General features: G+C 43.6%; 4 protein-coding genes, 1 long non-coding RNA gene and 1 pseudogene across 6 annotated transcripts; 5 read left to right on the top strand and 1 right to left on the bottom strand.

Moving 5' to 3' along the window:
* Window positions 1-2,035: 2,035 nt before the first annotated feature.
* LOC133900203 (uncharacterized) lies at window positions 2,036-3,217 on the top strand. Its single transcript, XM_062341325.1, has one exon. The coding sequence runs from the start codon at window positions 2,036-2,038 to the stop codon at window positions 3,215-3,217; it is 1,182 nt and encodes a 393-aa protein (XP_062197309.1).
* Window positions 3,218-13,085: 9,868 nt separating this feature from the next.
* LOC133900619 (uncharacterized) lies at window positions 13,086-16,305 on the top strand. Its single transcript, XR_009906568.1, has 5 exons — window positions 13,086-13,187; window positions 14,353-14,453; window positions 14,704-14,887; window positions 15,257-15,380; window positions 15,476-16,305. It is a non-coding gene; the product is annotated as an uncharacterized LOC133900619 (long non-coding RNA).
* Window positions 16,306-27,142: 10,837 nt separating this feature from the next.
* LOC133900202 (protein NRT1/ PTR FAMILY 1.2-like) lies at window positions 27,143-32,336 on the top strand. The gene is made up of 2 exons (XM_062341324.1): window positions 27,143-27,425; window positions 32,008-32,336. The coding sequence occupies exons 1-2, from the start codon at window positions 27,143-27,145 to the stop codon at window positions 32,334-32,336; spliced, it is 612 nt and encodes a 203-aa protein (XP_062197308.1).
* Window positions 32,337-35,323: 2,987 nt separating this feature from the next.
* On the bottom strand, window positions 35,324-43,232 carry LOC133900201 (chalcone synthase-like; annotated as a pseudogene).
* An 816-nt stretch (window positions 43,233-44,048) lies between these two features.
* LOC133900989 (uncharacterized) lies at window positions 44,049-45,146 on the top strand. 2 transcript variants are annotated; one of them, XM_062342288.1, is made up of 3 exons: window positions 44,049-44,307; window positions 44,562-44,596; window positions 44,786-45,146. In XM_062342288.1, the coding sequence occupies exons 1-3, from the start codon at window positions 44,178-44,180 to the stop codon at window positions 44,909-44,911; spliced, it is 291 nt and encodes a 96-aa protein (XP_062198272.1). In that variant the 5' UTR covers window positions 44,049-44,177; the 3' UTR covers window positions 44,912-45,146. The 2 variants fall into 2 exon arrangements, with proteins under 2 accessions (XP_062198272.1, XP_062198270.1); XM_062342286.1 differs by having other exon boundaries at window positions 44,066-44,307; window positions 44,783-45,146.
* A 16,609-nt stretch (window positions 45,147-61,755) lies between these two features.
* Window positions 61,756-63,378, top strand: LOC133900904 (uncharacterized). Its single transcript, XM_062342185.1, has 4 exons — window positions 61,756-62,552; window positions 62,634-62,744; window positions 62,822-62,903; window positions 62,992-63,378. Exons 1-4 carry the CDS (start codon window positions 62,278-62,280, stop codon window positions 63,358-63,360), a joined length of 837 nt encoding a protein of 278 aa, XP_062198169.1. The 5' UTR covers window positions 61,756-62,277; the 3' UTR covers window positions 63,361-63,378.
* The last annotated feature ends 8,711 nt before the right edge of the window (window positions 63,379-72,089 follow it).

Genomic DNA, 72,089 nt, shown 5'->3' with positions numbered 1-72,089 from the left:
ATATATTGAAGGGTCCTAAATTTTCAACGTGCATAAACATATTCTACTTAACGTGTACACACGTGCGTACCCTATGTTACGTTAGAAACTATCTCGAGAGCAATTGAAGGATAAACCTCCAAGTGAGACCCCAAATTCGATATCAGGATCGAATCCAGTGGCAACGATTACAACCAAACAGTTGACCAATCGAGCTATGGCTATATCTTAATTTAATTATTTTTATCACAACTTATAAGTAGATCAATGCCACATCTCATCTTGTCTCTTTCAAGAAGAAAAGTCCCTCTCCCCTAACACCGTCTCCAGAATCATTATACGAAAGAGAGCGCTCACACTCACTGCCGGAACTAGCTCCTCTAACTTTGTGAGAAAGGTAAAGACAAACAGTACCAGAAACAGTAGTTTACAGTGAAATACTTAGCAGGAGTACTATTTATGATATATTTTGCTGCTTTTACTGTATCTCGAGTACCATATTGATACTGTAGTGATAAATATGAACGGGTTTATTTTCGATCTAACGGATTACAGTCAAAGCAAAGTCGCATACTGAGGAGCCGGTTCCCTCACGGCCACCCACAACCAGGGTTAAAAAACCGTCGGTAACCGCCCAAAAATCGCAGTTACCGACCTTCTCGATCCGGTCCGGTCCGGTTTCAGAAACCGAACGGTAACCGAAATTTGAATTTAAAAATTTCGAAAAAATAAAAACAAATTAAAAAAAATCAAAAAAAAAATCTTAAAAAAACTAGACACAATTCTAATACCTTCTGTGAAAAAAGTTTTTAAAAATAATGTCGTTTGCATCATATTCTATAGGGAGAAAGTTTGACAAAAATGAAAAAAATTGAAACGTGCTGCTCAGTTATTAACTCACGTTAAGGAAAAGTGTAACATGCAAACACATATTTTTCTTGTATAAAACGTATTTTAAGAGAATCTTTAAAATTGATTTCACTTTATTTAGAGTTTTATTAAATTCTCTATGATTTTTACAAAGTTCACAAGCATAAAGTGAATATGTTAAGAAACATCACTGTAATTAACTTTTTCATGTCTACTATTATTTTTTATACGTAAATCATAGTATAAATAAGCTAATGAAAGTGGTTTCACTAATTTTTGAGGTGTGATGGGTCAGTTATGAATTAATCTAGTCGCAACACATTTACACAATCATGCATGTTACAATAAATAATTCATGAGTTCATGTATTTTTTAAAAGATATAGGATCATGTAAGAAGATTAACAAAATTAGTTTCATGATTTTTGGATTAGCAAAGAGTAAACTATGCATTTAACTTGGTTTAACAAATACAATTTCTCACAGAAAATTTTGAACTTTTTTATGAGTATAAATACTTTTATCATGTAGATCATGTTACAAGGAAGCCAACAAAATTTGTTTCACTTGATTTGAAGCTCAGATGAATTAGTTATTGATTTTACAACGTTGAGCCCTTTTTTGGGTTTTTTGTTGAACTGCGCTGAAATTCGATAAAACTGTTCGATAAATCGAGAAAATTGAGCGGTTACCGACCCAAACCGCTCGGTAACCGACCAATTCAAAAATACGAGAAAATCGCTCTGTAACCGACCCAAACCGCTCGGTAACCGACCAAAACCGAGCGGTTACCGAACAGCTAAAATCGCAATTTTTTTTCCAAAATTTAAATTTTGCCAAATCAATTTTCTTCAATTTTTTTTGAATTTTTAACCGATAACCACGATTATCGCGTATTTTCGTTTACCACCTAAGCTCGATCGGTAAATGGAAAACCTTGCCCACAACCACAGACGACCGAGATACAAACACCCATCGTGGATCCGGGCCGGCTAAAGCCCACACCGTCCCCAGCGAACCCCGTGTCCCCGTCCCATTCCATTCCCCACCCAATCTTGCGGCCACAAGCTACCCCTCACCTTCCCCTCCCCCACCTACGCAGCCGGCGGGACCAATCCGATGGCTTGAGTAGCCGCGCAACGACGGCGCCGACAAGCTCCCACCCCGCCGCCTGCGGCTGCAGCGGCATGGACGCCGCGCTCTGCGACGACTTGCTGCAGGAGGTGTTCCACCTCCTGCCGCCCGCCGCCGCGCCGGCTGTGTCCCTCGTCTCCCGACGCTGGCTCGCACTCCTCAGGGCCGTCACCTCGTCCCTGAGCCTCCACCTGCCTGCCTCCTCTGATGCCGCACCAGCAGCGGCGGCGACCCTTGCCGCCCTGCTGTCGCACTACCCGTACCTCTCCTCGCTGGCCGTGATCTCCGCCGCTGCTCCGGCGCGCGACGCCGACGCGGTGCTCCTCGCTGTAGCAGCCGCATCGGCTGCGGTCCGGCTCTCCGCGGTGCGGTTCTTGCCTGATTCGGCGGTCTCCCCCGTCGCGCTGCTCGCAGTCTGCCCTGCCCTGTCCGGTCTGACTTCGCTCCACCTTACCGCTGTCCGCCCCCAGTCTTTCCGCTGGCTCGCATTGCTGCCCCGCCTCAAGTCCTTCGCCCTTGTCAACTCTGCCGCCTGTGTTGACTCAGCCGGCACAAGCTCGGATGACGCCGACGGCGAGGGCGAGGCCGCAGGGGCGTTACCGCTGGAAAGGCTATCGCTTTGCGGCATCCGCTCGGGTGACCGCGGGCTCGGATGGTTGTGGCGGTGGTGCGGGAGCCTCAAGTGGCTGCAGCTACGTGCCTGCGACGGCACTGGGGACGGGCCGGCGTCGCTGGCCTTCGCGGGCTGCCTCGGTGGCTTGCTCACGCTGGAGCTCCGTGCTTGCCGCCCAGTCGCCGACCGCGTCCTCCTTCTTGCTGCTGACCATTGCCGCACGCTAACGTCCCTCCTGGTTTATGACGGTGGCAGCAGCGAGGCACTCCACAGGTTTATCCACCAGCGTGGCGCGGGTCTGCACACCTTGGACCTTCGCCTACCGCTTGACCTGCACAATGGTCACCTCCTTGCGATTGGGGCCGAGCAAATTCACCGTGGCCAGGACGCCATGCCTAGTCTTGCTGCACTTCGCCTTCAGAGCTGCGTCCTTGTCACGGGGGACGGGCTTCGGTCCCTCGCACGAACAGCAACTGGGGCGGGCATCGAAGAGCTCGCCTTGGTGTGCTGTGACGCTGTGGAGCGGGAGCCTGAGCTTCTGACCTTCCTTAGTCAAAGCATGCGGCGTCTCCTTCGCCTTGACTCGTCTTACAACGAGTCACTGAGTGATAAGTGTTGGTAATATGCCCTAGAGGCGATCGAGTTTGCGGATTGGATCTGCTAATGGGTTTTAATGTTGATTAAAAGACTATTATGGTTTAGAGTCATAATGGGCTTTAATGTTGATTAAAGGCCTATTAACGTGCTCTATATAAGAATAGGCAGGGGCCAAGGCGCATGGTGTTCTTTAGAAACCCTAGCTGCCTCCTATTCCCGAACTCCCTTCGAAACCCTAGCCGGGCGCGCGGTGCTAGCACACCGGCGCACGGCGATTTCATCCTTGTACGTGTGGATACCGTGGAGGCGCTGCTACTATTGCGGTGCTGATCTGCTCGGGAGTACTCGGGACGTACCCGTGAGTACTCGGAAGGTGCTCGGGACGTGCTCGGGACGAGGTTGACGATCGACTACTTGACGCGCACGACGTTGGATTGGTCTGCTCCAACTCTTCTTCCGCTGCACTGCTCGTCAAGTGGTAACGATTCATGATCCCCTACTCGCATGGCTTCCTGGTTGAATGCGGTAGAGAAAATTTATTTTAAGCTAGCGTAGCCTACCCGCAACCCTTCAGTGGTATCAGAGTCATCCTGCGTAGTTTTCGATCTGGATCAGTCACATATAGAAGATATGTGATAGAAATAGATTAGATCTATTGTTTTTTATCAGTTCATATGATGGATTGATCAATGCACGGTTGGTTAGGTGAATTAGAGATCGGATGAGATGACAGTCGATGAAACCACATAGCCAAAAAGATTAGCTCGATCTCCCACCTATTTTTGCGTGCGACTTGCCCCTACCGGCTGGAATCACCATCGGGGCTAACTGCGTGCATCGCGACATGGTCGGGAGAACAGCAGATCGAGGTCGTGTGTGCTGTCATCGTTTCTGGAAAAACCTCACGCGATGATCAATGGGATTGATCTAATGGAAATTGAGGCAATTTGAATGACTCGGAATTGGCTCGATACGATCGATCCGATGAGATTTTCATAGCGATTTCATAGATGCGATCTATGTATTTCCGAGAGGTTTTCAGGGCGCTGCCCTGAAACCCGCGGGGGGCGGCTCCCCCCTCGACCCCCCGCCCGCTGGCCGGTCAGCGGGACCGCCGTCGCGTACACGCATAGATTGTTGTAATAACATGATCCCATCACGACATTAGAATTCGATTCTACGCTTAACTCGTTTTTGCAGAGAATGTTGTGACTGGTATGGCCTTGTGATATGTGATGCATATGTATAATTTTTCATGGCCTGCGAGTCATGGTTAATTGCAGCCCAAGGCTGTCATGTTATTGTATAACGGCCTGCGTGTCGACTTGTGATGCTTCTTCTCATGTAATTTATCTAGTGCTATTAGGTGTAATAGACTAGAACAAGATCATGGAGATTTGAAGCATGATGACCCGGAGGACAGGAACCGTGGCGATGGAGATCACCATGTGAAGGGGCCATACTATGTCACAGTTAATATGATTGCCTGTGATGTTTTTATGTTCCTGTCATACTATTTTTTCATGTTTTATATGTGGTGGATATGATTTTCATGATTGAGTAGTTTCCCTCAGAAAAATCAAGAGTAATTGATGCCCTTCCAATAGCTGCACCTACAAAGGTTTTGATCATTGTGTGGTAGGTCTGCCAAAGCAGGGTGCCATCATTTATCTTAACCAGTTAGAGTGGATGTCGGATATCCACACGCATAGTATTGGTTTACTTGATAAAGCTATCAAAACGGTTTTGGGCTTTGGGGCATGGTGTTGGGCGCCGGGGCATTCGATGCCACCCGACAAACAAGAGTCACATATGGATGTGATTAGCAAGGCGTTGCTTACCTATGTCACTAAGTTTCTAGCAGTGATGCCAAAGCTCACTAGAACTTAGTTGAATATGGATCTTGATCCTCTATATGTTGTTATAGGGAAAACACATATAGTGGAGTATCTTTTGTTAAATTGTTTAATAGAAGATTCACATAGGCATAGTGTTGAACCTGCATTTTCTGTTGTAGATCATGGCACCGGCCGCTAGTAACACTTCCAGTTTTAATTTGCGATCGATTCTTGAAAAAGAGAAGCTTTCTGGAACAAACTTTATTGATTGGTATAGAAATCTGAGAATTTTTCTCAAACAAGAGAAAAAGGAATATGTTCTAGAGGTCCCCTATCCTGATGAACCAGCTGATAATGCTCCTGCCGCGGATCGGAGGGCTTATGAGAAGCACACCAACGATTCACTGAATGTTAGCTGCCTCATGCTTGCCTGTATGTCCTCTGAGCTTCAGAAGCAATATGAGAACAGGGATGCCCATGATATGATTGTGGGACTCCGAGGCATGTTTGAGAACCAAGCTCGGGCCGAGAGGTACAACACCTCAAAGTCCTTGTTTGCGTGCAGGTTAACAGAAGGCAGTCCAGTCAGTCCTCATGTGATCAAAATGATTGGTTACATTGAAAGCCTGGAAAAACTTGGTTTTCTCCTTAGCCCTGAGTTGGCTACGGATGTAATTCTTCAGTCGCTCCCTGCGAGCTTCGAGCCGTTCATTTTGAACTTTCATATGAACAGCATGGAGAAAAGCATGGCTGAATTGCATGGGATGCTAAAAACTGCTGAGGAAAGCATTAAGAAGAGCTCTAGTCATGTGATGATGGTTCAAAAGGATAGCAAGAAGAGAAAGCGCAAGGACAAGGCTAAAACTTCGGATGAGATCTCGAGTTCTAAGCCTAAACCTGTTGGAAAGCCCAAGGCTAGCCCTGCAGCTTCTGACACTTGCCACCACTGCCATAAGACTGGTCATTGGCGGAGGAACTGCAAATTGTACTTGGAAGAACTCAAAAAGAAGAAGGGAAGTAAGACTTCCTCTTCAGGTATAAATGTTATTGAAATTAATCTTGCTACTCGTCCTGATGATTCATGGGTATTTGATACCGGATCAATGATTCATACTTGTAAATCGTTGCAGGGACTGAAAAGGACTAGGAAGTGTGCAAGAGGCGAATTGGATGCTCGCGTCGGTAATGGTGCAAAAGTTGCTGCGTTGGCCGTTGGCGTTTACTCCTTATCGCTACCCTCAGGATTAGTTTTGGAATTAAATAATTGCTATTATATTCCTGCCTTGGGCAAAAACATTATCTCTTCTTCATGTTTGGAAGAAGATGGTTATGAATTCATAATAAAGAACAAGTGTTGTTCGATATTTTTGAATGGTATGCTCTATGGTAATTGTCCATTAGTAAATGGATTATATATATTGGATCTTGAGGATATAACTATCTATAACATTGATACAAAGAAGCCTCGGCTTAATGATTTGAATCCCACTTTTGTTTGGCATTGTCGATTAAGTCATATAAATGAGAAGCGTATGCAGAAGCTCCATAAAGATGGTCTTCTACATTCATTTGATTTCGAATCATTTGATACATGCGAGTCTTGTTTACTTGGCAAGATGACTAAGACGCCTTTCACTGGTCGAAGTGAGAGGACAAATGAATTATTGGCCCTAGTACATACAGATGTATGTGGACCGATGAGTTCTACAGCTAGAGGTGGTTTTCAGTATTTCATTACTTTCACCGATGACTTTAGTAGATATGGTTACATCTACCTAATGAGGCACAAGTCTGAATCCTTTGAAAAGTTCAAGGAGTTCCAGAATGAAGTACAAAATCATATAGGCAAGACAATTAAATTTCTGCGATCAGATCGTGGAGGTGAATATTTGAGCCATGAATTTGGTGATCATCTAAGGCAATGTGGAATCGTTCCACAATTGACTCCACCGGGTACGCCACAATGGAATGGGGTGTCCGAGCGGAGGAACCGAACTTTGTTAGACATGGTCCGGTCGATGATGAGCCAATCTGATCTTCCATTGTCCTTCTGGGGATACGCTCTAGAAACTGCTGCTTTCACGTTAAACAGGGTTCCATCTAAGGCTGTAGAGAGGACACCATATGAGATATGGACCGGGAAGCGTCCCGGATTGTCTTTCCTTAAGATATGGGGTTGTGAGGCTTATGTAAAACGTTTGTCGTCTGATAAGCTCACTCCCAAATCTGATAAATGCTTCTTTGTGGGGTATCCTAGGGAAACCAAAGGATATTATTTCTATAACCGGGAAGAAGGCAAAGTGTTTGTCGCCCGGAATGGTGTCTTTCTTGAGAAAGAGTTTCTCGCGAAGAGAGTTAGTGGGAGCACGGTGCAACTCGAAGAAATTCGGGAACCACTTGAAAGTGTTTCAGCTCCTATTGAACCACAACTCGGTATGCAAGATGTTGCAGAACCTGTTGTCGAGACACCAGCCCCACGTCGGTCGGAAAGGTTCAGTCGTGCACCCGAGCGGTTTATGTTCCTAACCACGGGGCAGCGCGACATATTATTGTTGGACAATGATGAACCTAAGACTTACTCGGAAGCAATGGTGGGACCAGACTCCGAAAAATGGCTTGGAGCCATGAGATCCGAGTTAGAATCCATGAGAGAAAACCAAGTTTGGAACTTGGTCGATCCACCTGATGGTGTGAAAACTATCGAGTGTAAATGGGTTTTTAAGAAAAAGATAGACGTTGATGGAAATGTTCACATCTATAAGGCACGATTGGTGGCGAAAGGTTTCAGGCAAATTCAAGGTGTTGATTATGATGAAACGTTTTCGCCCGTCGCAATGCTAAAGTCTATTCGGATTCTCCTAGCAATTGCTGCATATTTCGACTATGAGATATGGCAAATGGATGTCAAAACTGCTTTCCTTAATGGAAACCTAAGTGAGGATGTGTACATGACACAGCCTGAAAGTTTTGTCAATCCGAAAAATGCTGGGAAGATTTGCAAGCTGCAAAAGTCCATCTATGGACTAAAGCAAGCTTCTCGGATTTGGAATCTTCGTTTTGATAAAGTGATCAAAGGGTTTGGTTTCATCAAGAATGAAGAAGAGCCTTGTGTTTACAAAAGGACTAGTGGGAGCGCACTTGTGTTTCTGGTCTTATATGTGGATGACATATTATTGATCGGAAATAATATTCCAATGCTCGATGCTGTCAAATCTTCATTGCAAAAGAGTTTTTCAATGAAAGATTTAGGAGAGGCAGCATACATATTGGGCATAAAGATCTATAGAGATAGGTCGAAAAGACTAATCGGATTAAGCCAGAGCACGTACATTGATAAGGTATTGAATCGGTTCAATATGCAAGATTCCAAGAAAGGTTTCTTGCCAATGTCACATGGCATCACTCTCAGCAAGAATCAATGTCCTAAGACATCTGATGAGCTCGAGAGGATGAGTGCGATCCCGTATGCTTCTGCTATCGGGTCCATCATGTATGCTATGTTTTGTACACGCCCAGATGTCTCCTATGCTCTAAGTGTTACGAGCAGATATCAATCGAACCCAGGTGAATGTCACTGGGCTATAGTAAAGAGTATCCTCAAGTACATGAGAAGAACTAAGGATATGTTCCTAGTCTATGGAGGTGAGGAGGAGCTCGTTGTAAATGGTTACACCGATGCTAGCTTCCAAACCGACAAGGACGACTCGAGATCGCAGTCTGGTTTTGTGTTCTGCCTCAATGGAGCTGCGGTGAGTTGGAAGAGTTCCAAGCAAGAAACGGTTGTTGATTCCACAACGGAGGCCGAGTATATCGCAGCTTCGGAAGCTGCAAAAGAGGCTGTTTGGATCAGAAAATTTGTTTCTGAGTTGGGTGTGGTCCCTAGTGCGTCCAGTCCAATGGACCTCTATTGTGACAATAGTGGTGCCATTGCACAAGCCAAGGAGCCTAGGTCGCACCAGAAGTCCAAGCACATACTTCGGCGCTATCACCTCATTCGAGAGATTATTGATAGAGGTGATGTAAAGATATGCAAGGTGCACACGGATTCGAATATTGCTGATCCGTTGACGAAGCCTCTCCCACAGCCCAAGCATGAGGCACACTTGAGCTCTATGGGTATTAGATACTTGCGGGATAGACTCTAGTGCATGTGAGAGAATGTGTTCTGTCTATGCTAATGTACTTTTGGATAATTGTTATCTGGTTCCATGAATAATTATCATTTACATTGATCAGCAAGTATGTGACTTGTTTGTGAAACTCTTTGTTTTTATGATGTTATTCTAAATAGTCCCTAATCTCATATCATTGTGTGGGACAATAATGATTTATAGATTAGCACATTTGACTGAATGATGATCATGTTTCACGGATCATAGATATGGAAATATCAAATCAGTAATGTGGACACATGTTAGAGAACATGATGTTGGATAGACCCACCCTGAGATACTGCTGGGATTGTTATTTTTAATGTGCCATCAGTTGTTATCTCAAATGGTGTACCTACAGAATCCTTTGACCTGAGATCATCATTGATTCCAGAATGTGTAGTAACACACTTAGGGGCTTCCAAACGCTATTCCGTAACTGGGTAGTTATAAAGGTTGCTTTCGGGTATGTTATGAAACATGTCGTGGGATGTGAGTGATCAAGATGGAATTTACCCCTCCTAAATAACGGGAGAGATATCTCTGGGCCCCTCGAGGTAGTTGGATTGGAAAGTGCATGGCCATGCCAATGTGATTAAAGAGTTAATCATGGTGAATCCACTACTTGATCGAGTGAATGGTCGAGCTATCACAAGGGTGGCACGAATCTCGCCTTGAGCTTGACTGGTATCGTGTGGTAAAGGGATTGGTGCATGAGTATATCAAGGTTCAGCCGATATGATCTTTGTGTGCATTCGGGAGTAAATATGTCCTGCTAGGTACCGCTATTGACTTGCAATTCGGAAAAGGGTTTCCGGATAGCGGCCGTTTACACATGAACCTAACGGGTCACACACTTAAGGGGATGGAATATAAAACTTGTGCTGACTCTAGTGCAAGTGGGAGATTGTTGGTAATATGCCCTAGAGGCGATCGAGTTTGCGGATTGGATCTGCTAATGGGCTTTAATGTTGATTAAAGGACCATTATGGTTTAGAGTCATAATGGGCTTTAATGTTGATTAAAGGCCCATTAGCGTGCTCTATATAAGAATAGGCAGGGGCCAAGGCGCATGGTGTTCTTCAGAAACCCTAGCCGCCTCCTATTCCCGAACTCCCTTCGAAACCCTAGCCGGGCGCGCGGTGCTAGCACACCGGCGCACGTCGATTTCATCCTTGTACGTGTGGATACCGTGGAGGCGCTGCTACTATTGCGGTGCTGATCTGCTCGGGAGTACTCGGGACGTACCCGCGAGTACTCGGAAGGTGCTCGGGACGTGCTCGGGACGAGGTTGACGATCGACTACTTGACGCGCACGACGTTGGATTGGTCTGCTCCAACTCTTCTTCCGCTGCACTGCTCGTCAAGTGGTAACGATTCATGATCCCCTACTCGCATGGCTTCCTGGTTGAATGCGGTAGAGAAAATTTATTTTGTGCTAGCGTAGCCTACCCGCAACCCTTCAATAAGGTGATCGGTGCCATGCTGTCATCGTGCCAGAATCTCGTCGACATTAGACTCAGAGGATGCCGAGGCCTCACAGGTGGCTCCCTGGTCTCGTTGCTCAGGCACTGTGGGCAGTCACTTGAGATCCTTGACATCTCCTTGCACTGGCATTGCAGTAAGCAATGTCGAACTCTTTGCTCAGCGTGCCACTCGGTTGAATCATATGATCATCGAGGATAGCACGATATCAGAGGAATTGAAGCTAATTGCTCAGAGGAAAAGCATCAAGGTTGGCTCATTGCCTTGCGAAGGATCGTTCTAAAGTAAGGTTATCTCCTTAAGAATGCAGCTCATCCACACTTGATTTTAATGTAATCTTACCTGAATGTTGGAATAAAGCATTGCTGCTTAGTACTTGTGTATACAGCATTACAGCTACGATGGAATGTATATAAGTCTTCTGATTTGTAAACTTGTCATGACAAGCCTCTTTTGGTGCCTGACATGTAAATTGAGCACCGAGAATTGTGCTGTTGCATAAGTTAAAATATTTGACATGGAAATGATACAGGAATTTTTATGTTTTTTTTTAACTTCACTTAAAATCGAGAAAACTGCCCGATAAATCGAGAAAATCGAGCGGTTACTAATAATGAGAAAAATTCAAGAAAATCGCTCGATAAATCGCGAAAATTATTTGGTAATCAGTCCGATTCGGCCGGTTATCCCGAAGCGATTCTGACAATTTTTTAACTAAATTTTAATTTTAGCAAATAAATTTTATACAAATTTCAGCTAAATTTTAAACAATTATATTTTCGTTATTAGTTTGGCTCGGTAACCGAGTCTCAAATGGTAAGTAAAATCTTGGATGGGAGACAACGATTATAGAGAGACGTTCGATTGTCTAAATTTTAAACGCTGGCGTCGTGGACTCGGTGCTTCGGGCGAGTTCGCAAGCGGCGGCCAAACTCCGTGAACAGCGGAGAGGAATCTAGAATATCTCAATCGCCGCGCCGCCCGTGCGCCGGCCCCTCCCTTGCACGACCGGCCTGCTCTTCCCACCCCGCTGCCTCTCCCGCTCCGTCCTCCTCCTCGCCAACGCCTTCCCAAACCGCCGCCTCCACCTCCCCCATCCGCGTTGCCCGAGGCGCTCCTCGTTCGCTTCGCCCTCTAATTTCCCTCGTCAGTGCGCCGCTCCACCCTCCTTTCCACCCCACGCCAACGCCGCCGCCTCCCCTGCCATGGCCGCCGAGCGCGGAAGCGCGTCGCCGACACCCCCTCGCGCCTCCCCAATGGTGGCCGCCGAGCGCGGTAGCACGTTGCGGATGCCGCGGGGCACATCCTCTGCCCCAACCCCGCCGCACCCTCGCCCCGCGAGGCCATCTCGCCGTACGAGGCCGCGCTCGAGGAGAAGCTCGCCGTCGCCACCAACCGCTGCAACGGGCGTACCACCTGTCCAAGAAGAACGGTGCGGGCGGCACACAGACGCCGAGCTATTCACTCCTGCGCCGAGCAGACCCGCGTGGCCGGTGCGAGCAGCATCTCCAACCGGCCGCCGCGTACCCTTCCGTTCCCGACCTCCCAACATCGCGGCCACACCTCCGGCGGGCGACCTCGAGTGCATGCTGCAGTGGCCTGATCATGTGAGACCTGCCCCGCCATGGCAACCTCATGTTCTTCTTCGTGGAACTTCTCCCACGTTCTCAGAGTTAGAGTCGTTGGACCTCCCATCCTGCACCTAGCGCTCCATCCCGGCGCTCTTCTGCTACTGCAGTGTCTTACAGTAGACGCACACCACCTGTTTGATGGAATGCCACACCAGAGGTGCGTGCCATCCGCCCTATCAGCGGTCTCTCGCACAATGTCCTCCACCACCTGCTATTTTTGCTGCCAGCGCATGAAGCGGTTCGGACATGGAGATTTCTGGATGTTCGTGGTGGCACTCGTGTCAAGGGGTACCGTGCAACTTGTAGCCCAAGGCGAAGTATGTCCTAGCAACATGGCTTGAGACGCTGCTCTGCCAAGCTGTTCAGCTTCCCCAAGTACTCCTTGCACTTGCCATTAGACGTACGCTCCCGCGTGATGAGGATACCGGGGCAGTGACAAGTCGGATGCGTTGAAGATGTGGAACACCAACCCTGCTTGCTGTTGCTGATGCTTCTGCAGTGATGCCATGAGCATCTCGTTAACATGCCGTGCAAAGACAGCGCTGAGGCATTGGTCGCAGATGCACACGTTCTCAGAACTGAACTGGTCAATGGTTGCCCGCAACGTCTGCATCGCCATTTCCTTTGCTTCTAAGATGGCATCACGAACATACTGTACGGAAGGAGGAATTCCCTAGAGTTCTTCCTACAGACAGTGGCAAGTACCTCCCTCCAACCTCCATTAGCATCTGCACAGCTTCATCGTTCATCTATTTATTTAGCAGCTATTTCTTTTTCCAATGGACCAGTTTGATCAGATGTGAACTGACCAGGGCAGCTGGGCAACCCTGAGGAAGCAACAATGGGGATTGATGTCATGCTGCACGAGAAGTGCTCAAGGGCAGAGAGTGGTAGGTTGAAAAGAACATATTTACTAAATTTGGAAGACAATCAAGACATTATCAAGTAATCAAGTTAACATTGTTTATCATGTATGATTGATGTCTATTTTATTTCAATTGCAAGTTTCAAATGTAAATGGTTTGATGAACACTGAAACAGTGCGAAAAATACAGCTGTTAGTTCAGAAAGGAATTTGGAAATTTCGGACTTAGATATTTATGGTCAACTACTATTTGCTGTCAAGTTGGTGTTATGTCTGTTCACAAGAAGAGGGATTTTGAATTCTGGAATGTAGATATTAGAGTGAAACACTTGTTGTCTTTTTGCATGACATAGTGAAGTGTAAAAGTAACAAAACAATCTTTTCTAGCTCTGCATGCCCATACAATTTCTTTCGTGAGAATTATGCATTGCAATTTAAAATTTGAATATGTAATACATTGTAAAACAAAATTCTTACAGCCAACTATTTGATGGTGGAAGATAATAATGTTATGCTGCTAGATACAGATTCATGTTTGTATTGGTTAAGGACTTAAGGTGAATATTTGATGCACATCCTGGTACGAGGAGTTGAGAATGCTATGCTAACCCTGATAATGGTATAGGAAGTGAGTCCACATATTTATTTGTCTTTCTGATTTCCTTGTGAAATTTCGTTGGTCTGCAAATTATTGCTTTCCAAAATAATCACAGTTATATTTTGATCAGTAATTCATTAAATCCATGCTGCTGCCTAGCGCTTATTTCAACATTGGTGTTGCTGATCATGTCAAATTATGGCTTGCTGATAAGGGCATGCCAACATGTGGAGTTCAGAAGGATGATGGAACTTTTCTTTGCAGCGTTTGATAGCTCAATGATTTGCTTATCACCAATGTTATTAAGCTGCGTGCCGATTGGTTGTGCCGCTACAAATTAGCGTTCCATTCTGCAGCTCCAGCTCCATGGCTCCATGTTCTTAGTTCTAAAATAACTGAAATTTGACAACTGTATCAGTTCTTAGTTGTTCGTTATCATCCGTCTGTTCATTTCTCATTTTCATTGCGAAGAGATGGCTTCTGTCAGTTTATTTAGACAATAAGAGATGGACTGTTTATTTGCCACTGTAATCTCGTTGCATCCACCAACAAGTTTGATCAAATTATCAACTGTATCCCCTTGATTTTGTAGGTACATAAGAAACACTATTTGATAGAGGAGATCGTTTACATACATATAACAATCAATTTGTGAGAGCGATCAGTCCTTCTGTTGAACATCTGCAGCTAAAAGTGAGTGTAGCCTAGGTATATGTAACCTTTTCTATCTGCTTATGTTCATTACTCCTTTGCATGCTGAGCTGCAAGTAAATCCAGCTATACTTTATATTTCCACTCATATTAGCTTATACTGTTCAATGATACTAAGACTAAATATAAGTTTCAATAATGTTTTTTTCTTCCTTCCATAATTACTAAGGAATAAAATTAACTGTATGTTTGTCCTTGCTGGACAATCGCCCTGATCCTTATGACCATGAAGAAACAAGGCTACGAAGCATAACTGAAGACAGGAGGCTGTAACAGAGTGCTATGTACTCACAATGTTGAAGAAATCACTTACCATTTGTTCTTCAGCTGTCTTTTTAGTGTCAGATGTTGGAACTCCTTGGCAATTGCTTGGGATCAAACAGTCAGCTTCTTTGCAATGATTCAGGAAGCAAAAGGTGACTTTCAAAACCCCTTCTTCTGGCTGACCTCCGTTTTATAGGACCATCTTTTCTTCCTTGCTTCTCTGTGGCCAGTCCTTTGCTTCGCTGTATAGTTTGAGTTTATGGTTTCTGTACAGTTTTCCCAGTTTTGAAGAAAGACGAATTATGGAACTTAAAATTACTAAGAGTTTAGCCTCCATGTAAAAATGCTTGTTATTACCATCTCAGCCTCAGCAAAGGCACCTCACCTTGTAGTCGAAAACTAGCTTCCCTGGTAGTTGTAGACACAAGTATACACTATATATTTATTTCCAGGATCATAATTGAACATGCATCCGCTTTTTTTCATTTTTCTTTCACTAAAGCTTCATCATATAACTATAGGGGGCCACCTAATAAGTAGCAAAAACAAGAGAAACGTGGCAACGCCGCAGGTTCTATCTAGTCATGGTGTTCGGTTCCACAACTAACCAGGTTCATCGCAGCTGGTCCCATCGTAAAAAATGAGGTTATATTGTCTCTGTTTCTACTATTTATATGTCATATTATTGTTTCTAAGTGTGTTAACTTATTTACTATTCCCTAACAAATAAATTCGTCCAGGTTCCTGAACAAAGCTTGCATGGTGTGGACCCAACCAGTAAGTGATACAAGCAATGAAGACAACACAAGTTCATGGAGCACCTGCACAGTGGAGCAAGTAGAGAACCTCAAGTCTGCTCTAAGCGTTATGCCTATATGGTCAGCCATGGTAATGTCCTTCCTGGTCCAGAGCTCATCCTTTGGGATTCTGCAAGCAACCACCATGGACCACCGAATCGGCACAACAAGGTTCCAGATACGCGCAGGTTCCATCTCAATCTTCGAGATCATTACCTTCCCGGTCAGGTTGCTACGATCCGTACATCCTCCCGCTTCTTAGGAGGGTCACCAGGCGGCAGCGCGTGCTCACGCTCAAGCAGCGCATGTGTATCGGCATGTTCCTGGCCATCGTGTCCATGGCAATGGCGTCGGCGGTGGAGGCTCGAAGGAGGGAGACCGCGGGGAGGCAAGTGTTAGTGTCGGAATTTGGCAATCCCGTATGACACAAGAATCCATTCTGAATAACTTTTATAGCGATACACGACTTGTTTACGGGCAAATAAGTAAAGGATTTCGATCGGTAACCATGAGAGCAGTTGCTCGGATGATTTACAAATAAATTGACAAAGAACTATTACTTAAATAGTGAGGATTCAAAGTAGTAACGAAGAACTATCTTAAAAGTATCTTAATGTGTAGGAAAGTAAATGAGAACAAAAATAGATATAATTGTTACAATTGATTGAGTTGTTGTAATTAGTCTCTACATCTACGAATCTAACTTGATTCGGACTCGGACTGAGCATTGGATGATTCAGTGAGAACAAAAATGATAATGTGAGATTCAGTGAGTTCAATAGGCTAGAACCCTAGATTCTTTCTTAATCTATATCGGATCTTTCGACGTGTGAAATGTATTTACTGAAGGCTTGTGTTAGACTAATATTTTCAGAGAGCAACTAATTCATTTTTATGTTCACTAGATAGTCTGGAGGAATGTATTCATTGAAGGCTTGCGTTAGACTAATATTTTCATAGAGCCAATTCTGCACGAATTCATTTTTTTAGAAAGCATGTTTCTTTACAAGAAATCGTTCTTATGCGCACTGGATGATCTGACGACCATGCTACATCTCACGGGACGATTTGTTGTAGAGAACAAAACATTCTGCAAAGATTTTGAGATATAGGCACCGGATGATCTGCTATTATCAACAGAGCTGTCACTAGACTAGTTCTTACAGAGAGTAATTTTCTACACAAAATTCTCCTTCTACTCACCAGATAGTTTGGTGATGATAAGGCCTTAATCATCAGACTATCTGGTGTGTACAAAAAGTTTGATCGTGTTATTTTTTGCTATCAACACATGCCTTTTTGTTCTTTGGTAAAGCTTGCATACCGAAAAATACTTATATATAGTATAATCATGAATAGTTCATTATCTACTTAGGCTATGACTTAGGGTGATACATATAATTTGTCGACCATGTATGTATATTCTTAGGACGATGATAAATTACATCGGCCATGTATACTTACCTCCTCAGACGTTTTGCCAAATGCTTGGATAGTACTTTTTTTTTAAGTATTTTCCATTGATAGCCCGAGGTATCCTTGTCTCCTTGTAAATACTATAGCACATATGAATTTTTAGATATAATTTTGCAACTTTAAACGGACCTTTTCAACTAGGAGACAACTTTCCGAACTCTTTATCCTTAGATCCAATAGGTATAATTGTCTTCCAATCCAAGTCTCCTACTTGAAATGATTTTTTCTTAACTTTTTTATTGTAGGCTTTAGCTAGTCTCAATTTATCTTTCTCAATCTCCCTTAAAGTATTAAGCCTTTCATCATTAAGGCCATCTACTATATCTATCATAGCATTATAATAATCTACAGTTGACAAGTCATTCTGTCGTGCCACTCTCAATGCGTTAAGATTTACCTCAACAGGCAAAACGACCTCTTGTCCATACATTAATTCATAAGGAGTAACTTTAGTGGTACTATACTTAGATATGCGATGAGCCCACAATACTTCACTCAAAATCTCATACCATCTTTTTGATGTTCCTCTATTTTCTTCTTTATAAGCTTAATCAAGGTTTTATTACTTGACTCGGCCTGTCCATTGGCCTGAGTATAATATGGCGACGAATCAAGAAGTTTAATTCTAAATGATTCGGTAAATTCACACACTTGATGAGAAATAAAAGAAAAACCTTGATCGGTAGTTAAAGTTTGCGGAATATCGAATTTATAAACAATATGCTCTAAAATAAACTTAATTACCTCTTTATGCATCATGTTCTTTAATGGAACAATCTCGGTCCACTTTGTGAAATAATCCGTAGCAACCAAAACATAGCGATGACCTTTGGAAGATGAAGGATGAATTTGGCCGATGAAATCCAAAACTCATCTATGAAACAACCATGGTTTGATGATAGGATGCAACATCGAAGTAGGAGCTAATTGTACATCACCAAATTTTTGACACGCTTCACATCCTTTGTAATATCTAGATCAATCATCAAACATAGTTGGCTAATAAAAACCAGCTCTCCTTAATATCCATATCATTTTATGAGCCGACTGATATGTAATATAAATACCTTCATGTACTTCACCAATAGTAATTTTACTTTGCTTCGAACCTAAACACTTTAGAAGCAACCCATCTATGATTCGGCAATACAATTCACTACCCAACATCACATATTTTAAATCTTGCCACCTAATCTTTCTATCTACTAATGAACTAGGATTCTCTAAATACTCAATTAGTGGCTTCCTTCAATCACCGGATGCGGACAAATCTAAATTTTTAGACACAACCGAACCACCTCCCTGTTGTTCGGCCAAATAAACATTAGCACAAGCCAGCAACAAGTCTTTCTAATACAAAGAACATCCCTCTACTAACTCGATAACCGGATACTTGCTACGCTAAATCATTTGCCCTCATATTCTCTTCCCCAGGGTGAGTGATGGTGAAATCATCTAAATCTTCTACGATATCTAAACCTCTATCCAAATAGCTATTTAGTGATCCATCAAAGCATTGAAAACTTTAGAATCCTCCTACACCACTAATAATGAATCACTAAATGCTTCTATACATTTCACACCCATGGATTCTAAAGTTTGCAAACCTAACAAAAGAGCTTCATACTCGGCTTGATTGTTGGTGTTGGGGGAAAATAGACCAGCTTGAGATAATGGCTGACGATCGCTATCGAAGGTCCCTCCAGAGCCTCCGGTCTCCAGACCCTCAGCGGGAGGCCCGGCCCTCGGAGGCTGCGAACTCCCTCGGGCAACCTCATCGGCACGTACGTGGCCTTCTGATGACTCGAAGCTACAGCCAATCCCTCCAGAGCTTTCAGCCTCTGGACTCAGCATGAGGCCTTATCCCCGGAGGCTGCAAACCCCTTCGGGCCACCTCTCCGGCATGTATGTGGCCTTCCGAAGACTCGAAGCTACAGCAAGTCCCTCTAGAGCATTCGGCCTCCGGACTCAGCAGGAGGCCTTATCCCCGGAGGCTACGGACCCCTTCGTGCCACCCCTCTGGTGCCCATGCGGCCTTCCAAAGCCTTAAGACGCAGCTGGCCTTCGAAGATAATATCAGGGAAGAAAGGACACCCCTGCAGCCGACTTGATGCGAGGTGACGGGCGATTAATACTGGTGCAAGTGGTGCTTATCCTGACGCCCCAGCGCGATGCAAGTCATCCTGACACCCCCGGCAGAGCAGCTCGGGCCGTAATTGGCAACCGAATCACCTCTCAGGGGGCAGGCACCACAATAGTTACCACGGTAGATATTTATCTTCTATGTAGGGTAAAAAATAGTACATCGTTATAACTTGTACGCTAAGCTACGTACCACCCTATAACTAGGGGGTCGAGGTCATCTAGGAGACGTAGAGGTCACAAGGAGCACGCTCAACACAGCACATAGGAGCATAATCACAAAGTCTTCATGTGATACTTCCCCTAGCCCGATCCATATTTTTACTATCAATACATTTGTAGTGTTCCTTCCTCTCAAACTTCGTCTCCAAGCTTAAGTCTCCTCCTTAGAAGAAACTCTCGCCGTACTTGCTGAGGCAAGACGAACTCTTGCTCCAACAGTTGGTACAAAAGTATTCTAAGCAAACCGATATTTAAACACCCTTTAGTGAAACTAAAAAAGTACCAACACCTTGACCTTCTCTACAATCCGAGCCATTAAAATATAATTTTCATGGACACATGCCCATAACACCAATCAAATCCTCATTATTAATACAATGACTGATAATAAAATCAACAACAATTTGGCCATTCATGGATTGTAGCGATTCACAAGACAAATCATATTCAATCAAAGCATATGCCCACTTTCCGATTCTATCACTCAAAATCGGCTTTTATAACATGTATTTAATAACATCGGTTTAACATGCAACTATACAAGTACTAGAAAGTAAATAATGTCTCAACTTGATGCATGCATAATACAAGGACAAACATAATTTTTCAATAAACACATCCCTTGTTTCCACATCCAAGAGATGTCGGCTCAAATAAATGATCATATATTCTTTTCCTTCACTTTCTTGTGTAAGAACATCACCTATCACCGTCTCTTATGTAGCAACATATAGCCGAAACAGAATCCCGTCTTTAGGTACCCTAAGTACGGGGGCTGATGATAAATATTTTTTGATCTCATCATATGCTTGTTGCTGTTCTTCCCCCCAAGTGAAATCGGCTTCTTTCTTTAATCGAAGTATAGGAGTAAATACACTAACCTTGCTAGACAAGTTAGATATGAAACATCTCAAGTAATTAACATTTTCTAGCAACTTTTGAATATCTCTCTTTGATTGTGGCACCCCTAAATTGTCCATAGCTGATATCTTATTGGGATTTATCTCTATGCCTGTCTCATGTATTATAAAACCCAAAAACTTACCCGTCGATACACCAAAAGTACACTTAAGTGGGTTCATTTTTAAACCATACCGATTTGACAATAGTATCATCAATAGCATCCGATTTGACAACAATATCATCAATGTTTATTTCTAAGATAATACCAAACAAATCATAAAAGATTAAATTCATAGCTCTTTGATAAGTAGCACCGGCATTCTTTAACTCAAATTTCATGACAACCCACTCAAATAAATCAATAAAATCCGGACATCTAAAGACTGTTTTAGACATGTCCTCTTCGGCCATGAAGATTTGATTATATCCTGCATTACCACCCAGAAAACTAATGACTCTATGACCTAAAGCATCATTAATCAACATATTGGTAATAGGCATATGATATTCACCTTTAGAAGTAACTTTATTTAAGTCTCTAAAATCAACGAGTACTATCAACTTACCACTTTTTTTCTTCTCAGCCAGGATAATATTAGAAATCCATTCAGCATACCTACAAGGACGAATAAACCCCGCAGTAAGCAACCGACTTATTTCTTCTTTAATTCTCCCATACATGTTAGGATTAAATTTTTTAGACGGTTGCTTGTGAGGTCTAAAACTCAGTTTATGGGAAGCCGATGCTCCACAAGCTCACAGCTTAGTCCCAGCATTTCTGATATTCCCAAGCAAAGGAATCGACATATTCCTTGAGCAATGTGATCATTTTAATCTTGAAATCAGCATACATGTTTCTATTAATAAACATCGGCCTTGGTACAACCCCATCACTAATGTCAATCTCCTCTAATGGATCGGCCAATGAAAAACCTTGTCCTAACTTTTCTACCTCATCAAAATCATCAATAGCCTCACAAATATCGTTCTTTTTGGACCGATATTGTTCTACACGTTGTTGCAACCAATCTAAATTATTTTGTTTATCCATTTATAACATTACATTGCTAAGCTGATATGTTGAAATCGACTATACAAACATGGGTATAAAATCATCTTTAGCAACACTAAGAAAATCATAACCCAAAAGATCATGTCCGGATAAACATTGCACATTCTCATGCTGCCAATCTATCGAAGCATCGACTAAAGCAACAAAAGCCGATGTATCTGTATGGACAATCTCGAATTCATCATCTACCCATTGAATTAATAATTGATGCAAGTTAGAAGGCACACAACAATTGGCATCAATCCAAACGACCTAATAACGTGTTGTAGTTACCTTGCACATCGGCATGAAGAAAGTTGTAGGTATTGTCTTACTCCCAATGGTGAGTTTCATAGAGATCACACATTTGGTCTCCATAGGATCGCCGGTGAGGCCATTAAGCACCAAGTTTGTCTTCACTAGTTCGATGTCCTTTTTTCCTAATTTCTTGAAAACTGAATATGGCACTAAGTTCACCGTAACTCCACCATCTACAAACACCCAGAAATCAGCCTTCCATCAATGTGTCCTTTAACATAAAATAGCTTCAAGTGTCAGCTAGATTCTTTGGCCTTCTCAAATATGGCTTCCTTCGGACCAAGATTTAAATGAGCAACCTCCTCCTCAACATCTCGAAACTTGAAAGGTAAAACAAACACCATATTGACATCCATACTATCATACGGTGGAGTTTCATCCCTAATTACCGGAGAGTCTTCTAGCATATCATGTTCATCATCACTAGGCAGCATAATAGGCGCTACAACTTGCTTCACTCTCCATTCTTGACTAATAGTCAACATCGGCTTGATTTCATTAAACATCTATCTCTCACCTTTTTAGTTTGGGCTTCTCCCAACTCTTGCTTGCGTAATCTTTGTAGCCTTCTCTTTTGGGAGTGTGAGAGACCTCTAGGACACCATCGGGGCTGCGGTTTAGTTCCGGGCAGCAAGGACATCTTCATCTCAACCTTTCAATGCCCTGAATTATCGATTGGCTCAGTATTAGAAGCAGTTTCTTTGATGTTTGGCGCTATGGTCTGTTGTACTGCTGTAGGTGGCACCATTTTAGCCCCAAGATCAGTACTAACTACCTATAGAACTTCCTCTTTGTTGCCCTCACTCAAATAGCCATTAGCCGATTGTTTTTGCACTTTATCTTCATCAACAACCAGCTGTTTTCCTTTCTATTACAGATCTGATTTTTTATTAGAAATACCTGTATTCTTCACACGATATACCTTCTTAACTTCCTTTCTATCCATCCCATCATTTGACTGATTTTAGAATCAAACTGGTCTTGTCTAGAATGAGATAGTCTATCGAATACTGATTGTTTTGGTCCTGTCCATCCCAGATGGAATGGTCCAAACGGCATAGGGGGTGGTGCCCAAGGTCCACACCAACCCCACAGTGGACATGGAGGATAAACCATACGAGGAGGTCCCCATATCATAGGCATTGGTAGCCCGAAAGGAGGAAACGGTGGTGCTACAATATTATTCTCCCATTGCCTTTTCGTCCCTCCAAACTCATGCTTCAGAGGTGATATTGAACTTTTAAGAGTATTTGGCCGGTTGCCTCTTGTAACACCCTACTTTTCAAGATTTAACATCTTTTTAAAAAAATTCAACTTTAGTGAGTAGCTTCACTATTAGAACAGTTTAAAACCTATTTTCATAAACAACCAAGCTACCTAGGTTATTATTTCTTGTACATTGCATGCTAAGTTTTGTTATGAGCTAGATAAATGCATTAGAGTTCCTTTTCTTTTTATTCTCTTTGGTGTTTTGGAGTAAAAAAGTTTTTGAAAAGGTTTTTACAAAACTTAGTAGTAAATTAGTTAAGGATCTTAATAGTTGGAATTCAAAATTCTTGAATTCATCATCTATTCCATCATTGATCATACCTGATTTTTCTCTAGTTCAATTCAAATTTTATCAAAATTCTTGTTTAAATCCAATCTCTCCTCTTTCTCAAATTGTACCTAAATCTAAATTCAAATTCCTTATCTACTCCCATTCTTATTTAACCTCATCTTTTGGTTTCTCTCGAATTCACTCTGAGCTCAATTCAAATTCAAACCCTATTCAAATTTCTCTACAAAAGTTTTTTCATAAAATCCTAGATATGCCTAAAGTGCCTTTAGACCCAATCCTACCCAAGACCAAGCCCTTGGCTGGCACACAAGTCATCTAGGAGGCCCAACACAAAGGATCCACGAAATCTGTGGATATTCGCGGACTCCTGGACAGCCTTATCTTCTGATGCAGTTTTGGAGTTCAAAATGGTCTCAAATACAAATCTTGAAAATGTCAAAGTTGTAGGCCTTGTCGAGAGCTTCTATTTGAACATATGGAAGTCCCCTTTTGGATAATGGAGCTAGGAGTTATGGCTCCTGAAATCAGTGCTATGTAGATAAGTCTTAGTTCAGATAGGTTATTTTGTGACGCATTTTTGGAAATTGAAATGTCGTTTACAAAAATTCGAATGAATACCAAAGTTGTAGATCTTTTCGAGTACTACAATTTAGAGTCTAGAAACGTCCAATTTGGAGTCCTAACAGTGGAGATATCGTCCTCAGAATAGAGAGCTACGAAAAAGGAAATCCTAACCGACTCAAACTCGAAGCGAATCATGTCCGGTTTGAACTCCACCTCAACCAGATGCTGCTAGCCCTATAAATAGGCGTTGAACGTCCTCCCCTACCCCCTTTACATCCCTCCAAGCCCTACCCACCGCAGGTGCCCTGCCCATGCTCCGTCGTCCGCTAGTATCACCGCTGTCGTCATCCGTGATGCGCTACATCGTCGTCTCCGCGAATCCTCTTTCCCCGATCATCAAAGCAAGGTGAGGAAACATCCTTATCCTTCCTTACCCCTGCTATACCATCATACTAATTTCTAGCCAGGCCCTAGCCCCGGCCAAAGCCTGATTTATGCCGCCACGGTTATCGCCGTCGCGGACAGCTGCACCGTCGCTGATTAGCATCGATGTTCCCAATTGACCAGAGGTCAAATCGTAATTCCCTTTCACCAGAGCGTGACCCATGATGTTGCCCGTGCCCTCACCAACCGGCTCATTCAGTAGATCAGCCAAACCACCGGGATCAAGGTCGACATGCCCGCTGTCCTGTTTTTCAACTCGTTCTACGTGCGCACCGAGTTTGTTGTCGCGTTCCCCATCAATTCAGAAGCTGTATGGATGTATCATCAACATCACGACATGTCCTATGGAGTCTTCTACATGACCTTATGTTCCCTTCACTGGTTGTACAGTGATACGGCCAGAATGCGGCTGCCAACCGCAGTCATCTCCCATCTCATCTCCATTGATCAGTCTTCCTCTCAGGGGACTTTACACAAAACGATGCTATAGCATTGTGTTCCCGAGATATATGAACGTCTCGGTTCAAATGGTTTCTCAAATTTCATAGCCAATCTCCGGGAACGCGAGCATTTTCATTGCTGTATCTGTTCGCAGTCACCACCAAACCTTGCAGCAGTTGTCGCTGTTTTGCCACTATCTCGGATGATCCCTTTCAAAACCAACCATACCTCTGAGTTAGCCTTTCCGTGTTCTACGCTATGCTCCCCTCGTTTCACTGAAATGCCACTGAAGTCCAACATCAATGTTAGTGGCCATGCGCCCGATTATCGTCTCTGACGAAACTCGAGCTGTCGTCACTACGCAGAGTCACCGCCAGTATCCTTAACCTAGAAGCACAACCTCCAGCCATTTGATCCATCATGGGCAGTTGAGGCTAGACCTTAGCTCACTTCTTCTTTAATCCAAGATGATGCTTGCATGGCATGCCAAGTCAGCACCACATCATCCTTTTAGCCTAGTCAGTGAAGTCTAGTCAGCCCTATATCTCTTGAACCTTGTACAATGATGTTGTCAAGTCTGACACAATGATTGTGCAATAAACCTTTTCCTATAGGAAGATAACTCCGGTAAATCAGACTTTCCTTTTCAGCCTAATCCATCTTCCGAAAGCCGTTATCTTTCATCCTAACTCTGACTTAGTCAATTCCTCCATCTAAATTTCTTCTGTAAAATCATAGTGTTTTTAAAGTGTTTTGATTATGTTTGGTACGTTGTTCTTAGTGTTTTCCTTTGTGTTGTTTGTCCATAGTTTTCACGATTAGTTAATGTTAAGAGGATCTAGAAGGACTTCAAGACCAAGACTTTTCTGAAGACCCAACTGAGTCGAGTGAAGGCAAGTTGTGTTCTTGAACATACTTATCCTAGTTTTTAAATGTTTTGCTTTATAAACATGCATGCTAATAATTTGTTGGGAATCCCAAGAGTTAGTCCTTACCCTAGTTTTCCCCTATCATCCTTGTCGCCTTAGTATGGTTTTAGGTTATGGAAGGATAGGTTATGCTTAGCCTTGCTTTTGGGATGGTAATCATGATTAATGCTCTACAAACTTGATAATGGTCCTATGCAACAATGATAAAATATGATGAAATAACTTTTGTAGAAACATGGTATAGGGATTTGAGCATGTGGTATGATGGGATGTATGATTTGGAAAGTGGTAGTCTTGCTCAAATCTAAGGACTGGTTCGTGGGGTGACCTTTCTGTGTTTACAGTACAACCACAAGCCTGATATGGGTCAGACCTAGCCAATTAATTTTCTACTCTCAGTATAGTGTAGACCAGGCTGAAGAACGGTGAATGAATGATGTCATGGGATCCGAAAGGTGCAATGATGTTGTCCATACTAATTTTGGCTCCGTCACTGGACATGATGCAATAGGGGGTAGATGCCAAAACCCTAGGTGTTGGAGTCGATGAAGATGTTGATGGAGAATCATCATTCCCCAGTGGAGTCACCAATTTGTGTCAGCGTTGGAATTTGGCAATCTCGTGCATGGATAACTATCGCTTTTCGCTGTGACACATGACTTGTTTATGAGCAAACAAGCAAAGGATTTATGAGCAAAGCGACAAACCACCACCCAAATCGTGGGGATTCAAAGTAGCAGCGAAGAACTACCCTAAAACTACCCTAATGTGCAGGAAAGTAAAGGAGAACGAAAATAGATGCAATTATTGCGATTGACTGAGTTGTTGCAATTAGCCCTATGGAAATAGGACTCTCAACCCTAAAACCTACGCAAACACGTCCTGTTCGGCCAAAAACACAAAAAGAATATGAACATATCTACGAATCCAACTCGACTCAGACTCAGGCTGAGCACCAAATGGTCCAGTGAGAATAAAAATGATAATGCTGGATCATCCAGTGAGTTCAATTGACTGGAACCCTAGATTCTTTCATAATCTACATTGGATGTTCCGACATGTGGAATGCACTCACCAAAGGCTTACGCCAGACTCTCTGCATGAATATTTCCAGGGAGAAAACTCTCTGCATGAATTGATCTTTATGTTCACTGGATAGTCCGATGCCTCACGGATGCCTCGCCGAACGATTTTTTTCTAGAAAGCATGTTTCTCAACAAGAAATCATCCTTATGCACACCGGATGATCCGACGACCATGTTACACCTCACCGGACAATATCTTGCAGAGAACAAAACCTTCTGCGAGATTTTGAGATATAGGCACCGGATGGTCCGTCGTAATCACCAGAGCTATCGCCGGATTAATTCTTGCAGAGAGCAATTTTCTACACAAAATCCCCTTTTCTATTCACCGGATAGTTCGGTGATGACACAGTCTTAATCACTAGACTATCCGATGTGAATAAAAAGTCGGCCCATGCAATTTTTTACTATCAATAGAAAGAAGATCTGCACATGTTCGAGCTGTGGTTAGTGTCCTAGTACTTGCTCTCAGGCATGTTCGGTGCCATTGCCCAGATCGACTTCTACTACGCACTGGAGCCTTTCTTCTTTGGGTCCAGCGTCGCAAGTGTCGTGTCGACTGTGATCGTCAAACTCGTGAACCTGATCACCGGCAGGGGTGGGGCGGAGCCATGGATCTTGGACGACCTCAATAGGGGCCGCTACGACTTCTACTACCTCCTGCTAGCAGTTCTTGGTGCTGTCGACCTGATCTATTTCGTCATTTGCGCTTACATGTCCAATGAGATGACGCAGAACATGTCATTATTAGAAGCTGGTAATCATGATTAATGCTCTACAAACTTGATAATGGTCCTATGCAACAATGATAAAATATGATGAAATAACTTTTGTAGAAACATGGTATAGGGATTTGAGCATGTGGTATGATGGGATGTATGATTTGGAAAGTGGTAGTCTTGCTCAAATCTAAGGACTGGTTCGTGGGGTGACCTTTCTGTGTTTACAGTACAACCACAAGCCTGATATGGGTCAGACCTAGCCAATTAATTTTCTACTCTCAGTATAGTGTAGACCAGGCTGAAGAACGGTGAATGAATGATGTCATGGGATCCGAAAGGTGCAAGAGGGGGCTTCCGTTGTTGAGGTGGAATCATGCAACGGTGAAACCTTAGTTGGTAGACATGTGCTGAGAGGAGCATTGTAAAGGCTTTGCAGTGATCTCCTAGCCACACACCTTGGATGTGTGCAAGTGTCTAGCTAACACGAGCAAAATGAAGACTTAGTCACTTGCTTGCGGGTGATGAAATCACATCTTGTGGGTAAAGTACAACCTCTGCAAAGTTAAAACTGAATATTCAGCCGTGCTCATGGTCACAAGCGACACGGAAAATCTACCATGATTATAACTTGATGGTTTGGTTAGTGTGGTCAACTGTGGTGGTGGGGACCATAGTTGAGGTGTGGGTCAGTCACGATGGTGGGAATCGTGGTTGAGGTGATTAGTAGTTTAACTTTGGCGGTGGGAGCCATGGTTGAGGTGTTGGGTGTTCAACCTTGGTGGTTAGAACCTTGGTTGAGGTGGTCAGTTGGTTAAGTCAAGATGGGTGGAATCTTTAGGTGGTTGGTTGTTTACAGTCATATACTTAATTACTATTGCTTTTCAAATGTTTTTAGTTAAATGCTATTTTATACAAAAGAGCCAAACTAGCCTTACCTTGTCAAAGCCTTCATATGCATAATATTTCCTTCACAAATACTGAGTGCGACATGTGCTCACACCTGCTATAACCAAACATTCAGTTGGGAAAGAATTCGAAGACCTGGTGAAAGATGCATTCTAGTGAGATATTCTCTGTCGATTGCCTATGGAGTCATCGGTGAACATGTTGAAGACTATCAGGATAAGGTTGTGATGTTCTAGGCGTGTGTCTCCCGGTCGGTTGCTTGCGGTGTTGTTGGGCGCCAGTGTTTCTGTTCCATTGCAGATATCTACATGGAAGACAATATATGTCAATTGCTATAAGAGTTCGACATTTATTTCTTTAAAGTATTGCTTTTGTTATTTCACCTGTGACGTCCTTATGTATGTTAAACATCTTGGCACACATAAGCCGTATCTGGTTTTGTCCATTAAAATCAGGTGTGACTCCTCCCTTTTGTCTAGCCTTACCACTCTCATACTTAGCTAAAAGCGCACCAAATGTAGGTTTTGGATTTTCAAGCTTCTTAGTGGCTTTGCTCTTGTCTTCATTCACCTTCCAACGATGAACTTCCGAAATTTTCGGTTTGATCATCTTTGGTTTCACATTATCTTCACCAATGATCACATCTTTGCCTTTAGTCGGCTCGGCCTGAGATGGCCAAACCAAGATTTTCTTGCCCTCAAAGTTAACCATGTTGATAGGGAATGGATCACTATCAAGCTTCATCTTAGAATTTTCAACAAACTTCAATCGTCCTTCATTAATGGTAGATTGAATCTATTGACAGAACACATTGGAATCGTTAGTAGCATGAGAATATGAATTATGCCACTTACAATAAGCACGCTTCTTAAGATCCTCTTGTGGTGGAATAACATGATAAGAAGATAAACTAATTTGCTTTTCTTGTAGCAAGAGATCAAATATCCTATCGCATTTAGTGACATCAAATGTGAATTTCATCTCTTAGAGTGGAGCATACAAATGGTTTAGACTTAGACTTCCATGCCCACTTAGCTACACACATATCTACACCCTCATCGTCCGACGAATCGTCCTCATACTCAACTACATTAACGTCGGGATGGTCCACTTTATTCTTTTTACTAAACTTTTAGACTTTCCTATACTCTTTGGCATAGCTTTCCTGAGCCAAAGCCCGCTGATATACTCAGCTCACATCTAAAAATTCTTGCCCTTCTACCCTTTCTTTGATATGTGCATGCAAACCGACAAAGGCTAACTCAGCAAGATCTTTGTCGGAAAGAGCCATATTAAAACATCAATTTTTAGTATTCCTAAACCTCCTAATGTATTCAGAAATAGACTCATTATACTTTTGTGTAACCGATGTTAAGTGTATTAACCTCAACTCTGTATCTCTAGTATAGAAATATTCATGAAACTTTTGCTCAAGTTGTGCCCATGTATGAATAGAGTTAGGAGTAAGTGAAGTAAACCAAGTAAAATGCATTGCCGGAAAGTGATAAAGGAAATAAATGCAATCTACATGCATTACTACTACCGGCTTCACCACATTGTGCAAGAAATTGTCCTAAGTGTTCCATTGTGGTACTACCATCCTTCCCATTACTTTTTTTTTAAAAAAATCAGGGACCTTAAACCCACAGGGATATGGAATTGTGTCATAATAATCGGGGCAAGGTTTTTGATAAACCTGTGCTCTACCTTTATGTTCTACCCTGAAGTGCTCCTGCAAAGGCTTGCCATTTCCTCTCTAATGCTCTCACGCCTTATGGATTGTTCGGCCATGGGCTGAATAAGATTTGCATTACTTTGTGGAGGCACTACCGGCTGCGCATATGTAGTATTTGGTGAAAACGCGTTAAAATAAGTATCCAGTAATGGACCATAAGGGATGCCGGTACCTTATAGAGATATGGGAGGTGTACTATATGTCACGGTATTGTATGGAACTAGTGGCATGCTTGCTGAAATTTCATTAGCTCGGCTATTGGTATATGTGGAGCCGAACTAGCTATGCTAGATGTAGAGTTTGGCATTGGAAAAACAAATGAAGTGACCTCTAGCTTACTAGTACTTGGTGTATTAAACGGAGGTGTAACAACATTGGCTGAACCTAGAACATTAGTTTGGTTATGAATTTGATGCATCGGCATGCTTTGTTGTATAGGCGCAGGTGACATGAATTGTGCCGATGAATCTAACAGAGTTTGCTGAAATTTGATATCATTATTGGAAGTTGAAGCATTAGCTTCATGTGACAAGGGCTATTGTAATGTATTTTTAATGCTCCGCATATCAAGAGCTATGGATTCAAAATGACTATTAAGCGAACGATCTAAACCCTTAGCTAATGTATCAAATTTATTACTCATAGCAGCACTTACAGATTGATCAACCGTATGCATAATGTATTCTTGTAAATCATGAGGAGAATCACTTACATTGGGCTTTACCTCATGTTTCGCATGGACGATCGAAGTTGGATCACTCCTTGATGACGCCTTGTCTCATTTTCTGATAGCATGCAAGCATCATCTTCTCCACTTCTCACTCTTAAGTTTCAATGGCTTGGTGATCCTCCTCGGGGAGCTCTCCAAGCGTCGGTGCAATGATGTTGTCCATACTAATTTTGGCTCCGTCACTGGACATGATGCAATAGGGGGTAGATGCCAAAACCCTAGGTGTTGGAGTCGATGAAGATGTTGATGGAGAATCATCATTCCCCAGTGGAGTCACCAATTTGTGTCGGCGTTGGAATTTGGCAATCTCGTGCATGGATAACTATCGCTTTTCGCTGTGACACATGACTTGTTTATGAGCAAACAAGCAAAGGATTTATGAGCAAAGCGACAAACCACCACCCAAATCGTGGGGATTCAAAGTAGCAGCGAAGAACTACCCTAAAACTACCCTAATGTGCAGGAAAGTAAAGGAGAACGAAAATAGATGCAATTATTGCGATTGACTGAGTTGTTGCAATTAGCCCTATGGAAATAGGACTCTCAACCCTAAAACCTACGCAAACACGTCCTGTTCGGCCAAAAACACAAAAAGAATATGAACATATCTACGAATCCAACTCGACTCAGACTCAGGCTGAGCACCAAATGGTCCAGTGAGAATAAAAATGATAATGCTGGATCATCCAGTGAGTTCAATTGACTGGAACCCTAGATTCTTTCATAATCTACATTGGATGTTCCGACATGTGGAATGCACTCACCAAAGGCTTACGCCAGACTCTCTGCATGAATATTTCCAGGGAGAAAACTCTCTGCATGAATTGATCTTTATGTTCACTGGATAGTCCGATGCCTCACGGATGCCTCGCCGAACGATTTTTTTCTAGAAAGCATGTTTCTCAACAAGAAATCATCCTTATGCACACCGGATGATCCGACGACCATGTTACACCTCACCGGACAATATCTTGCAGAGAACAAAACCTTCTGCGAGATTTTGAGATATAGGCACCGGATGGTCCGTCGTAATCACCAGAGCTATCGCCGGATTAATTCTTGCAGAGAGCAATTTTCTACACAAAATCCCCTTTTCTATTCACCGGATAGTTCGGTGATGACACAGTCTTAATCACTAGACTATCCGATGTGAATAAAAAGTCGGCCCATGCAATTTTTTACTATCAATAGAAAGAAGATCTGCACATGTTCGAGCTGTGGTTAGTGTCCTAGTACTTGCTCTCAGGCATGTTCGGTGCCATTGCCCAGATCGACTTCTACTACGCACTGGAGCCTTTCTTCTTTGGGTCCAGCGTCGCAAGTGTCGTGTCGACTGTGATCGTCAAACTCGTGAACCTGATCACCGGCAGGGGTGGGGCGGAGCCATGGATCTTGGACGACCTCAATAGGGGCCGCTACGACTTCTACTACCTCCTGCTAGCAGTTCTTGGTGCTGTCGACCTGATCTATTTCGTCATTTGCGCTTACATGTCCAATGAGATGACGCAGAACATGTCATTATTAGAAGCTGGTGGTGTTGTGGAAGAGGAAGAGATGGTAGAGTTTTACGGCTAGGTTGTCGTTCTTTGTTTCCAGTCAACATGTGGTTGTTTGTTCCATCAAAGTTGTGATTTTCTGGTGAAATTAAATTATGACAAACTTTATGTAAAGATATATATTAGAAATAAGGGTGTATCAAATATGATTCTTTTAGGGCATGTATGTGATTTTGATGATTAATGACAATATAGTCAATGGGACTTAACATATTTCTCAAGTATATACTTTAGTAGGTCTCATGGATGTAATACATGAAGAATCCACCGCATCCGGAATGAAGATTGATTGAATTGGATAAGTCATAGAAAAAATTTACACGCCTGATGATCCAGCGATGTAGGAATTGTACACACCACAGCATTTGTCTCCAGGCATTTGTACACGCCGGATAATCCGGTGATATGAAGTTGGATACGCCAGAGTATTCTAGAAGTTGAAATTTAAGTGTTCCACATGCGCTCAGAGTTGCTCTGATTGGAGCATTTCACAGAAATGGACTACATATAAAAGGAGTTTGTACATACCGGATGGTCCATTATATACATCGAAGGCTTGGCCGGAGCAATATCCAGAAGGTTTTTCTTCGGCTTAGTGGGAAATTGAACTGTACACGCCGGATGGTCTGGCGCATACAGAGGATGCTTCACTGGAGTAATTCAGAGATGCAACGGCTAGTGACAGCTGGCAACGGCTAGCTACGATGGTGGACGAAACACCAAATTGTCTAGTGTTTAGAGAAGCTACATGCCGGAACATCCGGCGTTAAGGAAAAATTATGATCATTGGAGCAACGGCTAGTTTGTGAGTTTGAGGCTATAAATACCCCTCCACTCAGCCATTTGAGTGTGCTAGAGTCCAGAGAAGCTCATATACACATGAGAAGATATCCAAGACACCAAAGTGGTAAAAGTGATTATCCAAGGTAATTAAATACAAGCTTAGAGAGTGATTAGTGCTAATAGGCCTAGAGAGAGTTGTGTCTAGGTATTGCTGCCTAGAGAGGGGATTAAGGAGTGATCCTATATTATACCAAGTGGTATGCTGACACCTTCGAGTTTTAGTGACTCACCGGCACCGTGAGCCTTGGTGGCTCATATTTATTGACCCTCCAACTTGGTGTGGAGTGGCGGCAATACTCTTATACGGGGACACGCAGACCTTTGCCTTGGTGGCTCAAGCTCCGAAGTGAAGACGGTGGTAAGTGACTGGAAGAGAGGTTTGTGGTGAGACCTTACCTTGGTGGCTTGGTGGCTCAACCTACTTGAGACTTAGGTGACTCAAGAGCTGTGATCGGGTGCCGTTCGGAAGCTATAGCCTAGGTGGTTGCTCCAACGTGAATTAGGGGTAGCGTTTATGTCATCGATACCACGGGATAAAAATCTCTTATGTCGAGTTTGCTCTCTCTACTATCTTAACGTTTCCGCATCTACGTACTTGTAATCTATCTTTGTTTGTTACCTTCTTAGAGTAGTTTGTCAAGATTGGCTAGAGGCTGCAAACCTTTTTAAATAGTGAGTAGACACACTAAATAAATCTAAAGCATATTTAGATAAAAATTGATATATTTATCTTGTAAAGTTTTTAAAATTAATTAGTTTTAATTGTCTTAATTCACCCTCTCTTATGATGTTACTGATTCCTTCAAAGGGTTGGCATGTATAGTAACTGGGTGTTTCTCCCTCGTCCAAAAATACCTGAAGGAACGTAGTGTATGAGCTCCTCTTCATTGCAGATACGCTGAGGGCTTGGCCACTTGGGAGAATGGGGTGTCGCATACTCAGGAAGCTGGGATGAAACTACTACGCCACACTGGGCTGCCAACGCCACCTACTCTGTCACTCTGTGTCTCTGCTGCTCGGGCCATTGGGCAAACAGACTCGCAAACGGATAGTATCGTCGCGGCACTGCTGACCGTTGACGCTGAATCAGGCAGTCAGGTGCTCAGCTGCTCAGGGCATCAGCCATACCGGCAATCGGTGGACAACGGTGGGCGCTGGGGTGCCGCACCGCACCACCGCCACCTGCTCAGCTACTCTCGCTGCTGACTTTCAGCAAATCGGACCTCGTGTCTTGCCTCTGTCCACTTGGGAAGCAAAACATCTGGGCAAACTGGGCCACGTGGGGTGGGGTGGACTAGTCCAGAGCAGTGGGCATGGTACCCTATGTTCGGCCTAGGACCCGGGGTGGCCGCCTACTTGCCCTTAGGGTGGATACACTTGAAACTGGCAACGATAAAAAGTATCACTGTCAGTTCTTAAGCTCAACCGATATATCAATGATTGATCCGTTATGAACCAACAGAGATAATCCTCATACCTAGATGTTATGAACTGATAGTGATAATCCTTATCACTACTGGTTCGTAGTTAGAACTGGTAGTGATAAGATGTCCTTCTATAAATATCTTGGCAACTCTGCTTCCCATCTCACTCCACTACCCATCTCACCCCCTCTAGAATATCGATCCTGACGGGTAGTGGCGGTTGAAATGGTGTGATGATCAGAGTCGCCACTTCGAACATCGCTACCCCTTGGGCACGTCTTCTCTCGTTGCTGACCTCATCGCCATCCCCATCGCCTACCATAGCTGCACCGCCCCATTCCCCATCTCCCAATCTCACTCCCCTTAATCCTGTCTTCTCCTGTCGCTGATCTCGCTGTCGTCTCCGTCACCTACCACGGCCGCCTCGCTCCCTATCTCCCTATCTCACTCCCCTCGGACCACCTTCTCCCGTCGTTGTCCCCATCGCCTACCATGTTGTGGCGACCGCGGTTGCGCCGCCATCCCCATTCAAGATTGTGGCAATAAGATAATCTAAATGATTGGTAGAAAACACATTCACTTCAAGATGATTATATTTTTTTCTATTCATTTTGATTTAGTATTGTCGCTGCGGTTTCGAATTGTATTTTTGCCGTTCATTTATATTTAAAATACTTACTAGAAACATTTCAGTATGGAGTATCTGTCTCAATTTTGAAATAAAACTTAAGACCGATTCTCATGCTGAAGAGCTCCTGATAGAGCATTTTTAAATATATGGTTAATTAGGTTATCACTATCGATTTAAAGCATAAACTGGTAGTGATATGGTTTTTGAACCAGCAACTATGAGGGGTTCTGTAGTTGTGTGATATGGTCATGGTTTATCCGTTGAAAATTATTGAAAAGTAATACCAACTTTTGTTGCTCGAGGTGCAATATTTAACTACGGTAACCTCAATGTTTGTCACCAACTAGTTAGCGGATGGAAATTCATGGTGCAAGTTATGTCTGGCAGCTTTGCACAAGAACACGCTGTATGAGGTAATGAATTGACAACCTTATTTGTTCACTGGTCTGTCTCCAGGATAGCTGATCACGGCAGAACTTTTTTTAAATAACATTATTTTATTAAAAAATTGCAAAAATAATACTTTGGAGAATAGGCTCCCCACTCGAGGCCTTACCCAGCCGTAGGGAGTCCATGCACATCCGACCTCCGCCACATCTCCTCCGTCACTAAAATGACACATGAGCTACGTGTGTTCCCGTATTGTCTCATCACGTGCCTCGGTGTCGCCAGCTTCTCACTCCTCAGCAGTCAGCCCCAGCGTCCTCTCCACCTTGTCCAGTATTTGCTTGCCACCTTCATGCACCACCCAGAATACCTCGTCATTCAAGTCTGGAACTGGCTGTTGGTTAATCTCGCCACGTTTGCATTCCAATAGCTTATGTTTTTTTAGTTAGCGTTCAGTTAGATAGAGGTCTCGATGAGCTGTTCGTGGGATGGTGTGACAATAGTGGATCGAGGCTGAAGAATAGGGTGACTAGCGCCACCACTTCTCTGTAATCTCTTTGATAAATAGTGAGAAAGAAAACGAAAATAACAGCAAGTTTGCACGCTGCACAAAACCTCTGTCAACACACTGCAATTCTGATTGCTCTCGTGTGCGTTCGAGTTGTCTTCTGATCTGAGCTTGCACCAACATCTGGTACTAGAGCGCGTGGTGTTCGATCCACCTCTGTAGCCGATCAGTGTTTGATCTGTTTCAGCAATGTCGAGCTCAGATGCGGACGGAAGTGACAAGAACAAAGCGGTGGTGCAAGAGCGCGTGGTGTTCGATCCACCTCTGTAGCCGATCGGTGTTTGATCCGTTTCAGCAATGTCGAGCTCAGATGCGGACGGAAGTGACAAGAACAAGGCGGTGGGAACACCTCCACCGAAGGCACCGGTCACCGGCGACGGCAGTAGCGACTTGCGCATTGTTGAGCGTGTGATTCGGGAGAGTGACGGCGCGGTGCAGTATCCACTACTGACGCGCACAAACTACCCCGACTAGTCTCTCGTTATGAGGGTCCAATGGCAGGCGCAAGGCCTGTGGGAGGCGGTAGAGACCAGCACCGACGACTACCATGAAGATCGACGTGCTCTGTCCGCAATCTTGAAGGCGGTGCCGCCGGAGATGCTGCGAACCTTTGCGGTGAAAGACACCACAAAATATGCATGGGACACGCTGAAGACCATGCAGATGGGGTGCGAGAGGGTGCGCGAGATGAAGGTGCAGACACGGCGAAGGGAGTTCGAGGAGCTCAAGTTCAAGGACGGTGAGTCCATCGAGGATTTTTTATTGCGTCTTATAGGCATTGTTAACAACCTCGAGATGCTCGGCGATCCCGTCTCCGACCACAAAGCAGTGTTGAAGTTTCTGCGCGCGGTCCCTTGCAAGTATCGACAGATGGCAGGAGCAAGCCAACCTCACGCGTGCGGAGGCGAACAACGACGATCAACCAGCCCTGCTCATGGCGCAGGTCTGCACACTGTCGCAGATCAGCAACGATGCGTCTCAGGAGGTGTACCTGAACGAGGAGAGGGTGGTTCCAGTCAATACAGGCGACGATATTTGGTATCTCGACACCAGCGCCAGCAGCCATACGACTGGAGAAAAGCGGACGTTCACAACACTCGATGAGACCATGCGCGGCACGGTGTGCTTTGGCAATGGCTCGGTGGTGAACATATGCGTGAAGAGCACCATCGTGCTCCAGGGCCTCACCGGTGACCATCGCGCCCTCTCCAACGTCTTCTACATCCCAAGACTACGCAGCAACATCATCTCCCTCGGCCAGCTCGACGAGAACGGTTGCAAGATCGTGATCGAAGACGGCATCCTCTGCATCCTCGATAGAGCACGCAAGGTGCTCGCTCGCGTGTTTCGGACGCGCAATCGTCTGTACATGCTCAACTTAAACCTGGCGGTGCCAGTGAACCTGCTGGCGCAGAAGGACGATGACGTTTGGCTGTGGCATGCCCGATTCGGGCATCTTCATTTCCATGCTCTGCACAGTTTGTCGTGCAAAGGGATGGCATGAGGGATACCCTGCATCGAGCATGTGGAGGAGTTCTGTGATGGATGCGCACTCGGGAAGCAGCACAGGACCCCGTTCCCTCAAGCCACGACATACCGCGCACAGCGCCCGCTAGAGCTGGTGCATAACGATCTTTGCGGGCCAATCACGCCAGCAATAGCAGGGGAAAAGGTATTTCATGCTCATTGTCAATGATTATAGTCAATATATGTGGCTTGAGGTGCTCAGGACCAAGGACGAGGCACTCCGCTTCTTCAAGAAGATCAAGGTGGCTACAGAGGCAGAGCGCGAGTGCAAGCTGCTCGTGTTCCGCTCTGACTGCGGTGAAGAGTTCAACTCCTGCACGTTGTGAGGAGAACGGCATCAAGCACTACACCACCACACCTTACTCGCCGCAGCAGAACGGCGTTGTTGAGAGGTGCAATCAAACGGTGGTCGAGATGGCGCGCTGCCTCACGAAGTTGATGTCGGTGTCGGGGATGTTATGGGGAGAAGTAGTCAAGACGGTGATCTACCTGCTCAACCGCGCGCTGACAAGGAGCGTGAGCGGCATGATACCCTATGAAGCATGGCACAAGAAGAAGCCCAGTGTGCATCATCTGAGAACCTTCAGATGTGTTGCACATGTGAAGAACATCGGCCCAGGCTTGCACAAACTGGCAGATCGCTCGACGCCGGGGTGTTCGTTGGCTACGAAGAGGGCGCGAAGGCCTACTGGGTCTATGATCCGGTGGGAAAGCGGTTGTACGTGACAAGGGACATGGTCTTCGAGGAGCGTTGTGCCTGGAGCTAGGAGACATCAAGTGACATGGAGGTAGCTACGACACCAGCCACATTCACCATGGTCTACGCCACGGAGACCGGCACGGCGACAACGACATCTGCACCAACTCCTGAGTCCACCGCACCAAAACCCGAGCCACAAACGCCTGCGCCATCGCAGACGCAAGCACAGTGGGCCACACCACCCACACACGACGACGCCCGCGACACTGACTCGGGCCCTCAACACTATCAGCGTGTCGAGGACCTGTACGATGTGACAGAAGCGAACACCCAGGTCGAGGAGAGCGGCCTGTGTTTCTTGGCGGCTGAGGAACTGGCGGGCGTGGGCGATGCGCTTGCCGACGAGTCCTTGAGGAGCGCCATGGAGGATGAGATGAGATCGATCAACGACAACAAGACTTGGGAGTTTGTTTCACTCCCGACCGAGCACCGCGCCATAGGACTCAAGTGGGTCTTCAAGGTGAAGAAAGACGCCACTGGCAACGTTGTGAAGCACAAGGTGAGGTTGGTCGCCAAAGGCTACGCACAGCGCCAGGGGGTGGACTTTGAGGAAGTTTTCGCCCCCGTGGCCCGGATGGAGACGGTGCGCTTACTACTTGCGCTCGCCGCGCATGACAAGTGGGAGGTGCATCACATGGATGTGAAATCTGCGTTCCTGAATGGCAATCTCGCGGAGGAGGTCTACGTACAGCAACCACCGGGCTTCGTCGACCACGCCAATGAACACAAGGTCCTGAAGTTGTGCAAGGATCTGTACGGGCTCCGCCAAGCTCCTCGTGCGTGGAACGCTAAGCTGGACGCCTCCCTCATCTCGCTCAAGTTCACAAGGAGCCCGCTGGAACATGCCGTCTACCACAGAGGAGATGCTTACTCATTCTTGCTGGTGGGTGTTTATGTAGATGATTTGATCATTACAGGCACAAGTGCTCAAGACATTATCAAGTTCAAGCCCTAGATGCAGCAGATGTTCAGCATGAACGATCTCGGTCTCCTCAGTTATTATTTGGGGATTGAGGTGCGTCAGGCTGACGGCAAGATCACATTGTGCCAAGGAACTTACGCGGCGAAGATCTTGGAGCACGCCGGCATGGGAGGCTGCAAACCAAGCCACACGATGATGGAGAATCGGCTGCACCTGAGTAAGCAGGACGGGAGTGCGGTTGTGGACGCGATGAAGTACCAGAGTGTGATTGGCAGTCTGCGCTACTTGGTCAATACTCGGCCGGACATCGCTCACGCGATGGGGATGGCTAGCCAGTATATGGAGACGCCGAGTGTGCAGCATTGGGCTGCAGTGAAGTAGATACTCAGGTATGTTCAGGGGACACTGAAGTACGGATGCTGCTACAAGATGGGAGAAGGAGATGCTGCACTTGTCAGTTACAGTGATAGTGATCTCGCCGGCGATGTTGATGACTGGAAAAGCACTTCAGGCATAGCATTCTTCATCAGGAGCAGCATCATCACATGGACCTCGGAGAAGCAGAAGATCGTTGCTCTGTCCTCCTATGAGGCGGAATACGTCGCGGCGGCGGCGGCATGTTTGGGTGTTTGGTTGAGTCGCCTCGTAGGCAAGCTCATCGGGCGCGAACAGCTGGAGTTCAGGCTGCCGGTGGATAACAAGTTGGCCATCGCGCTTTGCAAGAACCCGTTGCATCATGAGAGGAGCAAGCACATAGACACTAAATTTCATTACATCCGGGAGTGCATTGATACCGGCAAGATGGATGTCAATCATGTTGGGATAGATGGCCAGCTAGCTGATATTTTGACGAAGGCGCTTGGGCGAAACAAATTCATCCAGATGTGTTAGAAAGTGCAGCATGACGAGCTTAAGGGGGTGATTTGTTGGTTAATCTCATGTTTGCATTACAATAGCTTATGTTTGTTTTTTTTAGTTAGCGTTCAGTTAGATGGAGGCCTCGACGAGCTGGTTGTGGGATGGCGCAACAATGGCGGATCGAGGCTGAAGAATAGGGTGACTAGCGCCACCACTTCTCTGTAATATCTTTGATAAATAGTGAGAAAGAAAACGAAAACAACAGCAAGTTTGCATGTTGCACAAAACCTCTGTCCACATAGTGCAATTCTGATTGCTCTCATGTGCGTTCGAGTTGTCTTCTGATCTGAGCTTGCACCAACACTGGCATGGCGGCATTCTGCAGTGCACGCTCTATCGAGCAACCCACAGCTGCCGACACATGCGAGGGAACGTCTGGCTGCAGGGTGAACACTATCCTCTCGTCCCGCAGCTTCAACGCAATGACCTCCCCTGTCCCAGTATAATCTCCTGGGACGACGACACAAGCTCGAACATGGCACGCTCATCCGCAGATGGGTTAGACCCAACCACAACCGCGCCTGCAGCATCGCCAAAGATGGCCTACCCGACAAAGGTTCCCGATGTGGGACCAAGGTTCGGCTTACCGATTGGAGCTCGGTTACCGAGCTCCGGCGGTAATCGAAAAGTTGCGGTTACCGTGGTAACTAATCGAAAATTCAAAAAAATTCGGACAAAATTTATTTGGCAAAATTTGAAATTTAGGAAAAAAATCGCGATTTTAGCCGCTCGGTAACCGATCGGTTTGGACCGGTTACCGAGCGGTTTTTGCGATTTATCGAGCGGTTTTCTTGAATTTTCCGTATTATCGGTAACCACTCGGTTTTCTCGGTAACCGCTTGGTTTTCTCGATTTATCGAGTGGTTTTCTCGATTTTCAGTGAAGTTCAACAAAAAATCCAAAAATTATCTCAATCTTGTAAAATCAATAAATAATTCATTTGAGCTTCAAATCTAGTGAAACAAATTTTTTAGTTTCCTTGTAACATGATCTACATGATAAAAGTATTTATACTCATAAAAAGTTCAAAATTTTCTGTGAGAAAATGTATTTGTTAAACCAAGTTAAATGCATAGTTTACTCTTTGCTAATCCAAAAATCATGAAACTAATTTTGTTAGTCTTCTTACATGATCCTATGTCTTTTAAAAATACATGAACTCATGAATTAGTTATTGTAACATGCAAGATTGTGTAAATATGTTGCGACTAGATTAATTTATAACTGACCCATCACACCTCAAAAATTATTGAAACCACTTTTATTAGTTTATTTATACTATGATTTACGTAGAAAAAATAATAATAGACATGAAAAAATTAATTACAATACTGTTTCTTAACATATTCACTTTATACTTGTGAACCTTGTAAAAAACATAGAGAAATTAATGAAACTCTAAATAAAGTGAAATCAATTTTAAAGATCCTCTTAAGATACGTTTTACACAAGAAAAATATGTATTTGCATGTTAAACTTTTCCTTAACAAGAGTTAATAATTGAGCCACACACTTCAATTTTTTTCATTTTTTTAAACTTCCTTCCTATAGAATATGATGCAAACGATATTATTTTTGAATTTGTTTTTCACATAATGTCTTAGAATTGTGTCTAGTTTGTTTTAAGATTTGTTTTGGAATTTTTTATTTTTTCAAATTTTTTAAATTCAAATTTAGTTATCGTTCGGTTTCTGAAATCAAACCGGAGCGAGATGATCGGTTATCACGATTTTTCTCGGTTACCGTCGGTTTTTTAACCAAATGTGGGACTCGGAGGGGCCTCGCAGGGACAGGGCGTACACCTCATAGCAGACCACAGGGACCCGGGCGCCGGGGTTGTTCTCTGCGAGGTCCTTGGAAATGCGCATGGCTGAACAGCCGCTGTGGCACCCTGCCAGCTGGTACATCATGAGACGTTTGGTGGAGACTGGGAGGCCAAGGAGCTTTACGAGTTCGCAGTCCGCACCTGGCAAGCAGCCACTGCTTGTCGTGCTAACGAGGAGGTGCGTGATACCAGAGGCCTGCTTGCCCCAGTCTTTTATGTAGGCTGTCACTGATGGGTTGCTCTTCAACCACTCGTCAGACATGTAGAAGTGTCTCTTCTCTGTCGTTGTCTTTTCACCTACATTTAATTAATACATAATCATAATTTTATCTATTGGATTAATAGAAAATATCTACATTTGATTGCATCAATTCCTTTATACATGCGACGGTCACAAAATGTGCTCATATCAATTTGAGAAACAATGAGACAACATACAAAATTAATAGCAAAACAGTATTGTCTTATTGCAAAACAAATACTGCATTCCTTTTTTATTGTTTTAGACTTGTACACAAGTATTAAGAAAAACCACAATATACCCTATACCTCTATTAAGATTGTACTCATTAAATGTGTTCGTCTCTCGTCAACTATGCATAGTGACAACAAAAGAATTAAGTCTTGGAAAACGTACCAAGGACTAAATAGAATGGAAACATGTAGCTATATATGTCTCTTTCACGGAATCCTTTAACAACAAAAAACAACAATATTTTTCACAAGCCAAAACCACAAAAGAAGTACAGAGAGAGTAATAAGATTGTGGCAGGTAACATGAACAATGATAAGTATATGTGTACACTTACATATATTGGCAATTGGCAAACCTAGCCTTCAGATCCACCGTATGATTGTTGCTGGTTATCCCAAAATAGTAATCTAGGAAAGACTTTTGCTCCAACACATGCTCTGGGACGGCTTTCCCTATACCCATGATAGTTGCTAGCCCACTACCATGAGGATTTCCCAACTCATAAATCTCCACTCCTATCTTGAAAGAAGCCATGGTATGTATGCAAGCTTTCTGATATATCTGGTGAGACACAGACTAAAGTAGAGATGATATGTATGCAAGCTTTCTGATATATCTGGTTCCGAAGCATGGCATTTTATAGGCCCTGATCATGGCGAGGGCAAACTTTCTTTGTACTTTTTTTTAATCAGGATTTCCTTACCCGGTCTTTATTGGAGGCCTTACAAGGGAATGTGCGGGACGGTCCGGCTCAGCTCCAACCTCAGAGCTTTGCCACTGAGCTCCTTACCCGTCCGCAACTTTCTTTGTACTGTGAGCGGCAATTGAACCCCAGCTTAACCCCGTACTTTATTATTGCTAATGAGAATAAACCATCAGTTGATCAACAATGCATGGCCCGTACCAATTAGCATCTAGCACTTGCAATACACTCTTACCTTTTTTATTTGTGTTTTTATGTTGTAAATATGGATGTCTGAAAAGGGCAAGTCAGAAATAACTATTACAATCATTGTTGTAGTGTACTCCTATATATATATATATTCTACTAGCATTTTTTTTGTGTCCATGGAATAATATTCTGAGATCCTAGCACTAGCTAATGACCTCATGTCTCACTCATGCTCAATGTTTGGCACAAACTAGTTAGTGCATGAAACTCGATTGAACCTTTTGACACGCAAACACAATCAAGTGCAAATCACTAATTGTGCTCAATGAGTCGGAATTCACAGTGCGTATTGTTTTTGCACCCCTTTTTCGATGGTGCTCGCCGGATGGCCCCAAGTGGTTCCCCTTGTCATTTCTCTAGTGGTAGACATGGAGCACACCACCTTAAAGAACCGGAGCAATCAGGCGTTCCACTAACGCATTGTTCCTTTCGCTCGCCTTGAGATAGTAGCATATTAACACCCCACTAGCACTTGGCTGCACACTCAGAAACGATGGAGGCAAAGTGCTCATTATCCTCCTTTAGCTTTCCGTTATTATAAGGAGGAATTTGGGCGCACCAATCATCCTGAGATTGGATATTGGAGCACTGCCCCTCTGCTATATAAACCTGGATATCCACTGTTCTGATGCAGTGTTCAGAAACTGGAAGGGTTGGGGGGGAAGAAGGGAAGAAGATGAGCTCCAAGAAAGTAGACAGGGCTTCAGTACTTGTTCTTCTGCTCATTGTTGTGTCAGCGCTTTCAGTTTGCACTGCAGGTTGGTTTCCTTGTTCCACCATTTATTTTCTGGTTTCCTATAAAATATTTTCAATTTTCTGTAAATTGTCTTTGAACTACATAAAGAGAAAGATGTGAACAGTCGGGATTTGTCAAAATATATTCGATATATTTTCAACAAAAAAGTTGCAGGATCCATATTATTTGAGAGGAAAAAAACATGTACCTGTCTAAATGAGACAAATATGCAAAATATGATTTTTGTTCACTAATCTTTCATGGTGATTTTTGCAGGAGGAAGGGGCCTGGCGCATGAAAAGATTCACAAGGTACACATGAGATATACCTATGGAGAGTAGCAATGTTCAATAAAACACAATTTCTTGAGAGCTAGAATGATAAAAAATCATTTACAAATCCATATTATTAAGTTTGAGAATAGCCCAAGAAAAGCGAGCTGATGTTTCTTTGGAAAACAAATGATTTATATTCATTTCACGTGTGGTTTAATTCAGAAGCATTCCGCTGCTGCATCTGGAAAGGGAGCAACAGCTTCGGGCGATATGGTTAAGACAAACGATTATGGGCGCTATGACCCGGCTCCGGCGTTTTCCAAGCCTCGCTCTAAGCTTATACCGAACTGATCGACAGTACTGCTGCTCAGCTTGTGTGTACAACCATCGTTAAACTAATTGACAACATATATTATATAGTTAGATGACATATGAGTAATGCTATATGCTTGTGTAGAGTATATGGATGGATCATAGAAATAGTCGTGTACTAGTATGTAGGTAACTTGTGTAATAGATGGCCGTGGAGCCTCCACTGAATCTACTCTACTTCTACTAATGTAATGCTTAGTGTTATGTTTGGTGATATGTTTTCCCTTGAACTTTTCCCACTATATTGCCACTCTGTAGGATCGAGAAAAACGATTAGTGGAGGGTGAATGGGAGCCTCATGGATGGTCTATTTTGATCTTTTACCTAATGCGTCTCAAATAAAAATAGAAGTAAGAAACCGAGAGAAACAAAAACAAATCACACCGAACATCTCCGAAAAGATTATTTTGATCAAAAGCTCTAATGGATGGATCTGAACCCTAGGTTCCATAGAAAACCATTTCAAATGTCATTGCTTACAAAAACTTGCAACTTGATGAAGAAATACTCAAATCCAAAAGAACTAGGTATTGGGTGAAGAAACTCTCAAAATTGATAAATTTAGAAGTAAGGGATGGTTCACAACCAATTTATAGATAATTTATAGATGATTCTTATCTCTCTAGAAACAAGAAGAATAACTTCAACACAATGCAAAAATTCAGCTCTCCAACAAAAACGAAAAACGCAACACAACCGAAAAACTTGCAATTATGCAAGGGAACCAAAAGAGAGAAACTAGAAGGAGATGAACACACGGGCAAGAGAAAACACGATATTCATTACTTGTAGAGGAATGCTCTATTTTCGACTAATTATAAATGATTTTGGATACACAGCTCTCACATAAACCATAACCAAGTCATTTCTCTCTTTCTCTTCTAAAACCCTATAACTCAGCTCTCAAATAGATAGATCAAGGAAGCTCTCATAGCCATCCTCTCATATTTATAGGCCTCAGAAGCTTCCTTGTATCTCAAGTTTTCTATTTTTCTTGCATCCCAAGTTTTCTAGATTTCTTGTATCCTAAAAAACCTAGATTTTTTTGCATTCCAAGTAATCTTTCTAATAATAATACGTGTACTCCATCTTGCGATCTTGACCACTGGTAAGTCTCTTATGCTATCGATCCCTCGGCCCATCTTGTCACTTACAACGGCATCCCTTTCGCTTGAATTTATCAACACACCATCTTCATTTATCTTCTCAAGATTCGCTTGCTCTCCAAGTGTACAACTAGGATCACCCTTGACTCCACCTGACCTCATTGATCGTTTGGCACCAAGCACCCTGCTTAGTCCCAATCATCTTGCCATCGATCGTCAAGTTGCATCCATCACCTATACATCATAAGACAAGCACACAAGTTTATCCAACTACATTTCTCACCTTCTCCTGTTAGTCATAGTCACAATCATACATTGTAATACATAGATATGCTCATGTAAACCAAATTTATCTCAATCGTTATCAATAACTCATCACATATAAACCAAGGTACATATCCACTTAGTTTCTTATAATATTTTCAAATCACCTCTTAACTATTTTACCATCTTTTCAGCGTTTATCTTGAGATACTCTTAATTTTCTTACCATTTCTGATCTTATTTCCATTATGCTCGCACCATAAAATCTTTTCCACCAAATGTTGAAATTCTTCGATACCCTTTGCTAGTTGGGGTTTTATCTAATACTATCTACATCTACATCTCTTATATAAGTTTGAGATCCCTAGTTGTGACCAATTCGCGCTTGGAAAGGTCCACGTAGCGCTTTGTTGGTTTGCAGAATCACTGAACTCTCCCTTGACACCTTGGGCAGCGCCAGCCTATCTCACCAGCACGACGGGCCACACGCGAGCCCTACCCCGTGTACTTGTTTCTTGGTCAGCAGCGTCAAGCAATCTTGCTACCTGCCATCGCTGACCTTCTACCCTGTGCATCCCCTTCTTGCGGTGCTGGCTCTGCATTAGGTAGGCACTAAAGTTCTTTAAAAACTCCCCACAAAACTGGATATATGGAAGGATGTATACTGTGAAAAATGTCAAGATCAAATCCAAAAACAATTCAGAGATATGAAAAAGACAAATATTTGCATCAATAGTGATTTTACTATTATTTTTTGCTGTTCGTCAAATGTATATCACTTAAAAATAACATTGTTTAATGTTGTAATTTACATGGCTATATATAGCATTTGTCCAAACCTACATCTCCAATATTTTCTATTTTGCTAATTTTTGAAGAAATTTATAGATAAGTAGAATAGACACTATTATAAAAGCTATTTTTTGAGACATCTAGGTTTCATTTTTACATGGGGTTCATATGACAAACCACCTGAGTACTCGGCTGCGGCTCCGTGCTGATGTGAACCGCCTATGGAAACTAATTTCCACGAACCGCTTATGAAAATAGCTCTATTTTCACAAGCAGTTCATATAAGGAACCGCATCGGAAAATATCCATTTTCACAGGCGGTTCCTTATGTGAACCACCTGTAGAAATGTAGCTATTTTCACAAGTGGATCACATAACGAACTGCCTATAGAAACTAATTTTCACAAACGGCTCACATTAGGAACTGCCTGTGTAAATATCTTCATAAATAGTGCATGTCCGTGAGGAGCTCAATTCAGACCGAGCTAACTGTTGTTTGAACAATACAACTCAAGACGTGGTTGCGAAATTTGAAAATAAAGGTGGAAGATTTTGTTTTTGAATTCCTTGGAGGAGGCATCTAAAGTAAGAGTATCTCATCCCTAGGTAGCATCTTTTTGAAGTATAGATTTAGATTTTTGGCTTATTTAGGGTTTGAATATGTTCTAGAGTGCTCATGGTTCTAGCCATTTAGATCCTTAAATTATATAAAATTTGTGGTAATATTGATTCCATTGTGTAGATTCACATGATTCTAGCATTATATTTCAACAATGTAGCTTCAGTTTGATGTTTTAAGCCTCTAGGAGGTTTTATCATGAATGATGATTTTTTTTTTATCTAGATCCAAATCTAGATGTAGAGGGAGAGAGAGTAATGGATCCATATTGTTTTGAGCCATAAATTTGCGCCAATGTAGAATCAATTGCATAGACATATTATAATCATAATGTGCCCAATTTTTTTTCTATATTTTAAAAAATTCTTTTTTAATTATGATTTTATTATTATCTAATTAATTTATGTATCTAATTTTGTGGTTGAACTTAAAGATAGACATAGCATGGATGTACGATGCGCAAGACATGGAGAAATATACATCAAAGGACTTTCGGCTTTTATTGAAGCCGTGAAGAAGTCCGCTTTGACTAAGAAGACAATGGAAATCTATTGTCCATGTTTAGGCTACAACACCCCGCTGATGCTAGCCAATTGAGAAAGTTCGATGCTATGTATCCAGATTTCGCTAAAGAACTAAGGAATGTAAGGTTCACATTGAGTGCCGATGGAATGAATCCTTTCAGTGACATGGGCACATCACATAGAACTTGCCCAGTGGTCCTGGCCATCTACAGCCTTCCTCCATGGCTATGCATGAAGCGTAAGTACTTTATGTTGTCCATTCTTATCCAAGGACCGAAACAACCTGGCAAAGATATAGATGTGTTTCTAGAACCACTGATAGAAGATATGGTGAAACTGTGGAACGATGGTGCCCGGGTGTGGGATGTGTTCCGACGACAGTACTTCACGCCGAAAGCCATGATTTTCGTTACCATCAGTGATTGTTGGAGATGATCTCCTTCCCCCCCTCTTCGGAGGGTACCTCGAAGTCTACTAGAAATATTGCATGCTTGCCATTGCAGCTTTGTTTCAGGGACTTCATCTGCAAGCGAAGAAGATCATGAAACGCCATCAGTTGAAGGGTGTAGGCGCGCCCGCATCTTTGATCTCCCGTATCGGCGAAGATGAGGGCGATCTTCGACCGAAGGGCGAAGTCCATGCCCGCGGTCGGGAGCGATCGCGGCGGGCGAAGATACGAGCTGACCTTCGCTCGAGGGACGAAGGCCATCTGACGGACATCCGAGTGGAGAAGGCTTCAGTACATCTTCGGAGGTAGAGATCGCTGCGGGACAGTGGGCCCATTTTCGGTCGTTCGGGGTAGGGTTGTAATTATATAATTACGCTCACTTGTACCATAATGCCCCTGTATATTCCGAGAATATAGCAGGTGAGGGGTAGATTTGTAAACCGCACCTGTGGTGGCTAGTTACAGGCTATAAATAGGGCCACACTGTACCTGGAAGGGGCATCGAAAGACTATTTTTCCTCTAACACGTGTCACTCTGAGGGCCCTTCAATATCCCCGTAACCGAAGGCCCACCTTGTTTGGGATTTTGGTCCCAACAGTTGGCGCCGTCCATGGGGACCGAACATTTCGACAACATGATACCCAAGAAGAAATTGAAGCCAACCGGAACAATGGAAGTATTGCCGGAACGTCTAGCCGCAGCTGGGCCTTCGGCCGAAAGACCCCCTTCGGCCATGCTAGGATCAAGTAATGCTTCGGTTGGTGGAGCTTCGGGCGGACGAGAGCAATGTTGCGGAGTTGAGGTAGCACCACAAGGACCCAGTGATGGCCGCCACGGTGAAGCACTCCGGGTTAATGCGGAACCAATTGATCGTGCACACTTCGAGCCTCTGGCAAAAGAAGGCGAAAGGGTGTGAAATGAAGAATGGGTAGACCTTGACGACTTCGCAGAGTATGAAAACGAGGATGAAACAAATAAAGAGAGAATAGCCAGGCAAGAAGCCGAAGAGTTGGAAAGGCATATAGCGCAGAAGAAGCGCATGTTAGATGGCCTGGCAGCAAGTCGAAAAGTCGTAGAATACCACAGGCGGGCAGATGAAGCTAGGAAAACATTGGAAAAAAATCCAAGAGGAAGTCGATATGCTGCACCAAGCGGAAGGCATGTCTTGCTAGGTGACGCCGCGGGGAGACATGGCATGAACTTCGCAGGACCTTCGGCGGAGGTCATCCACGGGAGACCCAGAGTCCCCATTGGCCATGGATCTATAGAATTAGCCATGGCCACCACGGTTCAAGATGCCCAGAGTGGTTATGTTTGACGGAGAGTTAGACCCAAGGGAATTTGTAATGAGCTTCGAAGCGGCTGTGGAGTTTGCCGGAGGGGATGGTACAACATTCGTGAAAGCCTTTGTATTGGCCATAAAAGGGATAGCAAGATCCTGGTACTCCGCGTTGCCCCCGGGATCCATATACTCATGGGAGCAATTGCGTAGTGCACTGTACATCAATTTCCAGGGAAATCGAGCAGATAAAATTACCGCTACCGACCTCTTCGCACTGAAGCAGCAACCAACAGAAACCTTGCAGAGCTACATGCGCCGCTTCGTGCACATACGTTGTCAAGTGAAGGGGCTGAGCGAAGATATAATCATCGATGCGGCAATACAGGGCACCAAAGGAGGGCTATTAGCAGGAAAGCTCACGAGAAAAAGACCCGGAAGCATACAAAAGCTGCTTAACAAGATGGAAGAATACTCAAGATCTGAGCTCGATCATCTCCGAAGGAAAAACGAAATGGCAACCTCCAAAGTAAAACCACATGCATCAGCCAGAGAGGCAGGCAGTAGCAATCCTAGAGACAGATTGCACCATCCAAAAAAGCCCGAAGTTTCTGACTATTTAAGGCAAAAAGAGGTCAATCAGATTAACTCCAGCCCATTTGAAGTCGCTCAAGGGGCAAGAAAAGCTCACAGTGCGACCAATAGAGGAGGCCGAGCCGGTAGGGGAAGAGGCCATGGAGGCCGATGAGGACGGGTTCCGCAGGACCCAACAACCTTTTACTGCGAGCTGCATGGCGAAGGAGCCAGCCACCGGACCAAGTAGTGCTCGTAGGTTGTGGCTATGAAAGAGAGCTTGGCGAAGCAGTCTCTTGATCACGCAAGGACCGTACACCCTGCAGCAAGTTTCGGGAGAAGTGAAGGGTGGCAAAACCACAATCAGAACATGGCATTTGCAAACCAGTGGCGACAGATTCCTGCACCACAGTATACACCTGCAGCCTCGACTCAGGTGGATCAAACGAGGCAAATGAATCTCCAGGGGGAGCTAGCTCCGCCATCACTGAGGCTCGCGATCGAAGCACCACTAGAGCGCAACAAGTCAAAAACACTTCGTAACAAATGTAAAATATATTACATCACCAATGTGCATTACATTGCCCGATAAGAAAAGGAAAACTAAAAACGAAAGGATGCTTCGCGCTGAATCATCCCACCTTTCCAGTATCTTCGGCCGTCGCAGTTGTTGCTTTAGACGAGGGATCATCCCTCGCCTTGGCCTGCAAAAGAGATATTTCATTACAAAAAAATAATTATGTGCCACAACCAAATAAGAGAACAAGTAATATAAAGCAGTGTACCCGCTACCGGTTCATCTCTGCTTCTCGAAGAGCGAGCTCGCGACCCTGTTTGCACCAGTAGTTGGTGGTAAATGATCGAACGGTGCTCGTCGACGCCCTCGTAACGGCCGAAGTTGACAAGTCCGTCGAATACTGGGAGGTAGGTTTCTGAAGAGCAGTATGATGGTCACAGCCCATCATCTCAATCGATTGCACAAGACTCCGGGCAGCGACCACCACGCAGAAGTCACCGTAAAGCTGAGCAGCAGGGAGAAGGCTTCCGTTGGTTTCACTGATCCAACCTATAAGTCCTCCCAGCCCGACGAGATCAATTGTTGGGTGAGTCACTGAGGCACCAATACCTTCGAAGGTATGGCTGATGGCTTCGCATGCGGCGACTGCCTTCGGTTCGAGCTCCCCAATCACGTTAAGGGCATCTTCGAAGAAAGCCTTCACCTCGCTCAATTTGACTTGCAGCTGCTGTGCCTTAGCTCTCTCCGAGGCTCAAAAAACCTGCAGGTCACATACTTGCACCTCGGAAGATTGCAGGTTTTGGCGCAGGCAGTTCACTTCATCTTTAGCGACTTGCTTCTCCGAGCGAAGGGTGTTGAGTTCCTTTTCAAGCTGTTCCAAGAGTGACTCAGCATCCCTCACTCGACGCGATAACTCGCACTTCTAGCCTTCGGCTTTTTCGGCGCACTTTTGCAACATATCAATTTGCGCGTGTGTGCTCCGAGCACGGGCTTCGGATTTCTCCGCTTGCTTGCGCTGAGCCCGAGATAAAAGCAAAGCCTGGAATGTCGCACACATGTGAGCAAAATACTAAGTACAATAATATCAGAAAATACCGGTATACCTTCGCAATCGCCACATCGAAAGTGTCTAGGAGCTCATTGGCGGGTTTCTGGCCAAGCGGGATTTCAAGCTCGGGGAGGACGAAGGTGCTGAAAATCTTCTTCGCGTCATCAACCTCCCCGACGCTTGGTTCGAAGGAGGAAGGCTTGAATGCCTTGGGTGCTATGGCCTTCGTGTCAAGCAGCCCGCCAAGGCCAATCAATCCCTTTCCACCGCGGTGAGGCACGCTCGGGGTCGACGCCTCAGTCCCAGTAGAGGAACTTGAGGGCAAAGATGGCGAAGAATATGCTACCACTTCAACATTATCGGTTCCCTCAACTTCGGTTTCTCGAGTGGTAGCCTCAGGGACTGTTCCCATCTCTGTCATCTCCTCGTCATCACTCAGGATTAGCGTTGGAAGGTCCACGCGCGAACAGAACAATGGCTTTGAAGCCCGGCCCTCCTGGGTGCCTTCGGGAGTTTCCCGCCTAGGCACATCACGTGATGCGGCGAAACCCTCCGGAGACGTTTCTGCATGGGCAACTTTGGGGGCAGCTTTGCATGGCCTCTTCCGGAGGGCAAGGGCCTTCTTCGTTCGACCACCCTGCGGTGATCGCTCAGGATTTTTCCTTTTCGTTGAAGGACCATCGGCAACCTCTTCACCTGCATCTGCTGCCGGAGACCCTTCCCGAGCACCCTACAGCATGGTGGAGGCCTTCGGCCTTTCGAGATAAGAAAGGCCTCGGTATTCAAAGACTCGATTGAGTCTTCGAACGAGGCCTTGCTCGGCGCACAACTGTGCTTCGCCTGGTGTAAACTAGCGGACAAGCATCACAACTCTGGCCTCCACTTCGGCCACCGACAAATCTGGAAAATATCAAAACCAGTAAGCAAATAAGGCCAAAGACATAAATTATATATGAATTTTTTACAGGCAATCGCATACCCGTGGAAGCTGTGCACAGGAGGGTGGGGCCGGCAGAGCCCCTCGGGCCCTTTTTCCCCAAATTCCGGGATAGTCCATTCCCGGGTGAGGGGCCAAACCCCGGTAGCTATGATCTCCTCCACCAGGTCATGGGTAGATAGATATTTTGCGCACCTAGCGAAGGCCTCGAGGGCTGTCTGTTGTGACGCTTTCAATCGTACGTCTGGCGCGCGGTTTCCCTTAACCTCTTCACATTTTGATATGAGAAATTCTTCGGTGTCCACCTTGTGGTAGAACCACCATCGAGTCCAGTCACTAGGCCATTTATTCTTGTACACGACGACAGGCGTAGTTAGCGCAGCGCGGTACGCGAAGTTCAAGCAGCCGTAGTGAGCCTCGCTCTGAACTCTGCGGGCGAAAACCGGTTTGGGTTGATGATGAAGCCAATGTGCGGCAGCGAAGGCCCTAGCGGATGCCTTCGCTCCTTCTGACCGAGCGGCCCAAGCAAAGAGCCTCATCCTCACTATTGTGTTGGGTGTCAGCTGGTGGAGATAGACTTTGAATAACTTCAGTACTTTAATAACCATGTCATCGCATGGTAGGCGAAGACCCGCTCGGAAGTAATGGACAAACACAACCGCTTCATCATCGGCAGGCTCCGGTGTCTCCTGCCGACCGGGGAGCCGAACCTTCGAAACATCACTAATCAACCCTTCCTTCACAAGGCTGGCTACCACTTTGTTATCTACCTTGGACTGCCCGATCCAGTACATCTTCGGGCGAGAAGATCGGACCTTCGGCGCCATTCGGCTCAAAGAAGGTGACTCGAACAACAAATTACGCGAAGAGCTAAAAAGTGGGGCTTCCTCCGAGAAAGGTTCGAAAGAACTTAGGAGGCTTCGTATGAGAGCGACAGCTTCAGTAAAGGCGCGGTAAAAATTATTGACAGCGGCATGATATTTATAGTGTAGGGCGATGGCGGTTAGAACTTCACGCGTCGAAAATTGAACTAGCGGGAAAAACTATGCTTTGGTTTACATCAAGAACATTTAATGCACGAAGTTACCAAGGAACCGTGTGGCAGTTACCAAGGAACTGTTTGGTAACCTATGACAAAAAAAAAACACAATAATAATAATGATAATTTTCAACAACATGCATTTGCTCCATTAGACTTCGATAGGCCGAAGGGGACAGCGTTGAGACATCTTGCAGACTACAGGTTCGGCCTATCGAAGATAAATCTTACCAGTAGAGGGCTACTATTGGGGATGATCTCCCGCCCCCCTCCTCTTCAGAGGGTACCTCGTAGTCTACTGGAAATATTGCATGCTTGCCATTGTAGCTTTGTTTCAGGGACTTCATCTACAAGTGGCGAAGATCACGAAACACCATTGGTCGAAGGGTGTAGGTGCACCCGCATCTTCGATCTCCTGTACTAGCGAAGACAAGGGCGATCTTCGATCGAAGGGCGATCTTCGACCGAAGGGCGAAGTCCATGCCCGCGGTTTGGAGCGATCGTGGCGGGCGAAGATACGAGCTGACCTTCGCTCGAGGGATGAAGGCCATCTGATGGACATCCGAGTGGAGAAGGCTTCGGTACATCTTCGGAGGCAGAGATCACTGCGGGACAGTGGGCCCATTTTCGGTCGTTCGGGGTAGGGTTGTAATTATATAATTATGATCACTTGTACCATAATACCCTTAGATATTCCGAGAATGTAGCAGGTGAGGGGGTAGGATTTGTAAACCGCACCTATGGTGGCCAGGTACGGCTATAAATAGGGCCACACTGTACCCGGAAGGGCATCGAAAGACTGTTCTACCTCTAACACGTGTCACTCTGAGGGCCCTTCGATATCCCCGTAACCGAAGGCCCACCTTGTCTGGGATTTTGGTCCCAACAGTGATTATCCTGCCCTTTTTTCCCTATCGAGACAGGTTAAAGGGAAGCAGGGATGTGTGGTGTGCATGGATGAAACCGCGTCTGGGTACCTTCCGTAGTCACAGAAGGTAGTGTACATGCGACACTGATGAGACTTAGTCAAAACTCACAGATATCATAAGATGAAGAAACATTTGGATAACACGATTGAGCAAGGTACTGGCCCAAAATCTCACAGCAGGGCACTAGTGTTTGAAATTGTCAGGAGCATCATGTTTGTTTTTGGGAAGCAACCGAAGGGTAAAAAGAGGAAGAAAAGTGAGACGCCGACCGGCATGCTGTGGAAGAAGATGACGATTTTCTTTAAGTATTTGCCCTACTGGAAGGACTTGGACGTTCCCCACAACATCGATGTCATGCACGTTGAGAATAATATGGATGATAGCATCCTTGACCTCTTACTAGACATACCGGGCAAGACAAAGGATGGAATCAAGTCATGTAAGGACTTTGTGCATTTTGGAATTAGGCCAGACCTATACCCTAAAGACAGACCAAATGGGAAACATTATCTTCCCTCAGCTAGCTACTCTCTGACACCTAAGGAGAAAAATGCATTGTGCAAGTATTTACGTGGGATGAGAGTCTCGACTGCTTACTCAGGCAACATCAAGAAACTAATCTCGATGAAAGATTTGAAGCTAATTGGCATGAAGTCTCACAATTGTCATGTGATGATAACGCAGATGCTCCCTATTGCAATCAGGGGTATCAAGTTAGGATACATAAAGGTGGTCATCACACGGTTGTGTCACTTCTTTAACGCAATTGCTCAGAAGGTGATCGATGCTAAAAAACTGGGTGCTCTATATATTTACTTGGTAGAGACTCTATGCCAACTTAAGATGTGCTTCCCTCTATCCTTTTTTGATGTCATGGTACACCTCTTGGTTCACATCGTGAATGAGATAATTGCACTGGGCGCTATATTCTTACATTAGATGTATGCGTTTGATCAGTACATGGGCATTCTCAAGGGCTATGTACAGAATCGTGCTCACCCAGATGGTTTCATAATCGAGGGCTACAGTACCGAGGAAGTCGTTGAGTGTTGCATCAATTATATAAAAGATGCTAAACTAATTGGTGTACCTGTATCTCAACATGAGGGGAGGTTGTCTGGAAGAGGGACCAAAGAAAAGAAAAGATCAATCGATCATGATTACAAAGCAGTGGATGAAGCACATTTCACCATCTTACAGTAGCTCCAGATAGTGGTACCGTACATCAAGCAACACCTGAATAAGCTTCACACAGAAAATGAAGGCCGCTCACATGATTGGATTTTGAAAGAGCACAAGCGTCGCTTCACCACATGGTTCAAGAACCAAAACCTTCCAGATGGTGAATCCGTAGATAAAAAAAATGTGAAAATGTTAGCTTGTGGCCCCATCAAGTTTACTTACGTCATGGCAAGCGTATGACAGTAATGGGTACACGTTTTATACCAAAGCAAAGGACAAAAAGAGCACGATTGAAAACAACGACGTTCGGATAGAAGCCTATGACACAGAAGGGGAGGAAAAGATCACCTACTGTGGGTTCATAGATGAAATCTGGGAAATCGACTATGGAGTGAATCTGCAGATCCTCGTCTTTCGGTACAAATGGGTCAAACACCCAAATGGCGTGGTGGTGGAAAACTATGGGTTCACAACTGTCGACCTCAGCATTGTAGGCCATAAAGATGACCCATGAGTACTCGTTAATCACATTGCATATGTTTTCTATATAAATGACCCCACAAATGAAAAGAAGTACATAGTTGTTGACTAAAACAAAGAATTTTCGGAGTTGAGAATGTGGAGGATGAGGAAAAATACAATCCGTTCGACGATGTGCCGGCTTTCGGAGATCCAGAAGCAACCCTCGGTATATCTGTGATGCCCTACATGTGTCTTGATGGAGTAGGAAAAACAGTGTGCCATGTTAGGTAACTTAGCTTCCAATGTGATTTTCATGTCATGCAATTTCTTTTCCAATGTGACATACATGTTATGTAACTTAATACTGAGGGCATGTATGGAGTACTTAAATGCTTTAATTAATATATGGGATTGTATTAAGGATATGTATTAAATATATGCATCTAGAATAATTTTAATTATAAAAATTTTAAAAACATATTTAAAATGATTTTCACAGGCAGTTCATTGAGTCAACTGCTTGTGGAAATGCATTATATATATATATATATATATATATATATATATATATATATATATATATATATATATATATATATATATATATATATATATATATATATATATATATATATATATATATAGCAGTGCGAGGCCCTCTCCCTCCGACCACTGTTCTGTCGCCATCCGCCACCACCGCCACCATCCTGGAGTGGGAAGAAAATTATACGAGACCCTCTACAGAAAGGCCTCCGTGAGACCCTGATCCATGCCGTTCGTTCTGGATCCAACGGTCTGATTGAACACATGTGAGAGAAGTAGCAAACACGTGTCACACGGAGATGGAAGTCTTTCTGTGAGACCCGGTCTCATATAATTTGTTCCCCCTGGAGTGCGTTGAGCCCCTTCCGACACTAAACCCTAGTCCTCCGGGCGGCGTGCCCTCTCCCTCCGACCTCTGTTCCACCGCTGTCCGCCATCGCCAACGCCGACGCCGGCGATGACACCATCCTAGAGTTCGACGCTAACGCCTTCACGAAATCCGATGAGGATCCGCTCGCGCCGTCGTCCCCGTCACGCCTAGTCCGGCCTCCCTCCTTCGGTGCTCGCATCCAACTACCACCGACACACCGTCCACCTCATCATACAGGCGCACTATCCACCTCGCCACCGTTATCAGTAGCCATCCCCTCCTCTCTCTCTATATATACCATGCCGAGCCATCGTATTCGATGCTCCGGCCGAGCCGTGGTCCTTCTTCTCTTTGTGATGTCCGGCCATCGTGCCGCCATGGTCACTGTGAACGCGGCTGTTGTCACCATTGTCTCGGCCGAGACCCGTTTTGTGCATCTGAAGTATCGGAGTATTGTGTGAAATTATTGCTCAGTGGGTGGCTCTAAAAAACTGAAAGCTGTATGAATGACATCTCTTTAATCTTTTAACACTTTCTGAATTTTCTAATTGCTATACATATCACTAGAAACTAGTATATACTCTCATGTTACATATTCCAGGTGCTGGGTTGAAGTTGTTTGGAAAGGACACATGGGAATTCTTTTGAGTCCATGGCATTTCTAGTTTTTCATTTGTAGATATGTGATGCTTGCCTTATGCCATTGTTGTGCTGGTTCATCGAATAATTTTGTGAGTTGTGCTGTCTTAGAAATGCAAATAATTTTGTTTCCTGAGGCATGTTGGAGGCACTTTGTAACGGTTGTTAACATGAATGAGAGTGGTGATTTCTGTTGGTTTTAAAGGTTTGTGTTTCGGTCTTCACTGTTTTTAGCTTGCTCTGTAGTGTTGAAGTGTGATATATCACAGTCTGAGCCAATTTGTTTATCTGAGTCTTTTGCTGAATAACTTTTGGCAAGGTTATCATATTCAGTATGTAGATAAAATGTTCTTTCTCTTTTAGTTTATGATGGTTTTTGGTACACAAAGCAGTTATTTTATCGATTGTTATCCTATTGATGATGTTTAGTAGCTCAACTTTGCGAAAGTATGTAGACCCGTTCTTTGCTTTTGTTTAACTTGCTGCCTATTCTGCCAATTGATGGCAATTTCTACAGATTTGGTATCATGGAATTATGCATCTTTAGATACATGATTGTTGAACTAGTTTTACTAGTGGTGCACTTGAAGTCATTCTATATTTCTTGCTGAAAATTGCACCCTAGTTGTGCACGTAATGCTGTATCTTTCGGTTTCCCTTGCACTGGATTTCAGTACTGGCTTATCAAGATGGATATGTACAGAGGTTCATACAAGAGGGCTTTGTTTGATCTAATTCATGAATATTTAAATACAACTAAGTTATTCTATAGCACCCTAGTCGTGCACGTAATGCTATATATTTTGGTTTCCTTTGCACTGGATGACCTCTCAATATGGCTATGTAAGAACAAAGGTTCGTACAATAGGGCTTCTTTTGAGCTAATTTATGAATGATCACATGTTTCTATTAAACTTGTATCTCTTGCAAACTCAATAAATTTGATTTGCTCCTACAGCACCAACCTTTGATACTGGTAACGAATGCACAAAAAGATTGTGCCTTGTACAATGTAGCATACACTGAATAAGATAGGGTCGACTTAGGAAAATAAACTTTCGTCTCTTTTCAAAATTCTAAATGAAAAGGAATACTTTCAACTCCTATAACATCATTGGAAAAGAACAGAACTAAAAGAGTAATTTTTTGTTTCCAGAAAATAGTATTAGTGTTCTTAATAGTGCAGCAGCAAGGCTGTTTGTCCATACATAATTAGCCAAGATTTTTGAACCTTCCAATATATTTTAAGGGCCTCATGGAGATTAGTCTTGATATATAATTAGCTAATATTACTCATTGCATTTTGATCTTTATTGCATCTTGCTTCACAATGGCATATTGGAACGAGAAATTTCATTGATAAACCATTGCATACTTGTCAGTTTTCTAGGTAACAATAATCCAGTGGTCGAGTAAGTACCATGGGGTAGAAGAGGATAGTTACCCCTAAAAAAGCAGAAGGAATCAGGAGGTCGGATAGGAGCCCAAGCCCGCTCGCAATAGAGGATTCTCTGGCACAGAGGCTGCTAGCAATAGAGGCCACCTCGGTACAGAGGACGCTTGCAATAGAGACCTCCCTGGCACAGAGGCCGCTCCCAATAGAAGGCGCCCTAGCATAAGATGGGGCGGATGCAAGGAGGAGGTTGGATAGGAGCCTAAGCCCACACTAGTCGTCCTCCTACAATAGCAGCGAAAGCTCGAGCTCGTGTCATAGCTCGAGCCCTGTTCTGTGCGAGTGATAGAGCCGACGTTGGGAAAGTGACAATGACTACGATCCCATTGAAGAGGTACTTATCTGAGTTAATGCATTTTATACTTCTTAATTAAATGGAGGAATATTTTTTTATGTTAACTCTCCTTTTTTCTCTCTCTAGATGGTGAGGGTGCAAAGATCTTCGCGCCGATCATATGAACCACAAACTTCCGTGCCACAACCATCCGCTCCCTATGTGCCCGAAACTTCATGTCCCTCTGGGTGCATGCTGAAATGAAGACGGGGCGAGCGAAGTAAAAGCAATTTGCCCTCTGGTGCTTATACAGTAACGCAAGTTGGTGTTGAAGGGGAGCTTGTTGCACCTCATGAGGCATGTGCCAAATTCCGCAACAGTCATGGATTTCTTGTCAAGGAGTACGTCCCAATCATAATAACTGATTGACGATTTTTATCAGATGAGACAAACGAGTTCCTATGGGCAACATTGCAGAGAACCATCTAATTCCCCTCGGGAACAGAGGAAGCCACCAAACAGAATGCATTGAAAACTATGGGAAAGAGCTTTGGGGCTGGAAGAGTGAGCTGAATAAGGACTTTGTGAAGAATAAATACATAAATATTATGCCAGACCAATGGGTGGAGTTTGTTAGGCAAAACACCACACTTGCGACCATCAAACTGGGTGAATCATTTGAGCACCTTGCGAAGAAGAACAAGTACAACCATCACCTGGGCTCATCTGGGTACGCCCTCAAAAATTTTGAATGGAGGAGACAATAAGAAGAGGCTGCCCAGGCTAGGAAACCCAATCCTTTGGAAAATTGTGACGAGCGAAGCAGGAACTGGGTCTACGCTCGGTTAGAATGAACTGAGTCTGGGGACTTAGCCTTCAAAAGCCCCCAGACCATAGAAGTGACTTAGACCATTCAAGGGATTGCTAACAAAGGGTCTCTAGAGCCCACCAGGGAGAATGATCTGCTTACCAAGGCCCTGGGGAACAAGGAACACCCAGGTCGCACTCGAAGCGTAGGATTAAAAGTGGGCTAGAAGAATGGGTTCCCAGACACCGTGGACCAGCATAGACCCATAATAGATATGAGAAGACCCTAGCGGAAGAGATACAAGAATAGGTTAAGGTCCAGTTCATGAAAATGTGGAATGAAAAGGAGAAGGAAAGGGTGGCATTATTGATGATAGAGTAACCATCCAGCCCAGGCTTTGGGAGCAGCGTCGGACCCATGCAGGTCAATAACTAGAGATATCCTGTGGATGATTTCACAGAGGCTACCCCTTGCATGCTACATGTTCTGGTCGGCAAGGGAGACTTCACTATCGATGCTACTATGGGCCAGTCCTTTCCAGGCCATTTTAGGCCGTACGTTTCACAATCAAGACATTTGAGCCGGTTATGCCATGGTACAAGTGGACTCAGTTCAACCACTTTTCATGAAGTACAAGCTAGACATCAGCACACCTGAGGGTATAAAGATTCTCGATGAGGCTGTTGGCAACTTCATTCTGTAGCCCAAACGGGATATCATCTTCAGTTGTCAAAAGTCACAATCGCTAGCATCATGACCGCCCCCGCGCCCAGCATCTCTGCCTCAGGCACCTCCGACCCAAAGCCAAGCCTCTCTGCCTCAGGCACCTCCACCCCAGAGCCAAGCCTCTCCGCCTCAGGCACCTTCACCCTCATGCTTAGTATATCCGCCTCAGGCACCTTCGCCCCCATGCCCATTATCTCCGCCTTAGGCATCTTTGCATCGTGCTTCACCATCTGCGACTCTGGCACTTCCGTCTCTAGCGTCAGTAGCTCTGGCATCTCTGCCTCCAGCGTTTGAGCCTCTGGTACCTTCACATGAGCATCGGAGAGTCCCTATTATGGTTACCCCATATGAAAAGACTCTAACATCTCCGGTGAAGAGGTGGCTTCTGTCCTCCAAAGCAAAGGCATCATCCGCTCTAAAATCTCCAACGAAGGGTGATCTCGCGAAAGAGAACAACAAAAAATTAAGTACCCATCAGTTGGATTTCTTGCCTACACTGGATGTTCCTGAGAAATATGAGAATGGCAAGCCATTTCTGCCATTGTTTCAACTCGAAGAAGTTCCATGGAGATGAGGAGATTCCATGAATGGTACATGAGGGCATGTTGTGTGGGGTCCTCCATAATCACTGCTTCTGTACCTGCTAACATTTTTCTAAGCAGAGACTCCTATCTCATGGTAGATTTTAAGGACATGCACGCTTTGTTCCACCACGATAAACTAGACATCAATCTCATAAGCGTGTGGTGCCTGTAAGTGCATACAATCTACCCCTATATTTGTATATCTACCAATATATGTTATAGAAGCTAATGATTAGTGAATTTTTTTGTAGAATGCAATTAAATGATGCTGGAAAGTTGAAGGTACCTGTCGGATTCATTAATCCGCAACGAATTTCCCAGCCCAACTTGGTTGTGAAGTTGAGGACAGATGACCCCCAGATTAAGGGGAAGAGTAACAAGGAGAAAGCAAGGGTCATAAGAGGAATGACCAAATCACGTAGGCTTAACATGTCAATCTACATAGGAAGGGCTATGCTAGAAATACAAGATAAGGACTGCATCATGGCTCCCTACAACTTTAAGTAAGTGTGATACGTCCAGAACTTGACATAAGTATCCAATTTAATTGGTTGATCAAGAACCTAACATAAAGTTTCATGTAGCTATCACTTTATTTGTATAATGCGGATGCCGAAGTCAAGTAGACTTGTGGTCCTTGACTCAACCGATCTCCCCCAAAAATCTTACCAAGATCTCATCGATGTTATACAGAGGTAAAGAAAACATACATACAGAAAAATTCTTATAAATCATTTATGAATTTGATAATTACTTATTGGCATTCGAATAGGGCCTACAAGTGGTACGTAATGAAAGGTGGGATAAATGATATGGCCAAGGCGGATGCAATGACGGTCCGTACACACTTTCCGGTAATAATACACTTCTAATGTTTGTATCTCACTATTTATGACTAAGAGTCTTATTGAACTAACGAATATGTTGTGTTTTTATTTGAAGTGCCACAAGCAAGGTTTCGACATTGTTCTTTGTGGATATTATGTTTGCCAGTTTCTTAGGATAAACGGGAGGTACACAACGAACCCCGAGGACATAAGTCATCATTGCACCTGCACATTCTTATTTAGTTCTGTTTTCGTTGTCACTAGTGTTTTAACTCTTTTAGTTGTGTCTTTATTTCATGCACGGATGATCGAATGTATCCACACCTCACTCAAAGACGAAGATATTCAAAACATCCAACGTGACATGTGTTGGTTGATCATGCACAAAGTCATTCATAGGAGTGGCATGTTCTTTGACCTCGGAGGTCAATTGGCTAGCCATCTGAGGCTTTGTGAGTGGGAGATGAAAGAATACTTGTATTGAATATTTGGCTTGTGATGTGAATTGACTTGTGATGTAAAAATATTGTACTTGTGAATATTATTGTATTTGTGTTAAATATTGGACTTGTGTTTATTCAAATATTGTTGAAATCTGTCTGGAAAATGTGTTGAAATCTGGAGTAAATAAAATATAAGCTCATTATTAATTTTAAATGCAATACATACCACAAGTGGGTCCTTATGTCACCCACCTGTGTAAATGTATTTTCACGGGCGGTTCACTTAAGTAATCGTATGTGGTATTGGTTTTTCACAGGTGGTTACTTAAGACAACCGCCTATGGAAATTATTCATTTCCACAGGCCTTCGATAACAGGCGGTTGTGCTAAATGCCTATGAAGACCGATTATGAACCGCCTCTTGAAATAGTTTCTGTAGTAGTGAGAGATAATGCCGAAAAAGGATGAAGCATAGTAAGTGTGAAAAATTTGTTGTGTGTCTCCACAAGCCACATCTCCAGTCCAAGAAGCTACCTAGAGTTGTTGCCTTCCACTTACCCTGTTGTATCATGGTTTTTTGATGGAACAATAGGATCGTCCCTTACTAATTGTATATTAATACTAGAAACATAAAAGTACAAAAGGTGATAGTCCCCTGTTGTATTATGTTTTGAGTGGCCCTTCATCTTTAGCGAGGTTTACGGGTTAGGCGAGGTGGGGCTGAGTTAGGGTGTGGGGTTTCACCTTGCCCAAGGTTATGAAGGAGGCCAGAGTAGTGGGTCAGGGGTGTTAGTGGGGAGGTGAGGACACGACTTTGGTTAGGAAGTGACAGGTGACAACCGTGGATCTGGAGAAGAGGTAGGGGTGGTAGCGAGGGCATAATATATAGGCTCTCCATAGATTAGGAAGAAGGGGCGGTAGTGTTGGAGAGGGAAGGAGCTTGCTGTCATCAAAAGCAATAGAAGCTAGCATAGGTTTGTAGGCCAGAGGGAGGGAGAAAGTAACCTAGGATTGTTGGACTGCCTGCTACTACCCGATCCTTTGCTGGTTATGCGTCCAGTACCTCGTCCTCCCCCTGAAAGGAACGAAGGGCCTAAGAGGGGGAGGTGAATTGGGCACTAATTAAAACTTCTACCGATTTCTAGAACAAGTAGCAACCTTAACATAGATAAAAACAAATGCAACTACACGAACAAGCTAGGATAAGGTGAAGGTGCATTTTATCCCCTAAGTGTGGTTTTGGTAATTAATGACAATATCTATGGACTCATAATTGTGTTGAGAATTGTTAGTAGGTTATTTCCATAGGTGATGCATGGAGGATTGAGCATGGATTCATTGAGGAATTTCATGTGATCAAGAGAAATGCATAAAGATGAATGAGCTTTAGGTAATGCTTGGGTAAATTGTGATAATACCTATGGATGAGCAATTATGTTGAGAATTGTTTATAGATTATTCCATAGGAGATGCATAAGTGATAAATCATGGATTCGTTAAGGAATGTCATGAGATCAAAAGATATGTTGAGGTCATTGAGCTCTACGTGATGCTCATGTGAAGAGGAAGAAGCTACAGAGCAAGAGACCTCGGAGTTTGAGGATGGTCTTAAGAATATTGACAATAAGCATGAAGATCAAAGTTACTTGTGGAGATCAAGTAACTGAAGGTACAAAATTATCAATTGAGTTTTAGGGACTAACCCATGTGCTATTTGCTTGAGAGTAAGTTGGGTTAGGTTCCATATGAAGGCAAATATTGAATTGAGATATTCAATGTGCCAAGTTGGAAGAGCAAGATCGAGACAAGTTTAGTGAACAACTTGTGTGCTTGATGCTTGTAGTTCATACCTTGGTGGTGAACCAAATGAAGATGGTGTAAAAAGACAAATCTTCTATACTTGGTGTATGGAAGCAATCAAGTGAACTTCATCGAGCTTGATCAAAAGAGGATCGAGATGGGAAGCGAGGATGAACATCATCATCAAGCTCAAGTGAAGAGTTGATGACAAGCCTAAAACAAGCATCGGGACTCGGATGATGCGTTCATCAAGTCTGTTAGGATGGCTAGCTCAAGGCAAAGGTATAAAATGTAGAGCATTTTCTTTCACCAGTCAATGGTGATTAGAGAAGAGAAATTACCTAATTGATAGGATAAATGTCGTACTATTAAGAGGGGTCTTGACGATTGCTTGAGTTTTACCATGTGTTGATAAGCTCAATATTGCATGTGCATACTCTCTTTGGTAGGATACTATAGTTTGCAAAGGTGGTTTGCAAGTTGACATAGTGAATGCATTAACCCTTAGTCGCATGGAACCTTTAGATTGCAAATTTATTTTGCAAAAGTTTAAGGTCCATGTAGTTTTCATTGTGGTGGATCTTTGGAGTATGTTTTAGGTTTTATCCAATATGTTTGAGATCAAGCAATCAGTTGGGATGTGTAGTCCTTTGAATAAGATTTTTGTAGAGTCCAAGGTCACCTAAATCCGACAAAGGGTTAGAAAGATATTGCCATTTCTTTGAGTGTTAGTTTTGCTGGTCAAGGAGTGGTAGTCTGATAATCAAGAACTCCAGTCTGACCACCATGGTGACGGTCTGGCTGCCAAGGTGGGTGGTCAGACTCGTGGAAATTGTAGAGAACTTTCATCTTGGAATGGGTGGCAATCTGACCACCAAGGTGGCCGGTCTGACCACCAGGTGTTGCCGATTTGAACACCAGTGAATAGAGTGTTTCAGACCTCTGTTCGAGGCTCACGGTCTGACCGCTAGAGGCTTGAAAATTTAGTAATGGTTAGTTTAAGAGCCGTTTGTCCAGTGCTGGTCTGACTGCCAGTCGTACTGCGGCCTGACCGCCAGATGCGCAGAGAAGTCAGACTTTGGGCAACGACTACATTTCGGGTTGTGGCCTTTAAATACCTCGTGTCCCGCGGCTTGGGAAAGAGCTGCTGCCCCCATTGAGTATACTTGAGGTAAGAAAAGTCCTCCCCACACATTTGTGCGTGTGTTACACATAGAAAGGGTGGTGAGGCAAGAATCAAGTGCTTTTGCATTAGTGATTGAGCTTTAGGCATTTGGTGAGAGTCGAGTTCATATTGGCTTGTCACTCTTGGGGGTTGCCGCCTTCTAGATGACTTGGAGGTGGTTGCGCCATTGAGCCCTTCAAAGAAGCTTGTGAAAGAGCCACGATGATGATTGTAAGAGGCTTTGTGCACGCCTTGCTGGAGAGGTAAAGTGCAACTCTAGTGGAATTGAAGTAGTGAGTAGTTCATTGGACTAATCGGCTCAAGATCAAGTTGCTCACTGAGAGCCTCTTCTCGTGGTGAGAATTGCATACTTGATAGAGGAGCGGTTAAAGGCTTGAACCCACCTCAATGTGTATTAGGGGTGATCGACAAATCATCAATACGACAGGATAAATTTCAGGTGTCATCTCTCATGCTATTTACTTTCTATGTCGTGATATTTATTTTCATGCAATTTACCTTGTGCAATTTATATTTCTATAACCATAATTGCTTACATGTCATTCAAGGTTGAAAACCTTAACATAGACATAGAGTTTGGAGGTTTTATATGTTTTGTAACTGATAATTTTAATTCTACATCTTTATCATTTAAATTGATAGATAGTTTGTAGAGCCTCTTATTCACCCCCCCCGGCGCTAGTTGGCCACCTCAATCCTACACAAGAAAACAAAACAAGCAAGCAAAGAAACTAAGAACATGCAGAAATTAAAAGCTTGAAAGTATGAAAAGAGCTCAAAGTAAATGCGGGAATGTAAAGAGATGGGAAAGAGGACACCGGATTTTTTTTCTCCCGAGGTATCGAGGAGTTGGCACTCCCCTAGTCCTTGTTGGAGCATCCATCAAGGATATCGCTCCCTCGTGAGTCACTAAGACTATAGTGCTCCCTCATGATTGCCACTTCTACATCTCCGGATTGGCGGACATCAAACCAAGAACATCATTCTTCACGGGGGCTCCCACAAGAACTCCAAGAGCTCACCGAGGACACCTCCAATCACCAAGACCGGCTAGGTGTTGCCAACCACCATGAGTAATAAGCTATAAGCTTCACGTGACTAGGATCAACCCTAAACTATAGCTAGATGGACACTTGCTCCTCTCCATGCACTAAAGATGTCCTTAATCTTCAATTAAGATCTTGCCAAACACTCAAGTGCTCTCTCATGACTCTAGATGACACACTAAGTGCATTGCCTTATCTGACTGTGCAAAAGATCAAACTGAAACCAGGTGAGGGGGTATATATAGACTAGATGTCCAAATTTAGCCGTTGCTCAACAACTCACCTTTTTGTATAAACACCAGAAGGTCCAGTGTGTACTGCCTTCAACACACCAGAACATCCGACGTGTACCTTTTTCAAAGCCAACCAATGCCAGTTGTCAATAGTTGTTAACCCTTTGAAATACTCCGACGAAGCATCTAGTTCACACGCTGGATAATTTGGCGTGAACAACTCATGGAACCAACTGAAAATTTCTTCTCTGCAACAAAAGCTCTGGCGAAGTCTCAGGTGCACACCGGATCATCTGGCGCATTATACTCCATTTGCTCATCTTCAAGAGAGAAAAAGCTCCAGCGTGACAAACCAAGATGTCGGACCTTCTGGTGTGGACTTGTAGTATTTATAGCCACGTGTCCCCTTGAAAAAAATACTCCGTTGTGAATCAATTCTCAATGTCGGACCATACGGCGCATTGACTTGGAATATCCCTTCTCAGTTAAGAATGCTCCTACGTGTTCACAACTGCATAGCACCAGATCATTCGGCGTGTAGACACTTTTCTGAACTCATCCAATTCAATCATTCTTGAGTTCTCACTTCTCGATACCTTAACCATGGGCTTCTCTGAGCTACCTAGTCCTAAAATTTCACAAGTGTGCATCAAACTAAGTCTAGACTAACCTAGATCAAGCTACTACTCTTAGCCCCTCTTTATAGTATGATCAAAATAGTAAAAAAAAGGAACCTATACTACTCTAAGTGTCTTTCTTCTCCTTGTGACACTTACAACTAGATGAACCTTAATCTTAAAGCACATATCCTTTGATTGTTCATGAAATCATGTTAGGGACCAAGATTGACATCATAAATCATTGTGAGCTAAATTTTCTATACCCTTCAAAACACACATGTTAGTCACAATGATACGATTGTCATTAATCACTGAAACACTTACCACTTACCTAGGGGCCTTGATGCTACAATCTCTCTCTTTTTAGTGATTGATGACAACACGTATGAGAAAATAAGGATATGAAATGAAGTTCATCCTATGAAACTAGGCAATTAACGGCATATAACAATTAAGCAAGAGAAAGCCTAGAAATAGAACAACCTATCATGCTAGTAGAATTTAGAATTAAGCAGGCGTGAAATTAAATACAATGTAATGAAAAGTGAAACACATTGGTAGAAAGAGCCAAATAGCCTGTCATTACATCAAAATCCATAAGATCGAACAAGCTGAACCTAACTACCCAAGCTCCCTAAACTCCCCCTGAAATAAAAGTTCTCTAGCCACTCAAGCTAACTATCTCTTTCTCCCAACTCCCCCTAGCACTAGACTCTCTCCCCCTTTGGCATCTAAGCACTAGAAAGAGAGCACTACTAAGCATCTAGAGCTGGAGGAGACGAGGGAGGCGGTGCTACTGAAGAAGGTCACCCCACGAACTAAGAAGCATTGGACTCAGAGTCGGAAGAGATGTGCTCAGTTGCGGCATTGATGATTGGTGAGAGCGATCCTGCTGAAGGCTGACTAAAAGCTGAAGGAGTAGGAACCTCTGACAACACTGCATCTGAACGAGGGTCGGAGCTGGAAGTATCAACATTCTGAGCATCTATCTCCTGGTCAACTTGACCCAACACTGTCTGTAGTGTAGAATCTAGCTCATCAAACACACGTTGTGGGGCAGGAGGAGGCACAATTAACGTCTACTGCATAAGGACAGTCGGTTGCGGAGAGTCCTGAAAGCTGAGAGGTCCAGTGGTCAAATGTGTAGACAGTGAAGGAAGCACTGGCCTCTGAGAAGTCCCAACAGGTAGAGAGAAGATTCAAGTGGAGAAGAGTGCTGACAGAGAAAAGTCTAACCCAAGAGAACTCAAGAGACCACTAGTGCTACCTGGGAGAGGAGTCAGGGCTGGACCTGGTGCTGGAGGTGCAGCTGATAACTGAAGATCTGTATGCTAAAATAGGAATGAGAACATCCGGACATTGTTCTCTCTGTATGTCTAAAGCGTTGCAAACATGGCCCACTGTTGCTACTGAAGAGACTGCATAAGCACCGTCTGTTGCTCCTGCTGGTGAAGCATATCTGCTTGAAGGTTCGTCTACATCTCTGCATGAACTACATGGTCACTTTGTTGAGACATAGAGTTTGGAGGTTTTATATGTGTTGTAACTGATTATTTTAATTTTGTTCTTTATCTGTTAAATTGATAGATAGTTTTTAGAACCACCTATTCACCCCTCTCTAGTCGACCTCCTCGGTCCTATAAGTGGTATCAGAGCTTAGTCTCTCTTTTCAGTGGACATAACCGCTCCGAGTGAAGAGGCTGATGACTAGTTGTATTGAGTACTCCAATGAGGCACCTCTATTTGATGGCACAAATTATGCTCATTGGAGAACACATATAATTTCTTATTTGAAAGCTATGTGTTCGAAAATATGGTGGATCTTAGATGTGAGCTTTTTTATGCTTTGGATGACCATGCTCCAACAAAAGGGCAAAAGAAATGCCTACATCTCGATGCCATAGCTACTAATGCTTTATTTAGTGCTTTGAGTGTAGATGTGATCTATGAGATATGTGATTTAAAGAGTGTTCAGGACATGTGGATCATATTGCAAGAAAAATATGATGAATTCAACATGACAAATGATGATTGCATTGATAAGTTGGTGATTGTGGATGATTATTCTATCTCAAGCTCTAACAATGAAGATGATTGTTCTTCATGTGCCTATGTTGATAAGCTTTTGACTCCATCTACATCATCATATTGTTTTATGGCCAAAGGTAACAAGAAGGTAAAAAGTGATGATGATGATAATGATCATGAATATTCTTCTGATGATTTTGTAGAGATATTAGAAGGCATGGATGAATATATTGGCAAAGAGAAATTTAAAATTAGAAATTTAAAGAAGGAAAATGCTTCTTTAAAAGACTTATGTGAGGAGCTAAAGCGGTCTCATGAGGATCTCAAGGAATCTCATGAGAAGCTAAAAATATCTCATGAGATTCTTAGTGAAACTCATGAGAAGCTTAAAGAAGCTTATGATTCTCTTGTTGTCATTGTTTCCGAAAATGTTAAAGTGGACATAGGCACATGTAATTTAATTGATGATATGCCATGTGTATCTAGTTCATTCATTGTATCTAAAATTGATATGTCCAGTTCTTGTGATGATTTACTATATATACCTTGTTCCTCAAATTTGGATGCTAGTTCTTCGTCTATGCATGTTGATACTAACCTTGTAGAGGAGAATAAAGAACTAAAAGATGAGATCAAGAAAGCAAAGAAGAAACTAGAAGGATTCTACAACTCGAAGACCGCTCTTGATAATATCTTGAATTATCAAAGAAGCATAGATGATAAGAGTGGACTTGGTTCCCACGCCAAGAAAAAGGAGAACAACAGAACAAGGCATACTAGAAGGCATCAAAAGAAATATCAAGATACAAAGAAGCTGAACAAGAAAAAAGAGGAAAGTCTTGCTCACATTTTGTTAGTTCACATAAACTTCCATTTGGGTGCCTAAATCTTTTGTGACTAACATTCAAGGACCCAACATGGTTTGGGTAACACAAAGTGATTGAATTATTTAATAGGTACTTGAAGAGGCATTGGAGGATTGACTTGTTTGTGGAGAAGTAATTTCACACCTTATTCCAAAATGAGTCAAGTTTGAGGATGAACTTTCTACACTATCAACCAATACCATCTTGGTAACAAATATTTACATTGAAGTATCTAGTCTCTAGCCTTGAATAGGTTACATTGTTTAGTTGTGCATAATATTATTTTTTTGCTTTTTTATGCATCATTCTATGTTTTAACTTTTGGAGCATATTTGTTTTGGTTCAAAACACTCAAATGTTTTGCTAGTTGAGTCCCTTAATTTCATTCAATATCTGTTAGTCAATTATATGATCTTGATCTTATATGCACATAGTGACTAGTATTCAGGAGTGTCAATATCTTCCATTGGACATCTTTAACAACACTTGCAATGGAATTTCCTTATCTAATTGTGTTGTCAACCCTTGCATATCATCGAGTATCAAATTGTATATGTATTATGATGATATGATTAATTATTCTAGTGATATCTCTATTTCCATTAGAACTCGTGAGACTAACCTTTTGAAGGAAACAAAAATATATGAAAGACAAAGCTTAGGTGGAGAAGCCACAAATGAATTCAAGAAAAAGGCTCCACCTAGGAGAAGATCAAGATGACAAATAACAAAAGAAGAGACCATAAGTTAAGTCAAGAACATATATGACAAGGGGCAAATCAAATAGTCATCAAGGCGAGAAGCCTCAGGTGAAGGGTCTTGGTGGCAAAATATGTTATATATGCCGCAAGAATGGACATTTATCTTCATCATGTCCCCAAGGCGCAAAGGAAGTAATTGGAGACTTGACTAATTGTTTGAAGATTTATCATATTGCCAAAAGTGCCAAGTTATGTGGAGAAAAAACTATTATCATCTATCCAAGTCACTC

This window comes from Phragmites australis, chromosome 19, assembly GCF_958298935.1.
Source record: "Phragmites australis chromosome 19, lpPhrAust1.1, whole genome shotgun sequence".
NCBI classification, from domain to species: domain Eukaryota; kingdom Viridiplantae; phylum Streptophyta; class Magnoliopsida; order Poales; family Poaceae; genus Phragmites; species Phragmites australis.
Note: the sequence above shows the minus strand (reverse complement) of the source record. Positions and strands in the feature narration are given on the sequence as shown.

Bases quoted from the DNA above. Each gene is read 5' to 3' on its own strand.
- LOC133900203 (XM_062341325.1), top strand. From the start codon at position 2,036: ATGGACGCCGCGCTCTGCGACGACTTGCTGCAGGAGGTGTTCCACCTC.
- LOC133900202 (XM_062341324.1), top strand. From the start codon at position 27,143: ATGTTCGGTGCCATTGCCCAGATCGACTTCTACTACGCACTGGAGCCT. The intron at 27,426-32,007 runs GTAATCATGATT...ACTTGCTCTCAG, and splicing joins CATGTCATTATTAGAAGCTG to GCATGTTCGGTGCCATTGCC.
- LOC133900904 (XM_062342185.1), top strand. From the start codon at position 62,278: ATGATTAGTGAATTTTTTTGTAGAATGCAATTAAATGATGCTGGAAAG. The intron at 62,553-62,633 runs GTAAGTGTGATA...AGTTTCATGTAG, and splicing joins ATGGCTCCCTACAACTTTAA to CTATCACTTTATTTGTATAA. The intron at 62,745-62,821 runs GTAAAGAAAACA...GCATTCGAATAG, and splicing joins CTCATCGATGTTATACAGAG to GGCCTACAAGTGGTACGTAA.
- LOC133900989 (XM_062342286.1), top strand. From the start codon at position 44,178: ATGCAGTGTTCAGAAACTGGAAGGGTTGGGGGGGAAGAAGGGAAGAAG. The intron at 44,308-44,561 runs GTTGGTTTCCTT...TGATTTTTGCAG, and splicing joins GCTTTCAGTTTGCACTGCAG to GAGGAAGGGGCCTGGCGCAT. The intron at 44,597-44,782 runs GTACACATGAGA...GGTTTAATTCAG, and splicing joins CGCATGAAAAGATTCACAAG to AAGCATTCCGCTGCTGCATC.